Source organism: Pelobates fuscus, chromosome 4, assembly GCF_036172605.1.
Source record: "Pelobates fuscus isolate aPelFus1 chromosome 4, aPelFus1.pri, whole genome shotgun sequence".
NCBI classification, from domain to species: domain Eukaryota; kingdom Metazoa; phylum Chordata; class Amphibia; order Anura; family Pelobatidae; genus Pelobates; species Pelobates fuscus.
The window spans coordinates 336,426,097-336,498,185 of NC_086320.1; the positions used below are offsets into that span (position 1 = coordinate 336,426,097).

Sequence of the window (72,089 nt, forward strand, 5' to 3'; positions counted from 1 at the left end):
TCGAACAAACGAACACTGATTCTCAGTGTTAGTTTGTTCGTCTGATTTTTTCTATTCATTCATTCGTCTGTCTGATGAATGAATGAATAGATGAAATTCCCGTTCGCATGTCCAGGTGTTTCACTGGGCATGTGCGGGAATCTCACAGTCTGTCTAGTGTGGGTAGATGACGTGTCCCACAGGGACTTCACCTACCCACACAAAGATGGCGGCGCCCTGAATAAAGATCGGGGCAGAAGATACAGATTTAAAAATAGGTAATGTGGGGGGCTTAGGGGCATTTGGGGGTGACTAGGGGGTCAATTGGATGTAGTGGAGGCGGGAGGGGGGTTAAAAAAAAACGGGATTCGGCATGACAGTGCCGCTTTAAAGCAACGCCGAAGCAGGGATTATTAAATCACTCAATTTCAAAAGATTTACTAATTTAGTAAGTAAAACAACTAGGGGCTATTCTGTCTACCATCAAAAGAAAGAAAGATCCATCCCTTGTGATAGATTGGAATATTTTAAATTCAAGGCAGACAAAGAAAATACTTGAGAACTTGCTACCCATGGCGGTCCCACAATATGTTCTAATGTACAATACAGCCTCATCTGGCCTCAGGCATGGAATTATCTAAAGGTACAAATACAATCTATGAATGTTTGCATGTGGAAGTTAACATTACAGAATATTCATGTTGTTTTAAAGGGCATGCTTAAAGGAAAACTTGGGGAACCATAACAACTTCATTAAAATAAAACGTATGGTGCCAGGAGGTCCCTACCTTTTTTATGAATGGGGAGCTACTAATTGGCTAGAGCAGTCAGCTGACACTCTAAGTCATGCCCCTGCCAGGCTGCACTCTGCGTTTCCGAAAAGTGAATCGCAGAAGTCAATTACAGCTGGGGGAATTAGAGATCAGGTTCTGAAAGCAATCTTTTGAGAATGGTTTAACACCAAAAGGTAAGAATGTGCCCTGGGACCTCCTGGCACAACACAACCACCACCAAAACCACAGTAGGGAGGGCGGGTGAGACTTCCTAATCCTTAAACTCCTTCTTTCAAATTGGTAAGAACCCTCCCATCTAAACCCCTTTTTATTTGTTCCTCATTTTCAACATTGTATCAACATAAAGCCCATCCCTTATAATGGATATCAGTCAAGCAGTCCCCTTCCTTGCTAGTCCAGGGGAATCCTTCCTTTCCTCTATATCCTATGTACGCTGTTTAAGGGATTATGGTGCATGGAATACCCCTCTAACTTGAAGGGTTACTCCAGCCACCATGGTCACTTAGTGAAGTGGTCATGATGGTAAGAATTATTATGTGCAGAATTTCAACCAGAAATATTTGTCTGGCAACAGACATTGCAGGTTTCTCCCTAGAATACCCTCCTTCCACCCCCACAACCTTCATCCCACCCCTGGCTCAGCGCACATGCATGCACTCTGAGCAAGGAGACCAGAACAATCAAATTATTTTCTATGAGAAATATTTGATTGGACCACAGAGAGAGAGGCTGTGACATCAGACGTGGCACGGAATCCGGCGAGGGGAGATTCGCTCAGCGCTGGATTCCAGGTAAGTGTATACTTTAAGAATGTTTAAGGGGGAGAACCTAATAACTAATGTCCAATAGAGCATTCTGTATTTAAAGAAAAAATAATTTATAACGTATCGCTTTCTTTAAACAATCATAATTGCTAAAGTGTGAATTGTCAGAAATTCTAATTTGAATATCAAATTGTAACCCAAAATAGCTGAATTGGAAAATGTGAGCTATGTTCAAAAATTAATTTTAAAATTTACTTTGAATTCCTGACAATCCACATTTTAGTGAATAAGCCCACCAAAGAGAGGCCGGAATGTTTCTATGCATGACTAACATACGGAAAAGAAAAAAAATAATATCTGTGCTTAAATTGTGAACCCAAGTTTAAAGAAAAGTTTCCTATGGGAAATGTACATGGGCGACAAAGTTAAATTTTATTTCAGATGACTGATGATAGTAAAATAAATAATGCAAAACAAACGATATATGACCATTCTTTTAACATGCAAGTTAATTAAAAATTAAAAGCAGACACACTTGGATTGACACACTGCTAATGTGTGACATATTTGCTCTTTTTTGGGTGACGTGTTTTTTTCAGATTACTTAGAAATATCACCTATAAAACAATAATTGTACCCAGTACGCAGCTTAAGTACCATAAAAACACAAAGGTCTTTCTGTGCTTACTGCAATCACTTATCAACAGCCTGTAACATTTAAAATGACTTGTGGCAAAGTTAGCTGTTTCCATGGTACAAATTGCCACCATCAGCGAATGATAATTAATGGCTGCTGTAACTTTTAACAACCCCTATAGAGATTAACAGGAGATGAGAAATGCTGAGGCACTGGCGTACATTCCGCGGTCGCAGGGGTCGCAGCTGCGACCGGGCCCGGCCCACTAGGGGGCCTGGCCGCCATGCGACCAGGTATGTACACCAGTTTGCCAGCCTCTTCTCCTGGGGGGACCTGGAGCTGGCCACCACAGGGCCCCCCGAGGCTGGCAGTGGTTGTCTGTTTGCGGGCGAACGGGCGGGCATGCGAGGGAGCATTCTCTCCTGAGCTCTCTCTGCCCAGCTCCCTCGTGCGCACCGCAGTGATTCCGGCTCCGGTATCAGTAAGCGGTGCGCGAGGGAGCTGAACAGGAGGTTCAGTGCTCCCTCGCCGCCGGGCAGCCCCACTGGACCCCAGGGAATCCCCTCAGCACTCCCAAAAGGTAGGGAGGCTGGGGGATTAAATTTAAAAAAAATATATGAGTGTGTGTGTGTTAATTTTTGTGTGTGTCTGTTGTCTGTTATGAGTGTGTTAGTTGTGTGTTTGTGTGTGTGTCAGTTATTGAGTGTCAGTGAGTGTGTTAGTTTTGTATTAGTTTGTGTCTGTTATTGAGTGTGTGTCTGCTAGCGAGGGTCAGTGTGTGTGTTAGTGTGTGTGTCAGTGAGTATGTTACTGTGTGTGTGTTACTGAGCGTGTTAGTTTGTGTGTGTCTGTTAGTGTGTGTCTGTTGCTGAGTCTGTTTGGTGTCTGTTAGTGAGTGTGTGTTTGTCAATGAGAGTGTATGTTTTGTAAGTGAGTGTGTGTGTATGTCTGTCTGTCAGTGAGTGTGTATGTATATCTGTCACTGAGTGTGTGTCTGTTAGCTAGTGTGTATGCGTCTGTTCGTGAGAGTGTGTGTGTGGTTAAAACCCCTTCAGCACTTACCTTTCTCCAGCGCCGGGCTCTCTTGGCGCTGGGGGAATTCTCCACCCCGATCAGATGTCTTTCTTTCTTTAAAAAAAAACACCTTTTTTGGCTCAACCCCAAAAAATTTCAAATTAAAATCTCTTAAACTAAAACAGAAAACCCCAGATCACACTATAAATAGAGGGGGGGTGAAACACAATGCAATAAAAATAATCCATGAAATTGTTATAGTGCCCAGAGTATTCTTTTAATTTTGGAAATTTACACATTTGTATTTTATTTATTCATTAATCTTTTGCAGAAATATTGTTTTTTAAATAATGAGGATAATATATTTGAAATCATACACCTATCTTGCAATATTTACTGATGTTCCAAAAGATATGCAGTGGAACCTCAGAACTCGAACTTAATCCGTTCCAGAAGGCTGTTCAAGTTCCGATGTGTTCGGGAACCAAATCAACCTTTCCCATACGAATTAATGGAAATATGATTAATCTGTTCCAGACATATCATGTACCAGATGTGATCATGTACATGTACATCCGGTACATCCAATCCTTCCTGAGTACTGTATCGCCAAGAAAAAAAATCTGCCAGCCACCTGAAATCCTAATGTGGAACAGCAGTGTCCCAAAAGATTGCTCAACGGGCACTCACCTCCGTCATGACCCCCAAGTTGCTGCCACTCATGTAGACAGGACTTGTCCAGTCATATTTTCTAGCTGTCAAAGGCTGACCTGGCAGATAGCTCCCCTGCACTTACACAGAGTCCACTGCAGAGAACGACCGCCACAGCCAGGGCTCTGCCCATCGAAGTCGAAACCCGACACAAGCAGCTCACCCACCGTATCCATCAACCTCATCAGAATACAGCCTGACTACTGATGCTCACGTAGAATCATCAGGTGTCACTGCTTAAGATTATCATAGAGGTGAATGCCACGTGATGTGTTCGGGTACCGAGGATCGTTCGCATACCGAGACATTTAGAACGCAAAATTTTAGTTCGAATTCCGAATTGTTCGTGAACGGGAACGTTCGAGCTCCAAGGTTCCACTGTATAGGAGAAATTCTACACTGATTGCAAAATGTGTCAAATACTGTAGTGTTTGATATTTATGTGGGATCTGCTAGTATTTTTGAGAATGTAGCTTTTTGTAAAATGCCATTGGAATGTGAAGAGTATGTCAGTATATAAGTATTTACATTACTTTATGTCTGACTCAACATAAGTGGCTTCCAACCCGGTCATCAATAAATGTCCAGGTCTTGTCGGTATCCCCACAGGAATAGAACTGGGGAATGTCTAATATCGTCAACAGTTCGTGTACCTTGAGAACTAGGTTGTGAACCACTGCTCTAGATGATAAATCACTATAATGTCAGGAACACCATGGATCTAAATAGAGGTTTAGTCCACTGATCTCCCACCCCTGGTTAAAAAAGTTATTTAATCCCCTTTTTCCAGCGCCGCACAGGTCCGGTTGCAGCTGGCCATGCCCACGCTCCACTCCCTTGGCTGAGATCATCAAACTTGATAATCTCCGCCAACCCAGTGCTTTCCCATAGGAAAGCAATGGGAGGCTATAGTGTATGTGCAGCAAAACGCCACTCTGCACCAATCAGCATCTCCTCATAGAGACGCATTGACTCAATGCATCTCAATGGTGTAAGTTCAGTGCCTCCATGCAGAACATAGAGAAGCTAAATGTGTAGCACTGACCCAGGAAGCACCTCTAGTAGCTGTCTGAGTGTTGGCCACCAGGGGTGCAACTAGGCAGCGATGTTAACACTGCTTTTTTTTCTGAAAAGGCAGTGTTCACATTAAAAAGTCTGCAGGGACATACTATAGACACCAGAACAACTACAATAAATAGTCGTTGTTCTGGTGACTACAGTGCCCCTTTAAGACTCACTAACTCACAATGCGTGTGTTATATATAGTTACCTTCAACTAACAACACATGATGTGATTAGGTTAACCCCATGTGTAAACTAGAAACTCAAAAAATGGAATAGTCAGTACTTATTAAACATTTCAGGTGAAAGACGTCAGGTTTTGTTAGTGTACTAAAACATGTTACAATTAGTGTCAGATATTTATTTTACTGTTTTATGACATGTTTGACAACCTTAAGCCCAGGCTGTACATTAAACTAAAGGAAATTCAGACTGACTAGATGACAAATAATAATGTAGTGTACAGTTTGCCATAACACGACATGTTCAGCATTATCTTGAAAATGATGCATACAAACCTCTAGACAAAGTTAAAAAAGGATAAATCTTTACACAAAAATATATTTAAAAAAAGAAAAGAAAAAACGTGAATAAATGTGTTGCAGGAATTTTATCATTGTTAATCAAGGATGAAACCAGAAGGAACTACAATGCGTAATTGATAGCTTTCCATTTTTTGGCACATAAATGCAGCATACTACAGAACATCAATTTATATGTGTTGTCAATTAGCATTAAAAATTACATTCTTGATTTCATATTTTTGGACAAACTTTTAAAATAATTTATCTACAAATATTCCTAGACTTTCATGGTGACTTCTGTAAAAGAATAATTTGAAACGTTTTCAAAAAGCTTATTGAAAAATTGAGGCTTATGTAAGTAATATTTGGCAATCCAAACTAGGTATGAACAGTATAAATTCTTCTAAATAAAAAATGTAAAGGTTACACACAGATTATTATACAATTATTCGGACTGAAACCCAAGGAGACATAATGTGTTTACTGAACAGTGATTGTAGGTGCCCTTAAATTGCTTAAAGCCGAAACTTTTTCTACCCCACACAAAGGGTTCTCGCCTACTAGGAACATAAAATGATCCCAACATAAGTCCAAAAGCAAAAGACCCCTCGGTTACCAACAATTTCCAGGCTGCTCTCGGGACTCTGGCAGCCTCCCAATTTGTCGCCTCAATTATCCCATGAGGGCACGCGGAAGAGCATGCAGATGCCACATCGGATGTGTCACTCTCCAGTTTAGATGATACATCCATATGGGATTTGTATCCCTATAAAGGCACACCCCTAACTCACTGAGCTTGCTCACATTATTTGGAAGCAGACTCTATTAAGTAGACTCTTTCAAGTAGGAGTTAACCCCTTAACGACGAGTGACGGACAAGGTCCGTCACTCAGGGGAATGCGTTAATGACGAGTGACGGACCTCGTCCGTCACCCGTTAAAATTAACCCCAGATCGCCGCAATCGCGGCGATCGTGGGGTTAATGGTGCTCCGGTCTGCCTCTGCATTAGAGGCAGACCGGGAGCATCGGATCGGGCTGTCAGAGTACATGTGCCCGCTCTGACAGCATGTCTGAGCGGGCACATGTGCTCTCTATACTCACCTCCGCCTCCCTGCACTTCCTGGTTCTGTGTGAAGTGCAGGGGGACGGATCTTCAGTGATCCTGCCCCCTGGTGTTAAAAAAATAAAGTAAAATTAAAATCCCACCCCCCTTTACCCCCCCTTTACCCATTTTAATAAAAAATTAACCCCTTCCCTGCCAATTGATCACTGACTACAGTGATCAATTGGCAGGGATTACATTTTACTAAGATCTGATTTTTTTTTTAACCCCTGAGGGTTAATTCTTTTTTTTTTTTAACCCTCGGGGGTTCAATTTATTTTATTAATTAATTTAAATATTTTAAAATTATAAATTTAGCTAGCTGGGGAGGGTGGAAGTTAGTGGGGAATTGGGGGATTTAGTATTACGCTAACTAGGGGTTAACGTTAAAAAAAGTTTAAAAATAAGCTTTAAAAAGTTAAAAAATTAAGTTAAAAAAAAGTTTTAATAACATTTAAGTAAAAAATTTAAAAAAATAAACCCTTTACCCAGTCCAAATAAAAATTAACCCCTTCCCTGCCAGTCGATCACTGCCTACAGTGATCAAAATACAGATCACAGTATTATACTGTTCTAATTTTTTTTTTTAACCCCTGACGATTAACTTTTATTTATTTTTTAACCCTCAGGGGTTAAATGTATTTAATTAACTAATTTAAATATTGTATAATTAAATATTTTGCTAGCTGGGGTGGGTGGGAGTTATGGGAAAATGGGGAATTTACTGTTAGTGCTGCTTACTGCTAGTTAGGGGTTAACGTAAAAAAAAAAGCTTAGAAAAATGTTAAATCTGTAAAAAAAAGTTTTACGAAAGTTTAGGAAACTTTAAAAAAATGAATAATCAAAACAAAAGTTTAAAAAATAGTTTTAAAAAGTAAAAAAAGGTTTAAAAAGTAAAAAAAGACATTTAATAACGCTCATTACCACTACACCTGGTACAAGCTAGCGGAAAAATGATCCCACGCTAAGGTTCAAAATATGCCTTTTGAAATACCCTGGGATGTCTTCTTTAAGAAATGGTATGGCTTTATGGGGTATTTGGTTTATATAGCCTGGTAAAATACTCTAAAATGGGACATGGGCACAGCGTAAAAATTCAAAATTTGAAAAAAAATGGAATGGCTGTGTCCCAAATGTGCCCCTCCGATGTCCACATATACCTGGCAAAGGTACATACGGGGGTATTTTTGTACTCAGCAGACATAGCTGAGCAAAATATGAAGTATTATACAGTGGTAGTACACATAAGGTTTGCAAAATATACTGTGCAAACTCACTTTGTGTGCCAAAAAGGCAGAAAAAACGCTTATTACCACTACACCTGGTACAAGCTAGCGGAAAAATGATCCCACGCTAAGGTTCAAAATATGCCTTTTGAAATACCCTGTGATGTCTTCTTTAAGAAATGGTATGGCTTTATGGGGTATTTGGATTATATAGCCTGGTAAAATACTCTAAAATGGGACATGGGCACAGCGTAAAAATTCAAAATTTGAAAAAAAATGGAATGGCTGTGTCCCAAATGTGCCCCTCCGATGTCCACATATACCTGGCAAAGGTACATACGGGGGTATTTTTGTACTCAGCAGACATAGCTGAGCAAAATATGAAGTATTATACAGTGGTAGTACACATATGGTTTGCAAAATATACTGTGCAAACTCACTTTGTGTGTCAAAAAGGCAGAAAAAAACGCTTATAACCGCTACACCTTGTACACGCTAGCGGAAAAATGATCCCACGCTAAGGTTCAAAATATGCCTTTTGAAATACCCTGGGGTGTCTACTTTAAGAAATGGTAGGCCCTTGTGGGGTAGTTTGAATTTAAAACCTGCAAAGATGCTTGGAAATTGCACATAGGCCCGGCGTCAAAATTCAAAGTTCGGTCAAAACTGATATGGCTTGGTCTCCTATATGGCACTGTAGCTTCACAAAATAGTGCCATAGACATACAATGGGGGTGTCCTTTTACTCAGAAGACTTAGCTGAGCATAATTTGGGGGGTTTGAACTTAGTGGCACACATGAAATATACAAAATGCCCAGCAAAAATGCAATCCGTATGTAAAAAATGCACAAAATTATTTTTTACCACATACTTTGGCATGTAATGGTAAAAAATGGGGGCATGTTAAGGCACAATATGCACCTTATGAGATACCCTGGAGTGTCTTCTTTTACAAATGGTAGGCCTTTGTGGGGTGTTTTGAACAGTCAAACTGTTATAATACCCCAAATGGAAGCATAGGCTCATTAAATCCGTCTCTCAAAATTCTACTGTGAATACTGAAAAGGACAGGTCTCCTGTATGGCACTGTAGCTTCACGAAATAGTGCCATAGACATACAATGGGGGTGTCCTTTTAGTCGGAAGACTTAGCTGAGCATAATTTGGGGGGTTTGAACTTAGTGGCACACATGAAATATACAAAATGCCCAGCAAAAATGCAATCCGTATGTAAAATATGCACAAAATTATTTTTTACCACATACTTTGGCATGTAATGGTAAAAAAATGGGGGCATGTTAAGGCACAATATGCACCTTATGAGATACCCTGGAGTGTCTACTTTTACAAATGGTAGGCCTTTGTGGTTTTTTTTTGAACAGTCAAACTACTATAATACCCCAAATGGAAGCATAGGCTCATTAAATCCGTCTCTCAAAATTCTACTGTGAATACTGAAAATGACAGGTCTCCTATATGGCACTGTAGCTTCACAAAATAGGGCCAAAGACATACAATGGGGGTACCGTTGTACTCAGCAGAAGTAAATGAACACATAATAAAACTTTGTACAGGAATAGCACACACCAACTTTACAAAATACACATGAGAAGTTCTTTGTTATAAGTTTGTGTGCGAAAACCACCAAAAAACACAATTTTACTCCAATATTTAGCAGAGGTTGGCGGTAAAATGGCTACGTAGAAAGTGTCAAAACAACCTTAGGTAAATAGCCTGTGGTGTCTACTTTATATAAATATATACTTTTGTGTGGCAATTTTGTTTTCTTTTATGGCTATTAGGCTTACAAGACAAACATACCAAATTCTAAAATCGCTCCACATAAAAAGTTTATTTTACTCCTTGTGCTTTGTGACCTGTAACTACCAAAAAAAACTTAAAATCCCAGACACATTATATATTCTGTAATTCAGAACAACTAAATGAATTTATTTTTAATTACTTTCCTTAACCTGCACTAATTATGTACACATTATTATTGCAAAAACTGTAAAAAAACACACAAATTTTTTTTTTTTGCATATTTCTGTATTTTTTTTATAATAAATAAGCATTTATATATATATGTGTTACATCAAATTAAAGCCCTTTCTGTCCTTTAAAAAACGGTATATAATATGTGTCGGTGCAATAAATTAGTAAAATGCAAATTGCAGTTGAACGCAAATAGCAAAAAAATGCAAAAAATGCCGTTGTCATTAAAGCGGCACTGTCATGCCGAATCCCGTTTTTTTTTTAACCCCCCTCCCGCCTCCACTACATCCAATTGACCCCCTAGTCACCCCCAAATGCCCCTATGCCCCCCAGATTACCTATTTTTAAATCTGTATCTTCTGCCCCGATCTTTATTCAGGGCGCCGCCATCTTTGTGTGGGTAGGTGAAGTCCCTGTGGGACACGTCATCTACCCACACTAGACAGACTGTGAGATTCCCGCACATGCCCAGTGAAACACCTGGACATGCGAACGGGAATTTCATCTATTCATTCATTCATCAGACAGACGAATGAATGAATAGAAAAAATCAGACGAACAAACTAACACTGTGTATCAGTGTTCGTTTGTTCGATCAGTTTATTACAAGGAGGGAGCTACCGACGTGCAGCTCCCTCCTTGTAATATGTAAAGACAGAAGCGGTGGGGAGCTGTGCTCCCCACCACTTCATAAGCCCCCCAGGTCCCCTCCTCACTCTATGGGGGTCAATATGACCCCCATAATAGCACAAGGGAGATTAAAATCTCCCCAATGCCCCTACTCGCTATACCGCGAGTAGGGGCATGTCCACTAAACAGTGAGCAGCCTGTGGCTGCTCACTGTAAAAACATAAATGGTAATAAGGGGGGGGGACCTACTGTCCTCCCCCCTGGCCCCCACCCCTGCGCGGTGGGTGGGGGCACTAATAAAATAATAAGGGGGGGGACCTACTGTCCTCCCCCCCGGCCCCCACCCCTGCGCGGTGGGTGGGGGCCCTAATAAAACAATAAGGGGGGGGACCTACTGTCCTCCCCCCGGCCCCCACTCCTGCGCGGTGGGTGGGGGCCCTAATAAAACAATAAGGGGGGGGGACCTACTGTCCCCCCCCCGACCCCCACCCCTGCGCGGTGCGTGGGGGCCCTAATAAAATAATAAGGGGGGGGGACCTACTGTCCTCCCCCCCGGCCCCCACCCCTGCGCGGTGGGTGGGGGCCCTAATAAAATAATAAGGGGGGGACCTACTGTCCTCCCCCCTGGCCCCCACCCCTGCGCTGTGGGTGGGGGCCCTAATAAAATAATAGGGGGGGGACCTACTGTCCTCCCCCCTGGCCCCCACCCCTGCGCGGTGGGTGGGGGCCCTAGTAAAATAATAAGGGGGGGGACCTACTGTCCTCCCCCCCTGGCCCCCACCCCTGCGCTGTGGGTGGGGGCCCTAATAAAATAATAGGGGGGGGACCTACTGTCCTCCCCCCTGGCCCCCACCCCTGCGCGGTGGGTGGGGGCCCTAATAAAATAATAAGGGGGGGGACCTACTGTCCTCCCCCCCTGGCCCCCACCCCTGAGCGGTGGGTGGGGGCCCTAAATGAACCCCCCCCCCCATCAAGGTGACTAGGGGTCCCAAGCCCCTAGTCACCCCACCCCCCCACCCCAAAACATTCTAACCCCTACCTACCCCCCTCACCCTAAAAATAGTGAGGGGGGAATAAAATAACTAACCTGTAAAAAAAATAATTAAACTTACCATTTGACGTCTTCTTTTTTCTAAATTCTTCTTTCTTCAGCCCCCAAAAAGGCCAAATAAAAATCCATCATACCCGTCGCACTTTAAAAAAAAAAAAAAAAAAACCAGCGCAAAAAAAAAAATTAATCCATGTTCACCCATGGAGGGCACGCCGCGTACTGAGCTCCGCAGGGCGGGTCAAGGCTTATATAGCCTTGCCCCGCCCTGCAATTAGGCTTAGAACACACTGATTGGTTGGTTTAAGCCAATCAGAGTGCTCTGTGTCATTTTACAAGCGTGGGAAAATTCCAAAGAACTTTCCCACGCTTGTAAAATGACACAGAGCACTGTGATAGGATGGTTTTCAAGCCATCCAATCACAGTGCTCTGTGTAATTTTACAAGCTTGGGAAAGTTCTTTGGAATTTTCCCACGCTTGTAAAATGACACAGAGCACTGTGATTGGATGGCTTGAAATCCATCCAATCACAGTGATCTGTCATTTTACACAGCGTGGGAAAGTTCTTTAGAATTTTCCCACGCTGTGTAAAATGACACAGAGCACTCTGATTGGCTTAAACCAACCAATCAGTGTGTTCTAAGCCTAATTGCAGGGCGGGGCAAGGCTATATAAGCCTTGATCCGCCCTGCGGAGCTCAGTACGCGGCGTGCCCTCCATGGGTGAACATGGATTAATTTTTTTTGGCGCTCGGTTTTTTTTTGTTTTTTTTTTAAAGTGCGACGGGTATGATGGATTTTTATTTGGCTTTTTTGGGGGCTGAAGAAAGAAGAATTTAGAAAAAAGAAGACGTCAAATGGTAAGTTTAATTTTTTTTTTTTTACAGGTTAGTTATTTTATTCCCCCCTCACTATTTTTAGGGTGAGGGGGGTAGGTAGGGGATAGAATGTTTTGGGTGGGGGGGGTGACTAGGGGCTTGGGACCCCTAGTCACCTTGATGGGGGGGGTTCATTTAGGGCCCCCACCCACCGCTCAGGGGTGGGGGCCAGGGGGGGGAGGACAGTAGGTCCCCCCCCCTTATTATTTTATTAGGGCCCCCACCCACAGCGCAGGGGTGGGGGCCAGGGGGGGAGGACAGTAGGTCCCCCCCCCTTATTATTTTATTAGGGCCCCCACCCACCGCGCAGGGGTGGGGGCCAGGGGGGAGGACAGTAGGTCCCCCCCCCTATTATTTTATTAGGGCCCCCACCCACAGCGCAGGGGTGGGGGCCAGGGGGGGAGGACAGTAGGCCCCCCCCCCCTTATTATTTTATTAGGGCCCCCACCCACAGCGCAGGGGTGGGGGCCAGGGGGGGAGGACAGTAGGTCCCCCCCCTTATTATTTTATTAGGGCCCCCACCCACCGCGCAGGGGTGGGGGCCAGGGGGAGGACAGTAGGCCCCCCCCTATTATTTTATTAGGGCCCCCACCCACAGCGCAGGGGTGGGGGCCAGGGGGGGAGGACAGTAGGTCCCCCCCCCTTATTATTTTATTAGGGCCCCCACCCACCGCGCAGGGGTGGGTGCCAGGGGGGGAGGACAGTAGGTCCCCCCCCTTATTATTTCATTAGGGCCCCCACCCACCGCGCAGGGGTGGGGGCCAGGGGGGAGGACAGTAGGTCCCCCCCATCTTTAACCCCCGCGCAGGGGGGGGGGGGGGGGGTTATTAGGTGTTTTTTTGTTTTTTTTTTACAGTGAGCAGCCACAGGCTGCTCACTGCTTACTAGACATGCCCCTACTCGCGGTATAGCGAGTAGGGGCATATTATTTACTAATACTAAGTAATCTTTACTTAGTATTAGTACATTTGGCTTCAAGACCAATTCAGGTCTTTCAGCCTTTTAGTAGATAGCTCCCTGATACCGTGGGAATTAGGGAGTTATCTACTAAGCGGCTGCAAGATGCAGCCACAGCAATGAATAGGATCGGAGTTTCATTCATTAGAATGAAATTCCGATACGAACAAAGTACCGAATTGCATCCTAACACCAATGGAGAAACAGTGCTCATTCTGTTAGGATGCAATTCGGCAGTTTTGCCGGCGTTCTGTCTAAGTGACAGGACTTTCGGCAATACTGACAGGAAGCATTGTGGGAACAGGGAGGAAAGCTAGGGATCATGGGAAAATTGCTCTGACCAGCGGAAATGAAGCACACTTTGCTCCTCCGCTGGTCAGAGCTGGTCAAGCGGAGGAATCCTCCATAAGACAGAGTCCCTACTTTGTCTTATGATTTTAAAGAAAACTAAAGAAGAATGGAAGAAAAGAATAACAGATCCTGAGAGAGGGGGAGAAGAGGAAGAGATTGAGGAAAGGTAAGTTCGGCATGACAGTGCCGCTTTAAGTGAAAGACAAGCTTCTGAAGCTCTGTCCTTAAGGGGTTAAAAAACCAGGAGTTGCTTGGAGTGGTTTGTATACTGTGGAGAGTGGTTTGTATTTTATTTTTGTTTAATTGGTTCAGTCTGTAAAGTTTAAAAAAAAAAAAAAAGTTTTTTTTGTTTTTGTTTTTTTTTTCCTGGTGTTCTGGTTTTTCCCCCTCTTTTGTGCTGCTGCAGCTTGATTGATTGGGGGGAGTGTTTATTAATTGCACCTGTGTGGGATTTGTATCCCTATAAAGGCACACCCCTAACTCACTGAGCTTGCTCACATTATTTGGAAGCAGACTCTATCAAGTAGGAGTTAAAAAACCAGGAGTTGTAACTAACTAGGGGTTTAAACTATCAAGGTAATTTTTTTTTATTTATATATATATATATATATATATATATATATAGATTTTTTTTTTTACTTTTTTTTTTTTTTTTATCATCTGTATCTGGGGAAATGAGTGTTAGCAAGATTGTTAGTTTAACTCAATGCACATCTTGTTGCATGTATGGATGCCTGGATGTACCCGTCCATGGTCCATACCTCTGTGATGGTTGTGTGCGAGTGGCTTCTCTGGAAGCTCAGATTGGAGATCTTGAGAAGCAAATCGCAACTTTGAGGGAGATCGACAATCTTGAGAGGAGTCTGCTGCTGACTGAGCAGAGTTTAGTGGGGACTGGTAGTGGAGAGGGAGGAGATATGACAGATGGGGAACAGGCATGTAGCTGGGTGACAGTGGGGCGAGGAAGCAGGGGGGGAGGTTAGAGGAAAGGGCTAGCTAGTCCTGATTTGGTGCAACCTAGCAGATTTGCCCGTTTGAGGGAAGATGTTGGGAGCATCAGCTCAGGAGTAGCTGTATTAGAGGAAGCTGTTACTTCTAACAGCCGAGGTGACAGCCCCTCTAGTACGGGTGGGGATCAAAATGTAAGGAAGGCAAGACAGGTTGTGGTGGTAGGGGACTCTATCATTAGGAGAGCAGATAGGGCAATCTGCCACTCTGATCGGCTCAACCGGACAGCCCATCTCCCGGGTGCTCGGGTCCGGCATGTTGCTGACAGAGTGGATGGATTATTGGGAGGGGCTGGGGATGACCCAGCGGTCATGGTCCATATTGGTACCAATGACAAAGTAAGAGGAAGATGGAAGGTCCTAAAGAATGATTTCAGGGAATTAGGTAGCAAACTCAAGAAAAGGACCTCCAAGGTGGTATTCTCTGAGATATTACCTGTGCCACGTGCTACAGTGGAAAGGCAGCGGGAGATTAGAGAGGTTAATGCGTGGCTGAAGTCTTGGTGCAGGAAGGAGGGTTTTGGGTTTTTAGAGCACTGGGCCGACTTTGCGATTGGGTACAACCTATATAGTAGTGATGGATTGCACCTAAACGGAAGGGGGTCTGCAGTGCTGGGGGATAGGATGGCTAGAAGGTTGGAGGAGATTTTAAACTAGTAGTGGGGGGGAGGGTCATAGCAATCTACAAAATGGAGATAGGACAGAAAGGAGATGGGCTTTAGAACAGTATAAGGAGGGTGGAGACGGGGGGAGGGGCAAGCTCAGAACAGAGAAGCTATGTAATGTTGGTAATTCACAAAATAAACAAGAGACGCATGATATTAAATGTATGCTTACTAATGCAAGGAGCCTAAATAACAAAATGGGGGAACTAGAGGCATTAGCATACACTAAACAATATGATATAATAGGCATAACTGAAACATGGTGGGATGAGACACATGACTGGGCAGTTAACTTAAATGGGTACACATTATTTAGGAAGGATAGGAAAAACAAGAAGGGTGGTGGGGTATGTTTGTATGTCAACCATGATTTAAAGCCAAATCTTAAGCAAATTGAATGCGATGAGGAAAATGTGGAAGCTTTATGGGTAAATATCTGCTTGGGGGAAAAGAAGGGAAACCAACTATTGGTTGGGATATGTTATAAACCACCTAATGTTAATATTGACGAGGAACAACAGCTGTTTGAGCAAATTGAGAAAGCTGCAAATCTTGGTAACACTTTAATTATTGGAGATTTTAATTACCCAGACATAAATTGGGACATAGGGACTAGTAGCTCAGCAAAGGGAATTAGGTTTTTAAACTTGTTAAATGACAACTTCATGTCACAACTTGTACAAGCACCAACTAGAATGGACGCTTGTCTGGACCTGGTTTTAACAAACAACGTTGATCTTTTGACCAACATTCAAGTAGGTGAGCACTTGGGAAATAGTGATCACAATATAGTGTCCTTTGAAATAAACTCAAAAAAACAAAAGCACATGGGGTATACTAAAACATATAATTTTAAAAAGGCCAATTTCAATAAGATAAGGGAAGCTTTACAATATATTGACTGGCATAAACTCTTTAGTGAAAAGAACACTGAGGATAAATGGATCATCTTCCAACAAATATTAGAAAGGTACATTTCTCAGTATGTACCATTGGGAAATAAGTATAAAAGAAACAAATTAAAACCAATGTGGCTTAGTAGAGAAGTAAAACAAGAGATTAAAAATAAGAAAAGGGCATTTAAAGCATTTAAATCAGACAAATCAGATGCATCTTATAAAAGATATAAGAAAGCAAATAATGCGTGCAAAAAGGCAATTAAACTTGCTAAACTTCAAAATGAAAAAATGATAGCTAAAGAGAGCAAAACCAACCCCAAAGCATTTTTTAAGTACATAAATTCCAAAAAAAACGGAAAAATGAAAGTATAGGTACACTTAAAACTGAAACGGGGGTGTTAGTTAATGAAGACCAAGAAAAGGCAGGAATTCTAAATAACTATTTCTCCTCCGTATATATTAAAGAAGAACCCATGGCAATAGATGTGCAAATGATTGCTACTAAAAACTTGCAGAATAATTGTAATTGGTTAACTCAAGACAATGTGCTGCAGCAACTAAAGAAAGTTAATATAAACAAAGCTCCAGGGCCTGACGGTATCCATCCACGTGTACTTAAGGAACTAAGTGTAGAAATAAGTGAACCTCTGTTTTTAATCTTTCAAGATTCTTTTCTTTCAGGAAGTGTTCCGGAGGATTGGAGGAAGGCAGATGTGGTTCCTATATTCAAAAAGGGTTCAAAATCCTTGCCTGGAAATTATAGACCTGTGAGCTTAACTTCTGTGGCTGGTAAAATATTTGAAAGGTTATTAAGGGATAATATTCAAGAATTCCTTGAGAAGAATATGGTTATCAGCAAAAATCAGCACGGTTTTATGAAGCACAGGTCATGTCAAACTAACTTGATTGCGTTCTACGAAGAAGTAAGTAGAAGTATAGATCAGGGTGTTGCAGTGGATGTGATCTATTTGGATTTTGCCAAGGCATTTGATACAGTTCCACACAAAAGATTAGTGTTCAAACTCAAGGAAATCGGTCTCGATGAAAATGCTTGTTCTTGGGTAGAACATTGGCTTAAAAACAGAATACAAAGAGTTGTCGTTAATGGTAAATTTTCAAGCTGGACAGAGGTGGCAAGTGGTGTCCCTCAGGGGTCTGTTCTGGGACCCCTTCTATTTAAAATTTTTATAAATGATCTTGAAGACAGCATTGAAAGTCATGTTTCAGTGTTTGCAGATGACACAAAACTTTGTAAAATAATACAATGTGAGCAAGATATTACTTTGCTGCAGAAGGATTTAGATAGACTGGAGGACTGGGCACTCAAATGGCAGATGAAATTTAATGTTGAAAAATGCAAAGTTATGCACTTCGGCGTAAAGAATACACAAGCAACGTATACCCTTAATGGAAGCGAATTAGGGATAACAACACACGAAAAGGACTTGGGAATTGTTATAGACAACAAACTATGCAACAATGTGCAATGTCAATCAGCAGTGGCCAAGGCCAGTAAGGTATTGTCATGCATGAAAAAGGGCATTCATTCTCGGGACGAGAATATCATTTTACCTCTCTATAAATCACTGGTAAGACCACATATTGAATATGCTGTGCAATTTTGGGCACCTGTTCTAAAGAAGGATATCATGGCACTAGAAAAAGTGCAGAGGCGGGCTACAAAATTAATAAAAGGAATGGAACATATCAGCTATGAAAAAAGGTTAACAAATTTAAACCTATTTAGTTTAGAAAAACGTCGCCTGAGAGGGGATATGATAACATTATACAAATATATTCGGGGCCAATACAAACCATTGTGTGGAAATCTATTCACAAACCGGACTTTACATAGGACACGAGGCCATGCGTTTAGACTGGAAGAAAGAAGATTTCGTCTAAGGCAAAGGAAAGGTTTTTTTTACTGTAAGAACAATCAGGATGTGGAATTCTCTGCCTGAAGAAGTGGTTTTATCAGAGTCCATACAGATGTTCAAACAGCTACTAGATGCATACTTGCAAAGACAGAATATTCAAGGATATAATCTTTCAATGTAGGGTAATAACTGCTTGATTCAAGGATAAATCTGACTGCCATTCTGGGGTCAAGAAGGAATTTTTTGTCCTAGCTTGTTGCAAAATTGTGCTTCAAACTGGGGTTTTTTTTTTTTTTTTTCTTTTGGATCAACAGCAAAAAACAGGTGTGAGGAAGGCTGAACTTGATGGACGCAAGTCTCTTTTCAGCTATCTAACTATGTAATAATTTTACATCAGATGAGCATGGTTCGCTCTTACCTGGCTTGAGAGGTCGAGTGTAATGCTACAGAGGATAAAGTGGATAATCGCACTGAGAAGTTAGAGTCCAGAGTGCAGGCAGTGGTGACGGCCCATAACGAGACAATCGATCACACCAACAACATTAGCGCCAGATTGGAGGAAGGAGAAATGCTACTTGAAGACTTGGCAAACCGCTTAAGGAATAATTTCTGCATCTATGTGATGTAAGAAGATGCACAAGAGGTTAGGCCCCACTGTGTTAGACATATTCCAGCCAGTCATGTAGCATGGGCTGCCAGCGCCCGGGCCACGGCAAGGTTTTGTGCCCCCTAACCAGTGTACCATTAGCACTCCCCGAGTCCCTTAATTGTCACTTAGATAGTTTTGCTCCTCCTTCCTTATCTGACTTGTCTCCGTGAAAGTATAATGTATAAACTTAATCTGTCGGCGAATGCCTATAGGGAAAACGCCACAGGAAAGCCTATCGGACCTCCGGAAGATTTTGGATGAACACAGGGACACACATGGGTTGAACATGAGGCCCAGGAAACCATCCAGTTTATATCTAGGAATCACTATTCCCAGGGGATTAATATCTGCAGAGGGACATAGGAAACTCTATTGTGCACGGGGACCAGTGGTGTTATATGGCCCGCTAGATGGCAGTCTACCATGTTTAGATGATGTTTGTTATACATATCACATGTTGAGCCAGAGCTCATATCTGATATTTCCCTGCCACAATGCAGGGTTATGTGCCATCTTAAAATTAGTCACCTGTGGAATGGCCATTGTCACCCCATGCCCTTTTTTGTAGACTGGATGGCTCAAAGCCCTCAACTGGCAATGTTTTGACCTCTGGGGTCTAGTCATGCCCGGTATCGCCTGGCGATTTGTGAGTCCAGGTTGCTGTTTTTGTTCGTTTTATTGGAATTTGCTTTCTTCTCACTCATGTTTTCTTTTACTTTCTTGATCTCCCACTGAGGAATTTAGGGTCTTGAAGGTTTGCGGTCGAGGTTCCCAAAATAGTAAACTCCCATGGTATTTATAGAGGATCTATCTTTCGCTATACTTGTAAACGTTTCCCATGACTATCAAAGTGGTTTACCTACATGTAAAGGGGCTGAATTCTCCCAAAAACAGTGATTACTGCTCAGAGAACTTAATAGAATGCGAGCAGACATCGCCTTTATTCAATAGACGCACTTACCAAGGGAGAGACCGATTCCACTTACAGATCATATCTATACGAGAGCGTACACATCCAGCTCCTTTGCAAGCACAGTCAGGTTGCAATTTTAATCCATAAAAGATGTATGTTTGAGGTGCTCCATATAACAAATGGCTCAGATGGATGGTTTATTCTTCTTATTGGGTGCATGGGGTCAAACTTACTGCACTTGTTAAACATCTAAGTCCCTACAATAGTAAACATGGCGTTTTAGGAGAAGAAAGGGGAGGTTTTTCCAATGGGGAAAGGGGGTAGGGGTTGTAATGCGACCCAGTGTCCAGCTGCTGACAGAAGTACTAAATTAGCAGTGCCTATATCCCAGGGTGTGGGGGTACAAGACAAAATACTTTGATGGTTCATAGATAAACAAAGGATGATTGGCGTGTGGAGGGCCTAAGCATAGGTTTCAGCAAATTTTTAGAGATTACATTGCTGTATTTTGAACGTGACATTTTCAAACTTAACTACTTTAAAAGGGTTTTAAATAGGTAAGTCATTTGGTTAGGGAGGCTTAGAGTTATAATTTATGAGGATTAGGGTTAGAGCATTGTTAGCCCTGACACTCCTGCTGTTGGTAATAAAGCTGACCACTTAAATCTCAAGTGACCCTCAAAAAAATAATCTTAACATCCATGCATGGCACACTAAAAGATGTGTTTAACCGCCTGAAGATTACACAAATCATGTAATGTGTTTAACCCCTTAAGGACCAAACTTCTGGAATAAAAGGGAATCATGACTTGTCACGTGTCCTTAAGGGGTTAAAACAGGTTACTTCTCGAGAGAGACTGGAACAATCTTTAAAAAATAAGAAAAATAATAATATGAATTTTGGAACCACAACCATACTTCCATCCTGCATCTCTATAAAAGAATCAGAAAAATTAGTATTTAAATTATATTCCGTCGGGAGGTTCTGCTTAAAAAATGAAAAAAATAAGTTACTATTAGGACTATTAGTGTTAATATAAAAATTACTCATTACGTGTTTCCCAAAAATAAGACTGGGTCTTGTATTAATTTTTGCTCAAAAATACTCACTATTTTCAGGGGATGTCTTTTATATATTACAGGTGGTCCTCACTTACCGACTGGGTTCTGAACTTATGACAATGTTGTAAAGCTAATTTGCTGGTAAGTAAGCATGTGCAAGAAGGTAGGTCTACGTTTTGGGGAATTCAGTTCACTAGCGCATGGAATTCCGCAAATCTATATTAGATGGAATCCTCGAACATATATTAGTTTACCAACGCGTAGCATCCTGCAAATCTATGTTTTGGAGAAACTTATCCGAACATAGATTAGTGAACTAGCGACGATCTCAACTAGGGCTTCTATTACGAGCATCCCCTGAAAATAAACTAGGGCTTATATTCAAGGAAAAATTGTAATAGTTTTTTTTTTTTTATTCAGATAGTAATTTAACACCAAGACACTAGCACTGGCTAAACAGGGTTGAAATGGGAAGAAAGGGAAAAGGAAATAACATTAGGAATGTGAAATAGGCACAGAGGAAACCGGAGAAGGTAGAAATGGGCTCAAAGAGAACTGAATGTGCACTTAGTACCTAAAGAACTGACCCAAAGTCCAGCAAGGGATCATGAAAGTTGCCCAGCAAGGGATGATGAAAGAACCCCAAGTGCAGCAAGGGATCATGAAAGTCGCACAAATATGGTTAGCAAGAAAAAAAAAAATCCAAACAAAAAAACCTTATAGCAAATTCTGTGTCTTTTTAAAGTGTTTCTCAAAGGCTTTGAAGAATATAAAAAATCATGATGTTTTTAAGGAAAGACCAATATACAACACAATGTTTTTATTAGGTTGTAAACATGTAGATGGAGGTTACCAAAATCTAAATTGCAGAGCAAGTTATCACTTCTGATCAAACTCTTCAACATCGAACTGAGGTTTAGGTTTAGTAGCTTCCTGCATAAGTTCCAGTAATTGTCCAATCTGCTCTTCACGAAAATAATGAAGTTTTTCTTCTGACAGCGCAGTTCCATATCTTTTCTTCCCACCTGCAGTTCCCCATTCTTCTTTGGCTTGTTTCAACAATACCGTAGCATAGGCCTGGGAAAAAAAAGGGAATTAAAAGCAATGAACAAATGCTGCATCCTGTAATTTCAATTATTATAATGCATGGGCAAGGAACCAAATAAATTGCGTGACAATTAATAACACTTAATGGATGTCATTGCTCATCTCGTGACAGTCTACATAGCTGGACTGAAGCAGAAAAAGTTGGAAAATTCTTGCTTTTATATTCCTGAGCAACTTTGACCAGCATCCTTCGTTAAAAAAGGGGATGACTGTTCTGATTGCATCTAAACAAAGAGACACTCCATGTATCAACACTTGTTTTACGCTCCTTCATAGATATACACTTAATGTGTACATTTTCCAAAATGATTTTAAAAATTTAAAAACAGAATCTTCTGCTGCAGGTTTTAATGTAAGTCCACTTCGTCAGTCACAAACTGCCTCCTCCCTTCTAAAAAAAAAGTTTTTGTTTTTTTTAAACCAGTAATTGTCAGGCTGTACAGAACGTCATAGTTTAAGCTGGTGTTTAGGTATTGGATATGCCCTTAAAACAAACAACCACAACACATCATCCCTTTAACCTGTAAATAATGCGTACACATGGGAGGTTGCACATATGGACTTTAGTGGGGCTGGAAAAGGACTTCAGTAGCATGGAGTGGGGAGAAGACTTGTGCGTGAACCATGGAGGTTATTTATGCTGGAGAGAATATATAGCAGTGAAGGAGGCAGGAGACTTTGAAGGAGCAAGGAGGGGACACAAATGGAAGAGTTAGGAAGGAAGGGGCTTTTGTGGAGCAGGGATGGTATGTAAGTAGAGCAGAAAGGAATTTAGGCACAGCAAGACTGTGTCGGAGCATTCTAACTTGCAGGGAACAGTGACTGTGGTATCACAGATTCAAGGCATGCATGAATGAACGAACAAACAAGTACAGCACTGACGTAATGATTCCTAGTGGAGCTATGTATTTCACAGTGTTTTAACCATCAATCAGTTCACCGAAAAAGAAACTGGATGGCCTTTATGCTGAAGTATCTGCAGGAGCTATGGATAAAAATTAAATATGAATATTATATTTCGTATTTTATTTTTTACATTTAAAAGAAAATGATATTCAAAATGTTTTACCCTCTACCATTGTAATGCATTAGGGCATTTACACTGTCCAAAAATAGGGGCTGTCCTAATTCAGACTGTTTCATTTTTATTGAAAGGAACAATCTAAGAATCGACATTCTGCCCCTTTGGTGAAGTAGTTTTGGTGCATAGAAACTGTCCCTGCAATCTGGCAATATAAGCACTGCCATTTCATAGGAATGGCAATGTTTACATTTGGCCATAAGTATGCATTTAGCACAAGACAGATCCAATAGATGTGCTTCCTCACTGAAGGAAGTTTTTAGTGAAGAAAGTGTTCAGAATTTATGGAAAGTCTTCATGTTCAGTGACACCACCACGCACAGCAAGATGGAGTCAATTGTTCCGAATGCTTCTCATAAAAAAAAAGTGCATAATTCAATGGTACTTTAAGAGGAGTAACCGACTGACTGAGCATGGTGATTACTCTGTGAGAAGCATTGTACTGTACCAGAAAGGAAACAAAAGATGATAGGAGCAGCTGCTGGAAAAACACTGCCCCAGCAATGGACTGACGGAATGTAAATATAGTTGTTTTTTTTCTATTTTAAAAAGTTGGGGGGGATACTCTAAAAGTTAAAGAAAACGCTAATCTTATAAAGAATATTTACTTTATTTTTATTCTAGTGTTCCTACATCATCGTAAACCAGGCTGTATCCGTACATCGAGAAAGGATGTAAATTAACCCCCCTGGTACACTCTGTGCAAGTGCCGTGAGGGCAGCTGAATACCCACATCCATTTTGAAGTAATGCCCAAGTGTGCATGCTCCCTTTCAGAATTTTGGAATTCGGATGCCCAGTAGCACATAGCTGTACCTGGAGCATATTTGGCCAATAATATTGAGCTGAACAAAGAGGTGCTGGAGATTTAAGAGCGTTTTACTTACAAGCATGGATCTCCACTTCCCTTAAAAAGCTTCACTAGTATTTACTGGATAGAGGCAGTTGCTCTTTAAAGTGGGAATTAACTCGAAGAAAATGTTGCTTGTTAAACCTCTTCGAAATAATCCAAGTCTCTACATGTTACAATAAACATCCCCATTATAGTATCCTTTGGGCATTAATACCTCCAAGCACATGATATACAAGAAGTGTGTTTGGTAAACTAAATGCAGTTTTTTTGATTGTGCCCATCTGTTCCAACCAGAGAGGTGTAGTCAAAAACTCATGCATATTTTATATACAACTGCTGTTTGCAGGATTTCTTCTAGACACTTATTCAAAAGAAACCGGCAGCAATGCGATTTTGCTTGCCAAACAGGCGCTCTTGCTACATAATATTTTTTTAATCAATTTTTTTTTTTTTTTTTTTTTTAAACTGGAACCTTCTTATACATAAAGACAAAGAATAAAAAGAGTAATTATAAATAATAAAACATTTAAAGGATTGCTATGGGCATAATTTCAGATATAAACACCAGTTTATATGCATTTCATACAATACAATTATTAAATAGGTGGTAACTTTTTTTTTTTTTTAACCTGGATATAAGAATTTTAATTATTGATAGTTTACCATAATTCCAAGATCTATGCAGCATTACTATGAACGGTAAGGGAGTATTAGAATTATCTTGCGCTCATCCCCCTATTTATGTCACAGGATCAATAAATTGACAGACATTTGGGAAATTGGCCAAAGTGCTCAAGGCAATGTTGCTCTCACCCCCAATAACATTCATCAAACCAAGAAAGATTCCCACGTGCTCACTGCACTGTTAGAATCTAACAAGCTTGAGTGTCTATCTCAGCGAAGATGGACAACATTTACTGTAGAATGGTCCTGCAACTAATACAAATTCTAAATATTTGACCAATTTGTTTTTTGGTTTTTTTTTTACAAATTATATGTTTTAATAAAGGTAAAGCTATCATTGGGAAACATTTAGAAATGATTGAATTTAACGGTTTCATATTAAACTGTATGAATTTCAAACCATTTAATAGAAAGCAATGTGTCTTACTCTTTAAAGTGTTAAAATTTGTGTTAATTTAGCGGCCTTCTTTATTTCAGGACAGCACAAGTGAATTTCACATTAAATATTCTGCATTTATCATATCATCCGTTTTTTATAAACGTCTCAATACCTTTAGGATTTCACATATTGACTACAATTTAACAAACATCATACATAAAAGGCTGATGTGTGTAACGGAGTCTATCTTTTTTCCATTTTCTCCCTAGCACTGACATTTACACAGCTGCAGACAAATGTACATCTCCTGTAGTTCAAACCCCTACTAGCCACAATCAGATACAAACTCCTAAGTGTTGTTAAAAGGGATGAGCAACAGAGTTGCAGACGTATAATCACCAGCACCAAACCATGGATTGCCAGTCAAAAGGAAGCATTATAAAGTCAGACAAAAGGCAGGGGCTGGAGGCAAATCTTGCTTTATGCAACTTTATGCAGCCACCTACTAGTATGAAGATAAATTATCGCTCCTGAACATCATTACAGCTTTTAAAATCAGCCTAAAGGGGAGATCATTGTTCTGCTGTTGTTTACAAGAAAAGAGAACTAAGTCACTGAAACAGGTGATGATTTTTGTATAATGTTTGTGAAAATGGACATAAAGAAAAAAATGATATAAACAAATCACTTAAGGCTTAAGGGCACTGTTTGTGGAAGCAATCAACTCTGCATGAAAGGGGCCCTCTAAGTAACATAAACATTACATGTTGCCAACAGACTGTGGGACGCAACCCACTAGATTGTTGTTAAACTGTTTAAGAGCAATTTATCAAAATCTGGAGACCGTCTCCTAGAGTTGCATTGATCAGGCAGTCGTTATACTACCTCATTATCAATGTCAATTTCATCCAACCTGGATGGAATTGATAGACTGAGAGTTTAGATTTATCATGCCCCCAGTGCTCTCACAAACCACTGATGATCAGATTGGAGAGAATATTGATAATGCAGAAGTGTAAATCATGCATTACCAGTCTGGAAGAAAAGAATTATGGCTTCTGAGTACAAGGGACAGCCAAGGTTTTGTCAAACCATGCCAAAAGGAGTGAGGAGGGGGGCGGACTATTAGAAATGTAACATAATTATTACACTGAACAGCAGCGGTTATGTTAGTGTAAAAACCAAAGAAGAAGAAAAAAAAAAAGTTACCTGCGCTCTCTCCTTAATCCCTATGTAACATTTAGTTACTCTAATGGCCATTGGAGGGAATGCCCGCCTGCCAACGTCAAGGCATACCACCCTAAGCGGGTCCTACACTGACCTTTCACCTTGCTTCCTTGAGCTTCTGGCAAAGATATATCAAATGAGACAGACAGGGGTATTCTTTAAATACACCCCTATATACTTCGTAACCCTTAATAGGGAACACATGGGATGGGCGGCAGCATTGTAACAAAGCTGTGTGATACAAAAAGTGAATACAAATATAAAAAGATAAGTCCTGCGCTCACTCCCATCACTCCTGGGCGGCAGCAACGACCACAGTACACATCAGCCCCAATATTATATATAAATATATATATATATATATATATATATATAGTTAGTGTGTTGCTACAAGTAAAGAACACTCCAAGCACTATAATCCGTACAGCGAGTTTATCAACAGTTTGACTTCTTACTTGGATTCTGTCAGGTGCCGCTGCCTGCCTCATCACTAATGGCGGACAGCCTTTAGTTCCTAAGCAGGAACTCCAAGCATGTCTCCTGCAGTATAGGGACAGCTAACCTTATTTACTCTCAAGTCTTGCCTGCATGGTTTTGGTGCTTGAACGGTTCCTTTAAATAAATATTTTTAACCCTGTAATGTAAAACATTGTCACGGTGTGAAAATTTTAATGTTTTCATTGTAGGGTTAAAAGACCTCTAGTTGCACTATTCCAGAGAGCCACTAGAGGCACTTCTGCTGCAATAACGGAGTCAGATTCAGTTATGCAATCAACTGCTTCTCAGAGAGCATTTAATTGGTACAGGGAGGCTTTTTGCCACACTACTCTTTCAATGCTTCCCCATGGTAGAAGCATTTTATTGGCTGAGATCAAGACTGATTATCTAGCTGAGGGGCAAGGCAGCTGCAGTGGTAGCAGCAGGCCACAGAATATTAAATTAAACCCACATGGGAGGGGCGGCAGCTATACAAGTTTGTATTACTAATGATATAGTGTTTCCTTTAAAATCTTCAGACACAGAGAGCAACCGTAGTGTGACAATAAACACTACCGCCTTACTAATAGGACCCAGCATCGCGGCCTTAAAAACCACCAACAACCAATAAAAAATAAAAAAATTCTAGCTTCTATTGACTTGCGGTTTTCTTTTATCTTTTCAGAGAGAAAATATGTCCAATAGACTGGGTCCGAGGATATGCTGCACAAGAGGGATGGAAAAGTAGCAGTTGTTTTTGTTTTGTTTTTTTTATGAACAATACAGAGTTACAAAGCAATACAAGCAGAACAAAAGAATCAAGACGAGTTGAGACGCAAAAAAAAATAAAAAATTGAAGCGTTTTATACTACATTATTGGAATGCAATATTTATACTACAATACTGGAATGCAATATTGCCTTCATTCAGAAATGGCAATCAAATTCATCCTTGGATCAACAAAGCTTTTCCCAAACTTCAGAAATAATAGAAAACTGTAACAAAAAAATAAATGGCATTCAGAATCAAAATAAAATGTGTGAAAATAGAATTAAAGTCAATCGCCTTTTTATGAGATGAAGGTCAAAATGTTGGAATACAAAGCACCCACTAATATATATTTGAGCCAGTTGAACTAGAGAGTTTGGATAATTCTGAAATATAGTACTAAGAAATCCATAAGATTGTTGATATTCATTATTACTTTCTTTAAGGATTTGAGGCAGGTTTACTGTTTTGTTTTTTTGTTGGTTTTTTTTTACGTTATGCATGTAACCACCAAGTCAGAACACATTTTTCAGCAAAATCCTCCTGGAAATATGATATGTTTGTAGAACTGAGATAAAGCTTCACAAGTCTTGTTTTGGTACCGTATTAAGATTTTGTATACATATGTTCTTTATGTGTTTTCATGAATGTTTTCAGAGTAGAGATCTAGGGCGCGTATTTATTGGAAATAACCTGCACTGAGAAATTGCTTATGCTATCTTCAATCATTATACAGCCTAAAACAGAAAAATGCAGTCAACTACTCCTAGGCTAACTTACCTATAATACTCTGGCTGGCAATTTTTTTTACGAATTTTAGTCCGACACCATCTGAAGATTACCCAAATAAAGCCTAACACAGTAATGAATACAGTAACATAAAAGGTATATACGATTAAAATTAATAAAATTGGACCATCTTAAAATAGCATTTTTTTTTTTTAGAAAAGAAAAGTTTGACTCTAATTTACGATAAACAGATACAAAGAAAAGCTATGATGTTCCTATTGGGTGCAATTTAGCCTTTTCTAAGAGAATGCGAAATGCTATTTAATCCAGACAGCTAATATCTATTTTTTTTTTAAAGAAACATCAATAAATTGAGGTAGTTCTGTATTATCTGGATGTTTCAATTAGTAAAGTGAATATGATAATAAGGTAAAGGTCAAACAAAATTGCAGCGGCAAACCAGGCCCATTAAGAAGGTGAAGGGAAAAACAGACAGGACGAAAATCAATACGGTGTTAAAAATGATCCTCCATACTGCAATTAAAGCAATTAGCTAGGAACACTATGATACTGGAATACTAAACAGTACAAATAAATCACTGCAAACTTTGAACTTAAAAAAACCCCAAATAATTCCTAAACCTGAACAAACTGACAATGAGCAGGCATTAAGTAAAATGAGAGGGATTTCTACAAGTAAATAATATTTTAATATAGTATTCCAGATATTATTCTCCCTCTCAGCAGACTTTGTGATCTATTGTCCAAGCTTTAAAAACCAAAAAGTTTTTTTAATGTTACATTGACACAATTCACACTGTGCATTTGGATTGTCCAGAGCATGCATTTTGGAAGTGGCATTTTGAAAGCGGACTATATAAAAATCGACTATAACACAGATAAAATACCATGGAACGTTCCCAATTTAACGCAATGTGCATTTCTGAATTATTTCCGATTGCCAGCTTGTCACACTTGTTACAAGCTCATTGCAAACACTGCTTTACATACAGTGCAAAATCAAACTATTTCTATTTTCTGTGGTAAGAGTCTCATACATTTTCCAACCACCGATTCTTGCCGCATTGATTAATCACTGCACATGCTGAGTGCATTGTTTAGTCTGTCTGTGCATGTTCGGTATGTTGGTCTTTCATGTTTAGTGCATTAGTTAGCAGGCGATGGAGGAATTATCAAATGTTAAGGGACAGCCACTAAATGAAAATTGATTTTATTCACAGATCAAGTGAGAAGTGACCAATTGAAAGAAAAAAAAATGAAGATATAAAAAAAAAAAAACACTATATAAATAGTATGTATATATTTTGCAGAGCACTGGCCGAGATTTGCATCCTTCTTAGTGTGTCTGAACTTTTGACTAATCAGTCTGTGAATGGCAATGGGTTTGTTAGTCTCCTGTTTCCTGGGATTGTGCATGTTTAGTGTGTTAGTTGTGCTATCCTGTACAGTCTACCTTCTTCTGGTTTTCAGGAAAGGAATCACACACGAGGAAAGAATGCAATACCCAGGTCCTAATAATTGACAGGCTAGCTTTGGCCTGGGCAAAGCTAGCACATGCCCTCAACTGCTGGGCCCATTACGCGTCTGAAAGAAACTTTATCAACAGCTCAAACACATTTCTTTATTGTCAGAACAGACTGCAATGGAAAGACAAAGAAGCTTATTACAAAATGAAATCTTCCATAATCTACATGCTCCTTATTGAAATGACACACAAGAGGCCATTTCAAAGCCGTGCACTTGTATTTAAATCATATTCCTCGTAATTTTGTTTTCCCACAGAGTCCACCATACAGAAAACATATTACAAAGATGATATTATTGCTGCATTTTTTATGTAAGAGCAAGAATATAAAAATGTTTTTTTTAAATGTGGATTTACATAGTTTCTGCTCTGAAGTATGATCATTTATAAACATCGTTCAGAGGCACACTAAATTAGAAACTGCGGAAAAATACCGTATATACTCGAGTATAAGTCGAGTTTTTCAGCACATTTTTTGTGCTGAAAAACCCCAACTCGACTTATACTCGAGTCAATGTCTGCATTATGGCAATTTACATTGCAATAATACAGACAATGGGGCTGTGGGGGCTGGCAGAGCGTTTAATTACCTCTCCTGCAGCTCCCTCCTCCTTCGCATTGGTCCGGTTAGCTCCCTCTGCAAGACCCAGTGTAAGTCTCGCGAGAGCCGCGGGGTCATAGCGCGGCTCTCGCGAGACTTACACTGTGAGCTGACAGGGGAGCTGACCGGACCGGCGCGGAGGAGGAGGGAGCCGACAGGAGCTGCAGGAGAGGTAAGCGCTCTCTGCCAGCCCCCCTCCTACACAGTGCACACCACTGGACCACCAGGGAGTGAGAGCTCCCCTCCCTGGCCAGCTAAAAAGCAGGGAGGGGAAACAAAAATAAAATAATAAAAAAATATAAATAATAAAATATTAATAATAATAAAATAAAAAAAAAATATTAATATAACCAAAAAAATAATATTAAAATTATAATAATTAAAAAATAATAATAATAATGCCCACCCCCACCAAGGCTCTGCATCACACTCTGCATCACACACACACTGCACTCATATACACACTGCACTCATACACACACACTGCAGACACACACACACACACACTGCATTCATACACACACTGCATTCATACACACACTGCATTCATACACACACACACACTGCATTCATTATATACACACACTGTAAATAAATATTCAATTAATATAATTTTTTTAGGATCTAATTTTATTTAGAAATTTACCAGTAGCTGCTGCATTTCCCACCCTAGTCTTATACTCGAGTCAAGTTTTCCCAGTTTTTTGGGGGTAAAATTAGGGGCCTCGGCTTATATTCGGGTCGGCTTATACTCGAGTATATACGGTAGATAAATTTCTTTGTATTCTACGAACGCAACAGGATAAAAAAAATACTATATAAGGCTTTACTATAGAGCAAATATGTGGGGCAAAGTGGTTATACATAGGGTTATCATAGCAAGCATGCTGTCAGGGACACATGATATGTGTCCCTAAAACATGCTGGATCCAGTAACTCTATTTATACAGTATTCTGAATGTGCAAAGTCACATTGCTCCCGAAATCTAATTAAACCACTTTATCATATCAGACAGACAACACAACTGTCTGGAAAAGAAATCAAATTAGCATGGATACAGAGGTAGATTACATGACCCTCCAATACTCTGACCCAAATGATATAGGTAAGTAATAACAAACAGGACAAATATATTGATATCTGCTAATGTAATATTGCCCAGATATGAAAAAAAACAAATTGGACCAAAGCAAATGACCCGTAAAATGGGTTTTAATAGATCTGGAATTCAAACAATACATTCTTATATACATTTACTGGACCTACCTCAACTTAATGTAGGGAGACGGTTTACTAAAGGATAAGAACAAGACAGGACATGATAATCAATTCTAATATACCCACCTGAATATAATCATTCATCCAATTCTTATTAACCCTTTAGTGACCAGACCATTTTTCAATTTTCTTACTGTTAAGGACCAGAGCTCTTTTTACATTTCTGCGGTGTTTATGTTTAGCTGTAATTTTCCTCTTACTCATTTACTGTACCCACATATTATATACCGTTTTTCTCGCCATTAAATGGTCTTCCTAAAGATACCATTATTTTCATCATATCATATAATTTAATATAATTTTTGTTTAAATATGACGAAAAAATGAAAGAAAAAAAAAAAAAACACTTTCGAACTTTGACCCCCAAAATCTGTTATGCATCTACAACCGCCAAAAAACACCCATGCTAAATAGTTTCTAAATTTTGTCCTAAATTTAGAAATACCCAATGTTAACATGTTCTTAGCTTTTTTTTGGAAAGTTATAGGGCTATAAATACAAGAAGCACTTTGCTATTTCCAAACCATTTTTTTTTCTTTTCCAAAATGAATGCAAGTTACATTGTAACACTGATATCTGTCAGGAATACCTGAATAACCCTTCACATGTATATATTTTTTTTTAAAAGAAGACAACCTAAGATATTAAACTTGTGGTATTTTGACTCTTTTCATGCAACCATTTTACCACCAATCTATGCCAAATTCAAAAAAATATATATAATTGGTGATTTTCTTGACACACATAGTAATTTAAGAATATATGTACAGAGAACTTTAAGGGTTACTGCCAAAGAACACCCCAATATGTGTTCGGCAACATCTCCTGAGTACAGTAATACCACTCATGTATAGGTGTGTCGGGTTCTCTGGGGGCTAAATGACCTTGTTTGGAGGGTGCGCATTCCAGTTTTCCAACTTGGAATTTTCACAGCTGGTCATCATGCACCCATTTCCTATTTGGGACATTTTTGAAGCCGGCCCATGTAATTTACCCCATCAAACCATATATTTTTGAAAAGTAGACAACCCAGGGTATTTAATATGGGATATGTCGAGGTTTTTAATACATAAGAAAAAAACTCCATGGAGAGACAAAATTACTATTAAACAATCACCACTAGCTAGGTGCAAACTATACAAGCACAATAATCACTATATGATACAGAATACACACTATAACACTCACTGATATTACGGTAAGTATAAATCTTTAATAAGTATGCAAATAACAAAATGAACAAAAACAAGGCAAATTGCAATCAAAATAATATATCCAAACCTTACAAGCCTTAAGGCAGAGACACAAGTCACCAACTACCCCAACGTTTCGGCACCAACTGGTTGCCCTTATCAAGGGTTCCGATCACCCGGAGTTCTCCGGCGGCTTGGCTGTGAAGGGGGGTATTGCGCGATGCCTCAACATCAAAGCATCGCTGCAATACCATTAGAGCTGCTGGAAGTGATCATGATTGCTTCCGACGCTCTAATTCCCCGCTGATGTATCGGGTACGTCCGCGGTACTTAAGGAACCATTTTTTGTCAGACGTACCCGATACGTCCTTGGTTGGGAAGGGGTTAAGGAACTCATGCAGTAATGAAGAGGTCTCTAGGTCCTGTATGTTTAACCGTTCAAAGCACCTTGAAGGGTTAAAACATGCCTCTAGTGCAGGGATAGGCAACCTTTTAGTAGTACTGTGCCAAACCAAAATCTTGAAGTCCCTTAGGGTGCTGGTCCTAATTTTTTAAAATTGAGGTTAGTATGTTGCCATATTCTGCTTGTGTTATTTATGGGTGTTGCAGTTGTTTGTAGCATTGTATTTGTGCGTATGTGGGCTGTTATATTGTATATGTTCACAAGTAGTTTGTGGTGTTGTTTAAGATACCTATGAATGTGGGCTGTGTATGAGGGCTACTTGTGGAATTGCATGTGAGAGGCTGCTTGCGAGGTTGTGGGCGTGGGTGTGGATTGTCAGTGGTTTTGTGTTATTTGTATGAGGGGAGGCTTCTTCTGCAGCTCTGCATGTATCTAGCAGTGTGTGTGGATTCCCTGGGGTCCAGTGGGAACTGGGCAGGTCAGGTACAGGTCAAAGGCAGTAGCTGTGATAGCTGCTGTGGACTGCTCTACTCCAGTGCGGATTCCCATTCACAAGTGCTGGGAGGAAGTGATCTGAGTGCTACAAAGCGTAAATTAAGGATTTTCCCTCACGATCTGCAATCACTGCTCGGTTTGCACTAGCAGATATCTGAAGTCCAACGGGGACTCCCAATACGCCAGATCCCGGTTGTCTCTGGCAGCCTTAAGTGCCATGCAAAGGTACCTCGAGTGCCATGCATGGCACATGTGCCATAGGTTGCTAACCCATGCTCTAGTGGCTGTCACACTGACAGCCACAAGAGCCACATCCATAGCTCTGACCTTGTGAAACTTGGTCATGTGATATTGCAGCTCAAGACACAATGGGTGGAAAATAGGGGCATTCAGAGGTTGATGACTGATGACTGTTGCATTGGAGGTTTGGGGCACCTTTATAGTCTGGATTTTACAAATGTTATGTAATTAATGAGTATCTAGTAATTAAAGCGCAAAATATCCAAAGTCATACTATTATATGTTTTAATTTACTTTTAACGTATCCCTACTTGAGTACTTAAAACTGTTTAAATTGGTAGAAATAGGGCAAAACAAGGTAAGGCAAGTAATGTTAGATAACAATTAGGAAAACTAAGTGGTAAATTTTTGCCTTCTTTTGGGGGTCCCTGTCTGGCTCTGAGGCTATGCTCCTCCTGGGTGAGATGCTTTCAAGTTTGGGGTTAAAAAAAAAAAACCATCACGAAGCAAGTTGTATCGACCGAAGTTGATTTAATAAGAAAAAAAAAAATGGAAAGTGAGATTTTATGAATATTGGACTTTGTCCTTGGAAAATTGCAGTCGTGTGAAGATACGGATAACCATGTAAGATATAAATAACTTGGTTTATTTTCTTAAATTAACCATGGACCATATAAAAAGGTTCTCTAAAAATGTTTAGTGTGACAGAACATCAAATCTGCCAGATCCGAATTTTTATATTTCTTGTCATAAAAGGAATTATAAGGAAATGACTTGCCAGAGGTTCAGTGCCTGCTTCCATTTCTAGTGAGCAATATAAGCCTTTGTACAGCCATGCCTAGAATTTATCGAAGTTGTGTCGTAGCCATGGAAGCAAAGGGCTATTAGCTCCCTTAAAAGAACGCACTGCCCAGCCAAAGCAGAGATTTCTTCATTTGATTAAGTGCTCCTCTGGACTGAGGATCATTTAAATTACAGTGATCAGGGACAGAATGCCGTGGCAGCTGATGGTTCTCCTTTAAAAGAAAACTATAAAATTAGGAATACAAATATGTATTCCTAACGCTATAATGTCCTTGTCCCTAGTTTTGTTGCCCCCCTCCGTTCAATGATTAAAGGCTTAAAATCCCTTTTTTTAAATTACCTCTTTTCAGTACCAAGGCTCTGTAGTCACTGGTCAGGTCTCTTCCTTCCATAACGCCACAGAGATGGTGGGACCTAACGCATGGTTAGTGCCACACGCTCCGATATACCTAAAATTTCTTGAAGGCCTCTTTTTTTTTTTTTCCCACCTGTTATTCTGATATAGTTGGAACTATTTTTGAGCTGTCTGAATAGGACATAAGCAATAGAAGCATTACCACAATATTAATGTTAATATCCTGTACTTTATATATTTCTAAGTGCTTCTCTATTGTGTACTTACATAGTAATCTAGGTTTTAAAAAGACTAAAGTCTATCACGTTCTACCTTGAAACCCATTTCTTCATGTTGTTGATCCAAACGATGGCAAAAATCCAAATTGTAGCCATTTCCAGTTATGCCACAAAAAGGGAGGGGGGGGGGGGCTTGAATAGTTCCTCATGTGCAAAAGAGCAATTGGTCATAAGTTGTAGCAGCAACACTATCCATACTCATAGCATAAAAAGGATGTCCCTCTCTTTGTTTAAGTATAAATATGGGCAGCCTAAATATTCCATTTATTGTAAAAAAAAAAAAAAAATGTAAAAATGTAAAAATTCTCTTGAAAGAATTAAAAAAAAAAATAGGTTTAGGCTTAGCCTGGAAAACTGGTTGCACGGGGGGCAAAATTTCTTGCAAACATTTTCCTCATTAATGCCCGGGCGGGGGGAAAAAAACTAGCAATTGTAAATAAATATTTCTCAAAAAAAAAAAGAGATGAGAAAATCAATAGACTGACAAAAATCATGGCTTTATAAAGATACAATATACAATAATACTGAATTGCTGGTTTTAGGCTTCACTGTGAAATAACATACTCTATGATTACAGATTATAGGATTTCCCAGTTATAGAGGAAAAATAAAGCAATGGTTCCTCTCATTCTTGTTTCAAAAAGATCAGAATACAATAAAAACTGTAGGAGATATCAACTGAAATTGGCTTGGGAAGAAGGTTAACATGCTTTAATCTATTTAAACCATGACAATTGTAATTTCTTTTCCCTGGGGTCTAATGTTTGTAATAGTCTCTCTTTTTCCCGTTTCTGGTCATATTGCATTATCCATCAAGGTCGACAGACATTAACACTTACTAACCTTACACACACGTGTCCAATCTAAAAAAAAATAAAAAGCTAAACATGTTAACATGGAGCAGTTTGATTGTATGCCGGGTCATAGTTGTTGTTTTTTTTTTTTTGTTTTTTTGCAACAACAGACCAAAGAATTCAGTTAAGTCTTGCGAGTAAAACCCATCTATAACCTGGAAGAGGAGACTGTTTCACACAAACAACAAAGTATGTTAAGCAGGTTTGTTTTTGTTTTTTTATTCTGTCTGTGGAGATGCATTACAATGCATTAAATGCATTTCATAGGAGAAGGGGGATGGCTTGTTAGTCCTTTTAGTTTGATGAATATATGAATGCCATTTACCTGGCAATGTCAATAAAACAGTACAAGGGGCAGCAAAATAGAATGTAATAGTCTTAAATTAGAGGGGCAAAGGTTTAAAAATAATATGAGGAAGTATTACTTACTTATAGGTTAGTGGATGCATGGAGTAGCCTTCCAGCTGATGTGGTCGAGGTTAACACAGTGATGGAGTTTAGGCATAATGTTATACTAGATGCACGATACGGCCTGCGACTAATAAAATGATTTAGAAAATTGGGCAGACTAGATGGGTCGAATGGTTCTCATCTGCCGTCACATTCTAAGTTTTATATGAAACAGAAACATAGAAGGTACACTCCAAGCACTATAACCACTACAGCCTGCTCCCACTCCTACACTTTAAGAAGGGTTTGACAATTTACTTGGTATCTGCAGAAAGTACTCAGCCACCTCCTCTGCAGCCAGGAACTACTGCAAGGAGCTTCCATTAACGCTGCACTGCACCGCTAGCTCATCACCTTAGTGCAGCTGTGCAATGTCAGGGAACGAGTGTAACTCTGATATCTGCCAGACTTAGTGCTGTGCAGGGGTTCCCGTCTGCAGAGGAGGTGGCAGCAGTGCCTGGGCGACGCTAGGTTAGGTTACACTGGGAGCGCACCAGGGCATAGCAGGCTGTAGTGACTATGGTGATTGGAGTGTTCAATTAAAGCAACACTATAACATTAGGAATACAAACATGTATCCCCAGCTCTCTAATGTTCTCTTACCTATTTAGATATACGGGCCATTCTAAATAAAATGGTGGATTTTACTTCGCTTATTTCACAACTGGTTTAATTTTTCACGGTGTTACAGATTTCAAAAATGACAGAAAGATGATCATTTAATGGATTTCATAACATACAGAAACTTAGCCATGACGCAAATTGCCGTTCGATACATTTAACACTGTCATGAATAAACTAAATATGGAAATGGAAACCTTTTTTTATCTTTATGTCAAATGCAGTATGATGTGTGGAAGAGTATCAGTTTGGACTACATCTTGTTCTGTCTGTTTCTAAGATAAAAAAAAAAACATGGCAGAAAAGGGGGTGGACTTTTACAACTTTTTGGGGGGGGTATTTTTGCATGTGAAATTTTAAAGTATGTGGATTATATAATAATAATAATTTCTAATAGTGCACACAATTCATTAAAGGTATTATTTTAGTGAGGAAAATCAATCCCACTATAACGGCATGCTCTCCTGATCTTAATTTTACACAGCATAAAAACAAAACACCAGTCCAAATCCCAGCAATGTCCTACTGCTGCCTCAGCTTATCATGGAGTTCATCATTTGAACTCCAGGTCTGGGAGCTCAATTAATGTTGCATCCAACTTGGGAGAACCAAATGTGCCGATGCCTCTAACTCTACAAAATCTATTCCGAAAGATAACCTGTTCAAATGTTCATGGTTTGTTAAGATATTTTGACGGAATAGGTTACATAAGATGAATGTTAATATCAGTACTGATATTTTCAAGCTTGTTTGCATTGTTTAGAGAACTTGAGGGATCCTGGGGTTTTGACCACGGCTCCTGGCTGATGGAAGTTTGGACCTATATATTGCCAGCCAACTTTGAAAAACTGCTGGAAATTTGTAGAATGTTACTAAACAAAATATATATTTACAGTTGCAAGAAAAAGTATGTGAGCCCTTTGGAATGATATGGATTTCTGCACAAATTGGTCATAAAATGTGATCTGATCATCATGTAAGTCACAACAATAGACAATCACAATCACAGTCTGCTTAAACTAATAACACACAAAGAATGAAATGTTGCCATGTTTTTATTGAACACACCATGTAAACATTCACAGTGCAGGTGGAAAAAGTATGTGGAAAGGGCTGTTCATCAGTCCACGGTAAGTTTAAGCAGTAGTAGTTTGTGATTGTCTATTGTTGTGACTTAGATGATGATCAGATCACATTTTATGACCAATTTGTGCAGAAATCCATATCATTCCAAAGGGTTCACATACTTTTTCTTGCATCTGTAATTCTGATAACTTCAGTTTGGAAAGAAATGAATGTAGTCTTAAGGTAAACCCATCCTGACCGATACATTGTACGTTGCAATACCTCCTTAAGCAAATTATTGATCATTTACTAAAAGTACAAATGATAAATGTCATTACTTAAGAAGATATTCGTCAAGTACAATGCCGCCATCATGCTGGGTTAGTAGGTATTACAGTAAGACTAGGGCCGGGGCATTAAAATCCTCTTTGCTGACCCTTTTTTGTTCATCCTTTATTTCCAATCAGTTTCTGTCTCTTAACCTCTCTCTGTCCTCTCTCTCTTCCTTCTTTCTCCATGACTCTTTTTACAAAGTCTTTACCATAAAAAGCTGCATGTGTCTCGGTTCTCCAACTTTCTGTCTATTTCTTTCTATCTGCCAGGCTCGCTTTATGCTCTGTAATTTGCAACATAAGGCCCATTTCCTGCAGTCTCTCCACCAGTCTGCTTGTTGTAGGCTTTGTGCATGGACTGCTTGTAGTGTTATAGAGAGACTGTGTGTGTTTCCAGTCTCCCGAAATGTCATTAGAAATGAAAGAAAGAAAAACATTGTAACAAAGACAAAGTTACTTTAGCCCCTTAAGGACACATGACATGTGTGACATGTCATGATTCCCTTTTATTCCAGAAGTTTGGTCCTTAAGGGGTTAAAGTCCTGTTTATTTACACAGGTCATAACAAAGCAAAGTGGAAATTGCTTCTCAGTCCAATGTATACCTATCGATTTGCTTTCTATAGGGTCATTGTGCCAAGTCGCATTGAACAACCAGTGGGAAATATTGACTTTTTATGCTCAAATACTTTTTTTCTCATGGGGCATTAGAAGCATTCATGTTGGTATATAATAGAACACCTATTATAAATTTTAATGAACAAGCGCCATCTCCTGGCAATAGCCCAGATAGCAAACAAAGAAAAAATTGGAACATAACCTCTGCAAAAGTAGAACCGATATTTCCTAGGGTTGCTTTTGAAATAAATTAAAGGAACACTATAGTCACCTAAATTACTTTAGCTAAATAAAGCAGTTTTAGTGTATAGATCATTCCCCTGCAATTTCACTGCTCAATTCACTGTCATTTAGGAGTTAAATCACTTTGTTTCTGTTTATGCAGCCTGATTGACAGAGCCTGCATACAAAAAAAAAAAAAAACTGGTTTCACTTTCAAACAGATGTAATTTACCTTAAATAATTGTATCTCAATCTCTAAATTGAACTTTAATCACATACAGGAGGCTATTGCAGGGTCTAGCAAGCTATTAACATAGCAGGGGATAAGAAAATCTTAATTAAACAGAACTTGCAATAAAGAAAGCCTAAATAGGGCTCTCTTTACAGGAAGTGTTTATGGAAGGCTGTGCAAGTCACATGCAGGGAGGTGTGACTAGGGTTCATAAACAAAGGGATTTAACTCCTAAATGGCAGAGGATTGAGCAGTGAGGCTGCAGAGGCATGTTCTATACACCAAAACTGCTTCATTAAGCTAAAGTTGTTCAGGTGACTATAGTGTCCCTTTAATAATGAACAGAATAGTAGCTGCAAAAATAAAAAAAAAAATGTGGCCAATATCTGTTGATCACGACAGAGTTTGGTTCTTTGAAACACATCATATTTGGCCGATTATGATCATTGATTGGATTTGTGGCCGTACTACTGAAGAACAAGCATTCTAATTAGCAGAAACTTCAATAGGTTGCACTAATGGCAGAAAAGCACCTCTTCATCTCCGTTCTCTGCAGTATGTTTGACATCCCATGTGATCAAGTGTTAATAATCGCACACTGTTCTGTCAAATTTAGATTCTCATAATCTTCTCAGATTGGTTTCCCATCTTCCAAAAAATTGAACTGAAGAAATAAATCTGACAGAGGGTTATAGAACTGAGCATTTTCTATTGTTGAACATGAGATCCCAGGATTGAAGAAGATAATTCAATTTTCAAGCAACCAGGTCTACTTTTCAGAAGTACCTAATCTTCTGGAATTTGTACAGTTTAATGATTTAGTTGATGGAAGGTATATTAACACAGTAGCCCCCTCACTCTTTGCCATTCTTATTAATAATGTATATATTTCAAGATCGCTTTATGTATTTCTCATCTGCATAGGAAGCACAGTATTCATCAAATAAGAAATTCTGACAGCAGGCTGCTTAAAATATGCATTGGAAAATCTTACAGCTATTGAGATGTGGAATCATATCTATTAGTTGTTTTGAATGAAATGTTTCAACAGTAATATATTAATATGAATGGCTTGAATGTACTGAAAAAAAGTTTGCTTTTTTTTTGTTTTTTAAAAGCTGTCTTTGCTGCAAATGCTCTTTTACTTAATGGAACATTCCATGCACCAGAACCACTACAGCTTGCTGTAGTGGTTATGGTGCCAGGAGTGCCCTGGGAATTCACACCACCAATAAGTAGTGAAACCATTTGACCTTTTACCTTGGGTCCACCAAAAGCTGCTCCATGCATCCACTACTATCTCTAATGAGAGAGGAAGCTCCTCAGCAGGAACTTTTATTAGCTCTCTGGAGAAAATCCCTGCAATGCAAGGGCTACCTTAAGGCTCAACCAGTGAGTTTAGCGTCCTACCAAGTCTTGTGGCCTAGTTGCCGGGGGAGGCAGCCGATCTCCTGCCCATGGTCGCATGGGCTCACAGTTATTTTATCACAGCTCCTTTCCCCCTCCTTTGAAACGGTTGGGGATATCCCAGTCCGCACTGAGGAAACTTGCCTCTCTGTAGTGGCGTATTTGACTCCTGCCGAATCTGGGACCACGCAGTAAATCCACAATGGCCACGGTTTAGAACTTCCAATTTGCCAAGAAAGAACACTGAGTCCAAATTCGAACAGCTGTGCCAGGAGTTCTGGCATCATATAAGCCCTATACCTCATGAATAAGCTCCAGCACACTGTGAAGATGCATCCATTGTGCCATCCACTCACTCGGAGGGTCTCTCGGATCTCAGAGTACCTGCGGGCATGCATTCCTGCCGTTTGGAACAAGAAGATCCCTGTACATAAGCCAATGGCCCCTACTTCAGCCCAGGATCGTGGCGGGTAGGAGACCAGTCAGAATGGACAGTATCCGACACACAGACAGACTCCCTATTTATTTCTTTATAAAATATTTTCAAGGAAGGATACGTTGAGATTTTTTCTCGTTTTCAAGTATGTCCTGGATCCACAAAACATTGCTTCGATACAATAGGGTACTATAAAATACAAAAACAATAATACACAATATATATATAAAATGTAACATAGAACAGGTAAGAAATACATAATAAACCATGACAGGTGCATTCTGTTTTGAGATATGTAGAGAGGGATTTTGGAGAAGATTTTTGGCTTGGGAAATATTTGAAAGTGTGCAGGAGGTCGTTCCATATTTGTGGTGTTCGACATGTGGCAATTTTCACCTAGCAATGCAGAGATCCAAGTTTTTATTAAGTTTACTGAATGTCTTTATACCCAGTGGTATTTCAGTTTATCTTGTTTTACCCTGAGTACTGCATGCGATTGCAAGACTTACTCTACATGTCTTTTCTTTCTTCTCTTGATTACTCAGTCATTGACCTGACGAGCATACAGACATGACAGAATAGACTGATGATACCTTGTTATATGTATTTAAAATCTTGCACAGTTTTCTTGTTCTTTTCATGTTTACTATTATATAAAAAGTACAGTAGGCGCAACATTTTATGAAACACCTTTAATGTTTATCTCCTTATACACTCGTCTACACAATACTTGTATTCACAATATGCATTGAAAAATAAAAAATGTAAAAGAGAAAACCGTGCAGAGATTAAAAGCAGGAGTGAACTTTGAAAGCCATAGTATTTTGTATACACCAGCTGTACTTATACCAGCTGACAATTGGCATCCACTTTGGAAATAAGTCTGTGACTCCCTCCATTCAGGATGTTGCCATTCTGTAAATTAACCATTATAACAATTTAGTTGGACGTGGGTTCAAACATGCTGTCGGTTAAAGTGTTACCTCAAGCACCATGACCACTTCTGTGTTTTGCAGTAGTCATTCGTGCGTCGAGTCAGCACATACAGAGATTAACCACCTCTGCTGTCAAAAGTGTAAATCCACCTTGGTCAGCTTTATAGGGGGGGGGGGGGGGTCATCAGCCAGGCCAGAACTGGAGTTACAGACTGGCTAGTGTCAATTTTGTGCAACTTTTATTGCACAGAATGACAGTTCTTGGCTAAAAGTGGTCAGGTGACGCACTCAGCCAATGAATGTTGACCACCAGGGCTTATTACACAGCGCTGCAGAAGTTGGTAGCACATCAATGGAACACCAGGCAACCCAACTGTTTTTACAACGTAACCAGGCTAGGGTACTCCTTGCATTATAACCACTACAACAGGCTATTGTGGTAATGAGTAACCCTTAAACATAGTGGCTTTTTTTTCCACAACAGTTGGTTCATTCATCAAATTCAGTGATATAACAGAAAGCAGAGAGAAGAGTACTGGAGCAGCATTTGAGGAAGATCAAAACTCAAAATATATAGGCAAATAAATAATTAATCTTAATTCATTGTATTGCTTGCTCTCTTTTATAACTTCTGCACTTTAACAAAACTGCAGTTGAAAACTGCATCCCATATGACCCTTTCTTTTAGTGGCTTACAACTCTGTAATAGTCTGCAGTACAGCGTAAAGGAGAAGATTTAGGCATACTGCTCTCCTCCACCTATAACTTTCAATAGATACCTACAATTACCTTTCTCTCTTTCTCCAGTGATGTTCACTCTATTTGCTGCTCCATCGCCATTATGTAGTGGTCACCTATCACCCTCTGGGATCAATCTTGCTATTTCTGATCCAATTCCTGGCTTAGGTTCCTTACGTTTTCTACTATGACATTTTAGATTTGTTATTATCACGATTTAAAGAAAGGTTACCTACCCATCATGAGACTGTTTCCTTCACAGTCCTCCACGAGTAACATATTGGTACAATTGCGGTCTCCTCATCCTGTACTAAAATAACATTTCTCCAATTACAAAAAAAAAAATAAAAATATCCCAACCCCACTTGTCAATCAACTGACAAAAGAGAAGTAGGAGAACCCGCTTACAGGTGGCTCTCTTGCATGTCCCTTAATGTAATTAACCATGGGGAAGAGTTTCCAAAAAGGTCAAATGGTGTAGGAAGGGGGAGGGGTAAGCAAATTCCTATTCTGTGCCTTCGAGAGCACCTATGCTAAATACCTCTCTCCCCTGTTCTTACTATATTTAATGGCCTTATAAATATAACTCTAAATAAGGTTGAAAAAGAAAAGTAAAATAGTGATATAAACCAACCAAAAATAAATAGTAAAATTGGTAAAATGAAAAACTTACAGAGCCAGATATGAATACTTCTAAAGTAAGTTAACATCTGATTGAAAAAACAGCAAAACCAGCACCATTCCCTTCTCGCAGTCTCTCCACCTCCCTCCTTTACATCTGTTATTTTTTTTGTTTTTGTTTTTTAAATCCTCCCTCTCTGCCTTACCACTCCCCGCCCCCTCCCATGACCGGCACACACTTGCTCTGAGCCAGTGAAATTGTCCAATTACAGCTCTCCAATGGATCGGGCTGGAGCTGCTGTGACACGGGATGGAAGAGAGAGAGACTTGGATTACAGGAAAGCAAACAAAACAAAAAACTAGAGAGGCTAGCTAGATATACCCAACGGGGCAATATGGGGGGGGGGGGGGGAGGAAACGCATTAGTTACAAGGATTGGAGCAATCCTTTAAGAAGCAGGTCTGGTTGAACAACTCAATGCTTCCTTCTGGACTGGGACAGAACAATTGCAGTGGTCTGCAACCAGATATGTAGATCTACCCACTGGCTTGTGCAGCTTCTGGGGGTCACAGCAGAGCCACCCCGATAACCATATCGCTGGCTCTGCTGTCTGAGACCCCAAAGAGGACAAATTGCAAACAAATTTAGTTTGCCTATAATGAATTTCCTTTGCAATATCAAAATTTGTGTATACATGGTTCTGGGGTATGGGTGCATTTTGGAATTGTATCTACACGAGTTCCTTCTGAAAGGGTTAAGTATATTATTTAAGTTGAATACACAAATTAATGCATTAATGAAGTCCTGCACACTGTAGGACTTCACTTTAAACAATAATTCAAACAACAGTTATTGGCACAGTTGTTTAACACATGGTCTTTAGCACCACCTTGTGGATAAAAAAAAAAGAAAATAATTACAGTTCACAGTGATTATCATACTTCTTATTACAAGTGAGTTTTGAAGCACCACTGATGAATATACTCTCTTTGCCAACTCTTTCTCATCAATTAAAAATTGCGTTTGATGCACAAAACATGCATAAGATTTTGGAAAGGATGTTTCTTTTTTTGCGTGTATTTTTCTCTTTGACTAATCTGTATAGCTGCACCTAATTCTGCGAGCTGATAATTCTTATACTTCTAACCACCCATTCCCTCTCCTCTCCATTTTCCTTTTGGTTGTGATCAGAGTGATTCACTAAACTGAGGATTTTAGCAAATTAAATCTGAATGACAAAACGGAGCCTTAAAGGGATTCTCTAGTGCCAAGAAAACAAACCCGTTTTCCTGGAAATAGAAAATCCTGCCCCCCCTCCCTCCCGCCCCCCAACCCACGTCCCTCGGCAATGGGTCAGGCTCCGCTCACGGTCCTCCCCCGCCGACGTCCACCGGCGGGGGAGACCTAATGATTTCCTACGGGGATTCCGACTATGCTGGAGGTCCTCATGCATAGCGTGAGGACGTCCAGCGTCGTTTAGACGACCAAAAGTCGTCTAAGAAGCCGGAAGTCCCTCTAGTGGCTGTCTGGTAGACAGCCACTAGAGGAGGACTTAACCCTGCAAGGAAATTATTGCAGTTTATAAAAACTACAATAAATTACACTTGCAGGGTTAAGGGTGATGGGAGTTGGCACCCAGACCACTTCAATGAGCTGAAGTGGTCTGGGTGCCTACAGTGTCCCTTTAAAAAGCAGATTAAAACAAATTCCTCCACTCAACTGATAGTCAAAGCTTTACTATTTTAGGCTCTGTTTTGCCATTCAAATTCAATTCCATGAAAGCTAGAGTTTGGTAAACAACCATGTCTATAATTTACAGTGATAGCTAATTTTAGCATGGTGCTCTGTCTAGCCTATGATATTGACTTGATGGAGCAAGTTAATACAGAGATGTGTATTTCTATGGCATGTTCTTTGTTCTTAATTTAAAAAAAAAAATTCTATACAGATTTCAGAAACTCATATATTGTATGGTGTATAAATTATGTCCAAGATATGTATAATCCAATGCCAAGTTTGATGTTCTACTATATATCCATTTGAAGAAAGAAAACAAAACAAAAAAACTATTCTACAATACATCATCATAATGCGTTCACTACATGCAATGTAAAAAAATGTAAAAAAAAAAACACTACAGAAGTTTTGGGGATCCACTGGCTGGCTGAGGGTCTCCGCGACATTCGTAGCCTTCAATTTTAAAGCTCTTCAGCAAGCGGATGGTGGAGGAGGAGCAGAGCAGTACAGTGCTGGAGAGGAGACTTTTCGGTTAAACAGATTGTGAATGACTTGTATAGTACCACAGCAACATTAATAGGGAACATAGATACAGGCTCGCTTATCAGTTTGTATAAGGTATAGAGACTGAGGTGGAGAGTAAAGGCCTAGGAAAGATACCAGGACGGGTAAAGAGCATAAACTGAAAGGCATAGGTGCTCAAAAAACTGTAAAATTAAACTAAATTAACTGAAATTAAGTAAAGGCTAGACATGTGGAATTACACCCTTGGGTGAGATTAGTCCTTGGAGCAGTCCATGCATCTCATCCCACGCCAGCTCTAAAGACATATTGTATGGGCCCAGGGTAAGACAGGCCAGCCACTACAGATGTGTCAGGAGAGTCGATGTTGCCCCAACTCCTTTCCCGAGGGAGCACGGAGGAGAGGGTAAGTTAGGTACCTGGTCAGTTCAGCTGTGGATAACGATATTTATTCTAAAGGTGGATGCGACTTCTCCACATGGCAGTCAGGCTCCGCCCCGTAAATGCGTTAAAATTTCTCTTATAGAAATTTTAGGATTTGCTAAAGAAGGGTGAAAGCATTACTCAAGCAATATAAAAAGCAAAACTGATGAGGAAAAATTTGTTTTACCCTATTGCGTTTAAAGTGTCCCTTTAAAGAAATTGTCACTAATGTCTTTCATATTTTACAAAGACCCCTTTTGTGTGCTTTGGTCCAAGGGAAAAAGTGCAGGAATATATACCTTTTTGAAGTCCTCTCTCATGGGCACCTATATCTTTCAGTTGGTTTTCCACCAGGATCCCTATGGAAGATCCAATGAGACCATAGGGTAGGATCCTCCATAGGACTGCTCGATGTTCTCTACAGGGTTACTAGTGCAATAAGAAGCCTTTTTCCACAGCCATTGCTAGCAATGGTTACTGGGAATTGATAGAAACTGACAAATTTACTGTAACGGATCACCTGGCCCCCCCCCGACTGGGCACCTCCACCAACAGATGCTTCCTAGCTGACCCTGAGGACCATAAGCACCGCACCGAACACCACAAGCACCGCAGATTTCACAACCGCCGTAGCTTAACTGGAATCTCGCCGTCTTCCTTCAACCCTGGACCAACCTTTGACATCCAGGACCATGTGGGAAAGACCTCACCTACTCCAGAGAGCGTAGCAGGAACAGCTCTTAGAAGAGCTAGTGATTAGAACCCAGGGGAGTATACAGAGTATAGCAATCCCCAGTGTGATTATAGCAGTTGAGGGTCAAACTGGAACTCAAGGTTTAACGGGGCACACTGGCCTTTTATACAAGTTTCCCAACAAGGTTGATGCCCAGGTGGACCTGGTTGGGCACCGGATACAAAACATGTAAGCCAATAAAAACAGTGTAACAATGAACGACACTCCCACATACATTACACAATTCCTCCCCTCTCCCTGTGATACAATTAAAGTAATTAATACAATAACCTAATTATCCCCAGACAGAAAAACCACACATTCATACAAAGTCTAGAAAAAAAAAACATAACATATAAATGTCATATCCCCTGATCTGGGTGAACAACATATCTAACAATCACCCAGATCTGAGCATGGGTTCAGGAAATTCCTGGAAGTCTCTTTCGACCGACCGACCGCACGCACGCACGCACATATGATTTCATGCCCAAAACAGTTCCAGAGAATTAGGCTGTGTGGCCGGTCTATTTCTAATGATAGAAGTTCACTTTGAATAATCGAATGGGACCGTTCGTGCACAAAGTCAGTATTGAAATGCCGTTCGAATTGTCGAAGTTCCTGAGAAGGCAACTTTTCAGCTGTGTTCGTGCCGTCGCGTGTCCGATTTGAGTTCCATGAACCTGACGACAAAATACTGCTGAACCCGTTCGACTAAAAAATGGCCGCCGCCACGTGTTCGAATGTCGACCACTTCAACACTTCGGCTGTTTTCGAAGTACAACTTCAAAAGTGTAAATCTGTTCCAATCGAAGTAAAAGAGGCAGAAACAGTGCCTTAGAACCAAATGAGTCACAGGGGCCATAATCACAAGGTAAAAGGCTGGCCATTAGTCTTCTCCAAAAACCAGTAGCGAAGTTGCTTTCGTCACATTTACCTTTATGGAATACTCCAAAGTGACAGAGGGGCTTTACTTTACTACCCCAGATGTTCAGATATCCATTTCTAAATCACAAATCTAGCAAAGGGTCTAGTATGTATATTTCGCAATGCAGGTATCTTAAAACCAAGTATTTAATATTTTTATTTGGTGACATACAGCATATTTTCTATTACAAAAGACGAGTAGGCTTGCATAAACTGGGTAGCAAGACCTGAAACTATATAGAATTTTGAGCACTGTAATCTAGATCATATAAACAGCAGATTTGATAATTCTTAAAAAAAACTCCAGGCACACCTACCTCCCACTCTTTCATAAACAGCTGGGCTTCTTGAGGAGAAATGGTTTTGTGTCGTCTAAACTCATCTTTTACGTACTGGTCTCCCAGGGCTTTTAGGTGCAGGGGCAATGTCCGGTGAAGAAGCAGGATTTTCTTATATAGGGCTCTCACCTGATACAAATGAGTGGTGACCCCAGACATTTCACTCCCCCAGCTGCCAAAACAAACATTAGAAAATGTTGTGAACACAACAATGATACATATAATAATAATCGGGGTGGCTAAACTGATGCATAGGTTGTCAGAAGAGTTTAAGCTTATGTGAGTATGGTCTGACACACCTTATCTTACTATAGTTTTAAACAATGTTCAGTTATCAAATATTTATCTATTTTATTTACTCATTGGGATACAAGGGTATCCTTCATTATTCTGACTTCTACTTGCCAGGCCTTGACCAATATTATTGCGATAAATGGAACCTTACTGGAATGGAAGGCCTTTGGGTGCAGTTGGAATTGTAGAGGTTCTTGGGCAGTATACAATGGGCCACCGTTGTGTATGTATTAGTTATATGCAAATCTCTACTTCTGGTCAGTCCTAAGACATAAATAATTATCTTCCCCTTAAGAGCAATGTCAAAAATATTTGTTTTACAGTTTAACAAGAAAACACCTGTATGAACAAGATACATGAGTTAGCATTGAAGTGACAAACCAAGGGAACATTTTACAAAATAACAGATCAGGCAACAACCACTCTAGAGTGTTTTGACTGCATTGCAGACACTCCATAGAGAGAATGCACTGGTGGATCTCAGCTCCTCTGAGTATAGAATATGTGATGTGTATTCGCTGTGCAATATGGCAATATTCCAACTAGGTGTCCGAGGATTGCCAATCCATAAGATACACAATGCAAGTGGCGATTAGCTTACTAGGTAATGATGCTCTCCTCACAGCCATGTTTGAAACAATACTGCCATTTGTGTGGTCTTCCAAATATTTGCCAAGAACCTTCAAGATACCATGTCCACTTGCATGGTGCAGCACAGGAAAAAGGAGAAAGAGTGATATGCTTACCGTGTTTTTTTATCCCTGCACTTTTATCTTTGGCACGTCTTGGCAGATGAACCACAAGAAACAGCAGCACTGGTGAACCGAATAAATGCATAACAGGAGCCTACAGACAATCCCAGGAGACCACAGGACCTCCATATGCGGCTCGGACTGGCCATTGGGCAAATGCATGTTGGACCAAGATGGGCAACCAGGGAACTCAAAGACCAAACAATCTCTCCAGCAGGGCCAATGCATTGTCAACACTCAGTGAGCTTGACCCAAACAAGGAAGTTAGTCAGTTCATGGACTGGTGGGAAGATCGGAGATCTCCCTCATGGCCCATTACACAGACATGCAGAGGGGTGCACTGAGCAGCTAATCTCAATTCCAGCTAAGGGTTAAGTCCTATATTCTCACAAGCTCCAGTCACTCTGAACGTTACCACCGGTTACCATGACAATGCTCTACGTAACGAGTAGAGCTCTTCAAAAGCTACACACAACTACATACCATATACATGAACATAGATACATGCATATGTACACTACAGCTCATAGATGCACACACCCTCTAGACACACAAACATGGACACCATAGCCAGGGGTGTAAATAGGAATCACAGGGCCCGGTGCAAGAATCACAAAAGGGCTCCCTATACGCTCTCACTGAAACACATACACTGACATACACTCACTAACACAAACACAGCTCAACCAACACGTGTTTTCAGGGACAGAAATGAAAAGACATACTGACATATATACACTGACAGACACACATTGACAGAAACACACACTCATTGTCTTGACAACACTGATAGACACACACTCACTGATTTGACACACACTGACACACACACACATACATACTGACAGGCAGACACACACACACACACGCTCTGAATTGAAACAGACACGCTCACTGTGAGATGGATGTCCTGCCACTAGCCCCTACCAAGCCCCTACCAAGTCTGAACAAAATCTATTTTGAACCTCCTAAATAGATGGTCACGCTTCACAGCTGATATTTGATTAATAGTTAAAAGCAAGTACTTCAAGTTAATTCTCTCAATACTAATGAGAGTTTGATCAACTCACCTACCTACACATCCTAAACCTATACAGGGACTTGGGGAATCCAGTGTAATGCTTTTCAATTGCCTGTGTTTACACACAAGAATTACAGTCACCAGACCTAAGAATGCCTGTACCCTGCCCCTCCACTCACCAAACCACAGAGATTAGAATAAATCCTAGCTCTCCCTATGTAATGGAAAAGCACTGAATGCCACTAAACAAGGTGGCCAAAGCTTAGACCCACAAGCTTCGACATCCTTCATGTTGGCATCAGAAAGTTGCAGCTCTGCAATAGTTGGGGAGGAGGGGGGACCACGCTGTGGCCACCCTGTCCAAAAGTTGCCTCCTGTTGTGGCATGTCAAAGAACTCACTGACACTGATTCCACAGTTTAGTGAATTTTGTTGCCGAAGAGAGGGTTCTACGTTCTGAATTAAACTAACCCTCCTAATCATGGTTATAAAAATCAACAGTATAAAACTGGATAAGCTAACCATAGTATGAAAAAAGTTAATATGGATTGCAATATCAGAAGATGCATTAGCAGGGGTCCAGGGCAGTCAGGCCGCATGGCGTGACAGGCCAGGTCGCAGCAGTGACTCCTGCAACTGCCGTAGTTCCACCATGGACCACAGCCCCTGCACACACGCGCTACAGCCCCTAGATCCAGCTGCACGCACACAACAGCCCCAATACACACACACACACACTACACCATCTAGAAACACTACACCCCATACACAAAGACACACATGCTTTCTCCCTCTCACACTCTCCTACCCCTAGACAGACACGCACACACAATCTACAGAGCCTAGCGACACATAGTACAGTACACACTCCTTTACACACACTACCACAAACAGTCACATCTACACACATGCAATCCCACACTCAGCCTCCAACAACATACAGCGCCACAGACAGCCTCCCCATGCACAACACCATTAACTTGATATGTCCCACTTTTGTCCTCTGAGTTCCCTCTTATAAGGACACCAGAGACAAGTCATCAGCAAAAGCAGAACTGTCCCATATAAGAAAAACACAAAACACTGTGCCAGAGCGGGGCTCTGAGCATGACATGCCCAAGAGGGACAGCAAACTAACAGGCTCACTTTGAGGTGACATTGATGACATGACATGAGACCTCTCTGTACCCACACACTACTTAATAGACTGCTCTGCCTTAAAATGCCAGAGCTGAATTATATTCCGAGTCCAGCCCGGCTCTTATACTTTCTCTCGAATGGGCTATTTTTCGCCATTTGCATCCAATATGCATCTTTTAAGAAGATGTATTTTACATTAGCCATCTCGAGTGATGACAGATGGAAAATAGAAAGAGGCGGCAAGCACAACAAACTAATTTAGGTGTGCCAAGAAGACAAAATAAAGCATGACAAAATTGGACATTTTTTTTCCGCATTATTTTTTTCACTGATTCAAGGCTTGAGTTATCCGCTATTAAATAAGGCCCCTGCTATAAAATGCCAGGCTGTCTCAGCCTAGATTTACATTTCAAATAAATGCAAATCTGAGAACAAGATTCATGACGGATAGCAAACTTTTACTCAATGTTTGCAATCTGTCATTACTCCAAGGTGACGCTGCCTCTTATTAAATTAAATTCTAAAGCGCATTCATAGACCGTGTACTAAATAACGTAAATATGTACAAAATATCTGCAACAGATTCCTAATCTTTGGATTATACATTGCCACATTCTGTTTAGGGCATTTAACAGGAAATATAGTAGAGTAAAAACAAATAGAAACACAAAAACAACAACAACAACAACAATAAAAATACATTTTAAAATATTAAGGGGGGAAAAAAAACACTATTAGTGGTTATATGAGATTAATTTGATGTGAAACCCAATTAAGCTGTAAACAATGTCCTGACTGTGACATGCTCAGGAAAATGACACTGCACTGTCAAAATACTAAATGTAACTAATTGCTAAAACATTAATGTCACCAATACAAGATAATATTTACATAAAACACATAAAGTACAAGTATATAACACATGTTTGGGTGTTTATATGTAAGAGCATAATCTGACACGTTCTTCTTTTATAATCATTCTGTCACCTACCAAAAAAAATCCGAATCGCTGTTATCACAATTTGTCCTTCACGGTGCTCCGTAGAGGCAGGAAGTTTAGGCCACGTGACGTCTGGCATGCCGATAATAGGAACCTGAGGGGAATCCATCTTTCTTCAGGGCACACGCACACGCACACGCAATCCTGTGTAAGCGGCTTAGGAGCTCAACAGCGACGTCTATTTGATATAACATACATTACTTATCTCCACCAAAATGGCTTCTCGCGTAGCTCTATTAGTAGTGTTTAGAACTCTTGGAATGTTAACACTTCTTCCTGTCTGTAGGAGGCGCTGTGGTTATTTAGAATGTGAAAAGCAATTGAAGTCTGTGTGTTGGACTTATATATGATTTCTCACACTGCCTTACATTTCTACTACAGTGTCCTTGTTGACTCATTTATTTGGCTCCTGTGCCCCAGGTCCTAAAATCCTGACATTGGTTTGTTCTGCCCCACCTGTATAACAGACATGCAGGGTTATTTACTAAGGTGAAAATTCTAAATGAATTTTAAATTCAAGATTAAATTAGCTGAACTGGAAGCATGGTTAACCCCTTAAGGACTGAGCCAAATGTACACGTTGTGAACAGAACAAAAACGTAAACAAAACCTGACATTTGCGCTATATGTCTGTCCAACCGTAATTCACCTCTTTCATATTAAATGCACCCCCCTTATTATATATCATTTTATTCAGGGGAAACAGGGCTTTCATTTAATATCAAATATTTAGCTATGAAACATAATTTAATATGAAAAAAATTGGGAGAAAATAAGAAATGTTGTTATTCTTTTAGTTCTACATGACATTTTAACTGTCAATGTCATAATACTGTTTGCTTTTACTGCAATAAAATACACATATTTGTATTCAGCAAAGTCTAACGTGTAAAACAGTACCCCCTATGTACAGGTTTTATGGTGTTTTGGGAAGTTACACGGTCAAATATAGCACATTACATTTGAAATTGAAATTTGACAGATTGGTTACGTTGCCTTTGGGACTGTATAGTAGCCCAGGAATAAAATTTACACCCATAATGGCATACCATTTGCAATAATAGACAACCCAAGGTATTGCAAATGGGGTATGTCCAGTCTTTTTTAGTAGCCATTTGGTCACAAACACTGGCCAAAGTTAGCGGTAGTATTTGTTTGTGTGTGAAAAATGCAAAAAACGCCAATATTCGCCCTATGGTAGCCCAAGAATGAAAATTACCCCTATGATGGCATACCATTTGCAATAGTAGACAACCCAAGGTATTGCAAATGGGGTATGTCCAGTCTTTTTTAGTAGCCACTTAGTCACAAACACTGGCCAAAATTGGCGGTTTTTGCATTTTTCACACACAAACAAATACTACCGCTAACTTTGGCCAGTGTTTGTGACTAAGTGGCTACTAAAAAAGACTGGACATACCCCGTTTGCAATACCTTGGGTTGTCTACTATTGCAAATGGTATGCCATCATAGGGGTAATTTTCATTCTTGGGCTACCATAGAGTCTCAAAGGCAACGTAACCAATCTTGCGAATTTTAATGTGAAAAAAATGAAACACAAGCCTTATATTTGACGCTGTAACTTTTGAAAACACCATAAAACCTGTACATGAGGGGTACTGTTGTACTCGGGAGACTTCGCTGAACACAAATATTTGTGTTTCAAAACAGTAAAAAGTATCGCAGCAATAATATCGTCCGTGTAAGTGCTGTTTGTGCGTGAAAAATGCAAAAAACGTCACATTTACTGGCGATATCATCGTTGTAATACATTTTACTGTTTTGAAACACTAATATTTGGTTTAAATATAGTGCTAGTAAATTAAATTCCCTATACTTTCGGCATGGGTTGTCAGGCAGGTCCCGCTAATTGTAATTAATTAAGATACCTAATTATGTAAAAAATTACATAAATATATGTGTAGAATTAATATATGTATATATATGTATATATATATATATATATATAATTTTGTTAAAATATTTTTATTTATATATAGGTATATATATAGTGATATATACGTATATATTTATGTATATAGATATATATTATTTCGTTCTACGTGTATTTTGATATAAATATATATATTAATATTACAATACAGTTAGATGAAATAACACACATCTATATATTTTTTAATTATTTATTTGTAATTATTTTTTTAATTTTATTTTTTTACGTATTTACATTTTTTTATATTATATATAAATATATATAACAATAATTATCAATCTACGTGTAATTTGATATTAATATATATATATATATAATTATATATATATATTAATAGTAAAATACACCTAGACGGTGTATGTGTGTGTATATGTATATGTCAGACCTTCCGGCATCCGTACTCCGGGGACTTCCGGGTAGACGGAGCGCGGCCACTCCCCCTCCTCTGACGCGGTCACTCCCAGGATACAAAGGGAGACCGCGGCAACACCTCAGTGCTGGATCAATTTGAAAGCCTCCCGCGAAAACTTCAAAGCTAAGTGTATCTGTGTTTACCTCTACTGTGTATCGGACCCGGACTGTTTATCGTTTACCTGCCTTCTCCTCTCCTCGACCACGGACTTGCCTTTGGATACTCTTTTGTCTGCAGCAACCTTACTCCTCTCTGAGAAACATCTCTCATCAAACCGGATTACCACCCCTACAAAGCTAAGTAGAACTCATCTGCCTAAACAGGAGTATTGTTATCCTGCATCTCTGCTTACCTTCTTTTGCTTCACCCTAACTAATTGTTCTGCTGCCATTTAACAATTCTACATTGGAATATCATCTCTGTTCAGACTAATAATTGCCTCACCCTAAATCTTCTCTGCAAATCCTGCTGCTGCTTAATTTTCTGACAAGGAATTAAAGAGACAGCTCAACTTGAATTTTACTTTATTTCAATTATAACAATTTAATAAACAATTTCAGTTATCTACAGTTGTGATCCATATTGTCAATAAGTGACCATTACAGATTGATCCAGCCCTCTTAATGGATCCAGTAGATCTCACTTCTGAAATCACAAGATTGAACCAAAGAGTGGATACGCTTACTCAAGGCATGCAAGACCTACAGGTCACCAATGAACGAATCCTTACTTATGTAAGGGACTTACAAACACACACTCCTCATACCGTTACACACTCGGCTAGTGATCCTGCTGTTTCCAACCCCGAAAAGTTTTCTGGAGACAGGTCCCAATACCGAGAATTTATCAATTCTTGCAAATTGTTGATTGCCTTGAAACCTAGATCATATCCCACCGAAAGATCTAAGGTTTGTTCTGTTATTTCATTTTTAAGAGGCGAACCCATGGCCTGGGCTCATTCCTTCCTGGAGAATGATGACCCCATATTGGATTCCCTGGATGAATTCTTCGAAGCCATGTCTCTCCTTTACGAGGACCCTAATAAACAAGCAACTGCAGACTTAACCATTAGAACACTGCAGCAAAGAAACAGGCCTGTCGAAGATTATATTGCTGAATTCAAACGATGGGCACCAGAAACTCAGTGGAATGACATAACACTACGTAACCAGTTCCGTATTGGGTTATCTGAAGCTGTCAAGGATGAGCTCTCCAGGACAGAACTACCTACTACACTGAATACTCTTATCCAATTGTCAATCAGCATTGACAGACGACTTAGGGAAAGAAAAGCTGAGAAGTCACTCACTAGCTCCCTATGGAAAAAACCCTTCACTTCTTCACGAGCACCAGAGAAACCTGTAACTCCCACAGAACCTATGGAAATAGGGGTTTTGAGAAGTCCTCTTACTCCAGAAGAGAGAACCAGAAGAAGACAAATGAACCTCTGCATGTACTGTGCTTCACAAGAACATGTGGTCCCAGAATGTCCTCTATTGAAACGTCCTAGAGGCGGTAAGCATGGTTCTACTACGAATGTAATGAGTGTACTTCCTCCTAAAACTACCTCTCATCTCTCCTCTGTTTCTCTCATATTACAGTGGGACAAGGAAAGGATTACCACTGATGCCATTATCGATTCCGGTGCTAATGGGGTTTTCCTGGACTCATCCTTTGTTACAAAAAATAAAATTCCTTGTGTTCAAAAACGTAATTCCGTCTCTGTCAGAGTTATTGATGGCTCCTTAATATCCTCGGGGCCCATTCGTTCTGAAACTATCCCTTTAAGAACTACTACTAATCATATCCATTCTGAATTTCTTGTTTTTGATGTTATAAATTCTCCTCTTTATCCAATTATATTAGGAATCGACTGGTTGCGGACTCACAACCCATATATTACATGGGCTCCTTTCTCTCTCACCTTTAACTCTGCATATTGTAAGGGAACATGTCTACAACACATCCCCATTCTACAAGTTACTGAAGAAACCCCCATACCTTCCATCTATTCTGAGTTCGCCGATGTATTCAGTAAAAAGGAAGCGGAGACACTTCCTCCTCATCGACCTTATGATTGTCCGATTGACCTTGTTCCTGGTGCTCCTATCCCTTTTGGACACATTTACCCTCTCTCTGAATCAGAGTTAAAAACCCTCAAAGAATACCTGGATGAGAACCTCCGTAAAGGGTTCATTAGACCTTCCTGTTCACCAGCCGCTTCCAGCATGTTTTTCGTAAGGAACAAGGATCAGACTATACGCCCAATCATCGACTACAGGTCATTAAATAAAATAACTATCAAGAATCGTTACCCTCTTCCCCTGATCAATGAGTTGATCGAAAGATTAAGAACAGCTACCATCTACACTAAACTTGACCTTCGTGGGGCATATAACCTTGTTAGAATCAAGGCCAATGATGAATGGAAAACGGCGTTCAGGACCCGATATGGCCTTTACGAATATCTTGTCATGCCCTTCGGGCTCTGTAACGCCCCTGCAACCTTTCAGCATTTCATAAACGATATCTTCAGAGATCTCCTAGATGTTTGTGTCATCATCTACTTAGATGATATTCTCATCTACTCCAACAACCTTGAGGAACACAGAAAACATGTGAGATGGGTATTATCCAGATTAAGAACACACAAATTATATGCAAAACCAGAAAAATGTATTTTTGAAGTCAATGAAATCACTTTTTTGGGATACGTTATCTCCCCTCATTCCATAAGTATGGATACCTCAAAAATAGATTGTATTGTCAATTGGTCTACTCCTGCTAATATTAAGGACTTACAAAGTTTTTTGGGATTTGCCAACTTCTACAGGAAGTTCATTAAAAATTACTCCAATGTAGCTCATCCGCTTAACCTGCTCAATAGCAGTAAACGTTCCTTTGCTTGGAACGAAGAGGCTCAAGCAGCCTTTGATGAATTAAAACGGAGATTTACAAGTGCTCCCATTCTCCAACTCCCTAATCCTGATTTTCTCTACGTCATGGAAACAGATGCTTCTGACGCAGCTATCGGGGCTGTCCTTTCTCAGCAACGATCGCCTCAAGATTCTCTCCATCCAGTGGCTTTTTTCTCACGATCTATGTCTCCTGCTGAACGAAATTATCCTATAGGAGAAAAAGAATTGTTAAGTATTAAAGCAGCATTCGAAAACTGGCGACACATACTTGAAGACTCACGCACTCCTGTAATTGTTTACACTGACCACAGGAACCTTGAATATCTTCATTCGAACAAAACTCTCTCTGCCAGACAAGTAAGATGGAATCTTTTCTTTGCCCGATTCAATTTTCAAATTATTTACAGACCTGGATCCAGAAACAAAAAAGCAGATGCTCTGTCCAGAATTCAACAAGATCTTCCTGTGACTGGAACTCCCCCACCTAAAATCATAGGTATCATTTCGTCATTAATAGATGATATTAAACATCTTAAAGAAGAAGATCTTGAGCTTCCCAAACAAAAGAAACTATCAAAAAAGGACGGTCTCTACTACTTCAAAAACAGGTTATACATTCCTCCCTTGTTTAGGAATAAAATTCTCACCTTAATACATGATTCCCCTCTGGCTGGTCATCCTGGTACAAGGAAAACACTGGAGCTGTCTAAAAGATATTACTGGTGGCCTCGCCAGGACAGAACCATAGAATCTTATGTCAAAACCTGTCCAACCTGTCTGAGATCAAAATCTGACCATCATCCACCATTCGGTCAACTATTAAGCCTACCGATCCCAGAAAGACCTTGGCAGTCCATTTCAATGGATTTCTTGGTGGAACTCCCTCCTTCGCAACATCATAACACCATTCTAGTAGTGGTAGACCGTTTCACCAAAATGTCTCATTTTATTCCTTTAAGGAAATTACCCTCTTCATCTGATCTTGCAAAAATATTCATCGACAACATAGTGAAACTCCATGGACTTCCTGAGGAAATCATTTCAGACAGGGGAACACAGTTCACCTCCAAGTTCTGGAATGAGATGTGTTCCTCTCTCAGTATTCAACGTAAATTGTCTTCAGCCTATCATCCCCAAACCAACGGACAAACAGAGAGAGTTAACCAGTGTGTTGAACAATACTTGAGGTGTTATTGCTCTCACTTACAAGATGATTGGATCACATGGTTACCAATGGCAGAATTCTCATATAACAACTCTGTACACGCTAGCAGTAAAATGACTCCATTCTTTTCAAATTACGGATTCCATCCCTCTTCGATTCCTGATCAGGGACTCCCTTCTTCTAATCCATACGTCTCCAACCACAACGCTTTCATGTCTGCCCTCTTCCTCAAGTTGCGTGATAACCTAAAAATTGCATCATCTGCTCAGAAAAAGTTTTTCGATACTGGCAGACGACCTTCCCCTGCTTACAACGTTGGTGATCTCGTATGGCTCTCTTCAAAGAACATTGTCACAAACCGTCCCTCAAAGAAACTGAGTTCTCTCTTCCTTGGCCCTTTTCGTATATTGTCTCTTATCAACGAAAACGTGGTCAGATTGAAACTTCCACCTACCATGAAACTTCATCCTGTCTTCCATGTGTCTCTGCTTAAACCACACCGCTCCGACCCTTTTCTAAGGGATGCTCTTACCACTCCTGATCCCCTTCTGGTACAAGGTGAGGAAGAATACGAGGTCCAGAGGATCCTGGATTCGCGAATCCATCGTGGTTCCTTACAGTATCTTATCCGGTGGAAAGGCTACGGAGTTGACGAGGATTCCTGGGTGTCGTCCTCCGCGGTGCATGCTCGTCGACTCGTCAACGCGTTCCATGCTCGCTACCCTTCCAGACCTCGTTGACAGCATCCGGTGGCTGCTTCTTATGGGGGGGGTTCTGTCAGACCTTCCGGCATCCGTACTCCGGGGACTTCCGGGTAGACGGAGCGCGGCCACTCCCCCTCCTCTGACGCGGTCACTCCCAGGATACAAAGGGAGACCGCGGCAACACCTCAGTGCTGGATCAATTTGAAAGCCTCCCGCGAAAACTTCAAAGCTAAGTGTATCTGTGTTTACCTCTACTGTGTATCGGACCCGGACTGTTTATCGTTTACCTGCCTTCTCCTCTCCTCGACCACGGACTTGCCTTTGGATACTCTTTTGTCTGCAGCAACCTTACTCCTCTCTGAGAAACATCTCTCATCAAACCGGATTACCACCCCTACAAAGCTAAGTAGAACTCATCTGCCTAAACAGGAGTATTGTTATCCTGCATCTCTGCTTACCTTCTTTTGCTTCACCCTAACTAATTGTTCTGCTGCCATTTAACAATTCTACATTGGAATATCATCTCTGTTCAGACTAATAATTGCCTCACCCTAAATCTTCTCTGCAAATCCTGCTGCTGCTTAATTTTCTGACAAGGAATTAAAGAGACAGCTCAACTTGAATTTTACTTTATTTCAATTATAACAATTTAATAAACAATTTCAGTTATCTACAGTTGTGATCCATATTGTCAATAAGTGACCATTACAGTATAATATATATACATGATCTAAGTATATTACTTTTTTTACACTTATTAACTTTTAATTTAATTTATTTCCAGCCAGCAGGGGGACTACCTGTCATTACAGGCAGTCCCCCTGCTGTCAATGCAGCAGGCAGCTAACCCAGCCATGTGATTGTGAGGTCCTCGCAAGGACCTCACTCTCATATGGCCGGGGGGGCTGCTGGAGGACGGGCGTGCCGCGGGGGGCTCCCTGGGAGTCCCCCCAACCACGATCGCCGGCATTGGATAGCCGACGACCGGGTAAGTAAAAAAAAAAACGGAGGGCGTACTATTACGCCCGGCGGCATTTAGAGACGCTTAAAATAGGGCGTAATAGTATGCCCTCCGGTCTTAAAGGGTTAATTTAGAGATTATTTTGAACTATTTTGACCTTTATTTAAAATTCACTTAGAATTTTCATTTTGGTGAATAACCCTGTTGGACTGTCTGTTCCGTGCTTGTCTTGCAACAATCCTAGGTTGATTTTGTACATCACTCTGAAATTGGAATGGAATTGGAATTATTTATAGATAATAATATTGCCTTGATCGACTACACCTTTAATTAAAGTGCTTTGATATATATAGTCATAATGCATAAAATATATCTCCTATATCAAATAAAAAGTGACATTGCTATGCAAAACCTAAAATGTATAGTTTCCTGCAGTCACCTCTAGAGGAGCATCTTAAGCTGGGGGGTAGGGTGCCAAACCCCAAAGGAATCTGGTCTGACCTCCAAAGATAGAAAAAAAAAAGGGGGAATTGGGGGTACACCTGGAACATGCATTTCTCTACAGTAATGCTGCTGTAGAGACACATTTTTAATTGTTTTGTTTTGACGCTGTATTTATTTATTTTTAGTGTGTTTTTGATCACATTCATTTTGCATTGTTTATTCACAATGCTCTTACAGCAGAATTATCTAAATACCCTTTAGTTCATTTAGCAATAGCACTATTTCATTTGTCTCCCACGTTAAAATTAGTGTAGGACCCAGTTTCTGTCCGTTCTCAGAATACTCTTGCGACCGTTTTTTTTTGCTCTCTCATTAGTTTAAAGGGTAATCCAGACGTGGATCCCTTTGTCACGGTGCCTAGAGAGATATCAGCTATGCCTCACTGATGATGCCTAACAAGGCTGAAACGATCGTCTGGGGTTGCTGTGTCTCTCATGCAGAGGGAACTTGCTGGCTTTTCGAATCTGGACTGCCCGTATGGGTGGGACTAGTCTGATATGTTTCAGAGATGTTCTCTCTGTAATGGCACAAGATGAGCTAAAACCATCTTGAGTTGTAAGCGGAGACCCACCGAAGGGCAGGCTATTTCAGTTGCTGTCCGTTCTCAGAATACTCTTGCGACCCGGTTTTTTTCTCTCCATTAGTTTAAAGGGTAATCCAGACGTGGACCCCTTGCTCACGGTGCCTAGAGAGATATCAGCTATGCCTAACTGATGATGCCTAACAAGGCTGAAATGATCGTCTGGGGTTGCTGTGTCACTCGTGCAGAGGGAACTTGCTGGCATTTGGGATCTGGACTGCCCGTATGGGTGGGACCAGTCTGATATATTTCAGAGATGTTCTCTCTGTAATGGCACAATATGAGCTAAAACCAGCTGGAGTTGTGAGCGGGGACCCACCAAAGGGCAGGCTATTTCATTTGCTGTCTGTTCTCAGAATACTCTTGTGACCCGTTTTTTGCTCTCCATTAGTTTAAAGGGTAATCCAGACCTGGACCCCTTTGTCACGGTGCCTAGAGAGATATCAGCTATGCCTCACTGATGATGCCTAACATGGCTGAAATGATCGTCTGGGGTTGCTGTGTCTCTCGTGCAGAGGGAACTTGCTGGCATTTCGCATCTGGACTGCCCGTATGTGCGGGACCAGTCTGATATATTTCAGAGATGTTCTCTCTGTAATGGCACAAGATGAGCTAAAACCAGCTGGAGTTCTGAGCGGGGACCCACCGAAGGGCAGGCTATTTCAGTTGCTGTCCGTTCTCAGAATACTCTTGCGACACGTTTTTTTTCTCTCTATTAGTTTAAAGGGTAATCCAGACCTGGACCCCTTGCTCACGGTGCCTAGAGAGATATCAGCTGTTCCTTAATCTGTATTTTGTATAAACTGCTGAGAAATGCATGCCCCCAATTGCCTTTTTTTTCTGAAGATACACACAAACATACAGATATACATTGACCAGCCACAACATTAAAACCACTGACAGGTGAATCGAATACCATTAATTATATCATTATAATGGCATCTGTCAATGAGTAGGATATATTAGGCAGCAAGTGAACAGTCAGTTTTTGAATTTCATGTGTTTAAAGCAGGAAAAATAGGCAATCGAAAAGATCTGAGTAACTTTGACAAGGGCCAAATAGTGATGGATAGACATGATTTTTTAGATCAGGTGCATGGCTGGGTGAGTATGCGTCGTTTACCAGGGAAAGAGATGGCAGCAGGATGCACTGATATCCAGGGTTCAGGTGACCTGTGTTCGGGTGACCTAGAGGAGAGCGCTCAGTGCTCTACCGCCTGCCAGTCACTTCATGTAGCGCGCCCAAGTGGACAGCTCCACGATAGAGGATAAGTATATCTTGATGAGAGCACCAAACAACAGAAGCTCCTCTAGCGCGGTCTGCACGGCACAGAACATGAAGTGTGCACACAAAAGGGTCTGGGTAAGGGGACAATACCACACAGATTGGTTGGGGAAGGAAACAATGACACACACTGATGGACTGGAGAAGGAGACAATTACACCAGGAGGGGCTTTGGAAGGGTACAATGACACACAGAGGGGCTTTGGAAGAGGACAATGATACAAACAGAGGAATTGGGGAAGGGAACAATGGCACACACAGAGGTCTGTGGAAGGGGACAATAACAAACAGAAGTGCTTGGCAAGGGGACAATTACACACAGAAGGGCTTGGTAAAGGGACAATGACACACACAGAGCAACTTGGAAAGGGAACAATGACACAGAGAGGGGCTGGGGAAGGGCACAGTGACACACAGAGTGTCAGCAGAAGGGAACAATGACCCACAGAGGGGCTGGGGAAGGGGACAATGACACACACTGAAGGGCAGGAGAAAGGGATAATGACACACGCAGATGCTGGAGGCGGAGAAAATGACACACACTGAGGGACTGGCTGGAGAAGGGGACAAAGACACACAGAGAGGGGCTAGATAAGGGGACAACAACACACACAGATGGGCTGGAGAAGGAGACAATGACACACACAGAGGGGCTGGAGAAGGGGACAATGACACACACATAGGAGCTGGGGAAGGGGATAATGACACAGAGGAGTTGGGGTTATGTAAGACACACATAAGGGTTTGTAGTAAAGTAAGATACACACACAAAGGGGCTGAGGGAAAGTTAGACACACAAAGGGGAAAAATTAGGGATAAGATACACTAACGGTGCATATAGGACACAAAAGAGGGTTAAGATGGAGAGCCAGACGCATCTTGCAGCAGCTCCGCATGAATAACTCGCTAGCTGATGATTTCTAGCAAAAACGGCACACTTACCAAGCCTCAAATAGCTCCCAGAGTGCACTGCGCGATGGAGAGGAAAGTCTCCATGCTCACCAGCGAGGTGGTGACGGTGTGGCTTAAACGGCCACAGATGCTACCCTTGGTTCGCTACAGAAGCAATGCAGTTCCTGACGGCACAATCGGCTAACATGGAGGATAGGGCCAAGGCATGAAAATGAGGATTCGAGGGGTGCCTGAATAAGTTACCAGTGCTGAATTGCCCCACTATTGCTCTATTCTCATTGCCACTATATTACTGCAAAGACAAGTGAAGCAGCTGGGAGTCAATTTCTGTTTTTGCCTTTCCAGGGCTACCAAAGCACCCAAGGATGCTCCTTGTCAGGGCCGGACTCGGGATACAAAACAGCCCTGGAAAAAAATCTATGCCAACCGCAAAAGTCATTGCGCCATATATTGTCACATGTAATATGTACGACTATGCGTTGCCACTCCAGATAATTGAGTAATATATAAACACACATATATATATATATATATATATATATATATATGTCTGAAACCAGGGGGCTGCACATACCTGTACATGCATAAATGGGGTGCTGCTGGGTTGCCAATTTATATAATACACAAGATCCAGCGCACTCACCTATCCACTAAACAGCAACTTCAATGTTAACAGATTTTATTCATTTTTTTTTATTTTTTAAACACCTAATCTAGGCAAAAATAATGGGGGTTTAGTTACATTATATAATCATACATTGCATAAGCCTGCCACAACGTCAATGTACCCCATCTTTGGCAGGTCCTACTCTAGCAGCCTAATGTCTGCTCTTATGAGATTAACCCACTTATTTTGGGGGAAAAATCCATCTGGGACTCTCTGCAGTACAAAGCTAAATAGGGCCCCGGGATGAGGCACTTGTGACAGGGAGGGGTACAAAACCAAGGAGTTGACTAGACTCCCAAATATAAATATATAAATATATATATATGAAACCAGGGGGCTGCACTCACCTGAACATGCATAAATGGGGTGCTGGTGAGTGGATCGGTGAGTGCGCTGGATCTCGTGTATTGTACAAATTATAAATTTTTTTATATGATAATTGCATAATGGGGTTTTAAAGGGAAAGCCAAGAAAATACACACAAAAATAAAGACAAAGAAAATAGAGAGAAATTAAAGAGAAATGCGATAAGAAATTAGTAAAGTGGAAAATTTAGTAAGAAAAGTTAGGCACAAATGAAAGAAAATTACCCACATAGAAACTCACTTTAATTAAAAGGTAATAAGATTATGCACAATGTAATTTTAATACTAAAATGAAATGAAGTAGTAAACACATTGAAAAAGTACACTCACACACAGAGAGGAAAGGAAAGAAAAGGTTAGGATAAGAGGGTTAGGATTAAGACTAACAAGTTTTTTAGCCCAAAGAAGAAAAATAACAAAAGTGAGTTAGTACACATACACAATGACAGACTTAACAAAACGTTGAAATGGTGGGAGTTTTTTTAGACTATAGGGCTGGGCTTCCTCTGCCCCTACCATTCTCACTATAGTTAGGATGTGGTTCTTTTTTTTTCTTTTCGCTCTGATGACCTAAAGTAGGCTTGCCCCGGATCAAGCACCCTCAGCAGGCTTATCCCACATGACACGTGGGACCCATATCTCAGTAATGTTTGAATTTCCTGACAAAAAATCAAGCACAAATTTGTGCCCTACAAGATACTGTCAGGATCGGGACAGGGATCCAACACGCAGAGTACAAACAGTAGCCAGATACGTATACCGGACCTTAGAATGGCCGGACTAACGTAAGTAGTACAGTATAGAATGGTCAAAGACAAGCCGAGGTCGAGGGTAACAGAAGACAGGTAAGCGAGAGACAAGCCGAATCAAGGGTAACAGAGATAAGCAGAGTAAGGTAAACAAGCCGGGTCAAAACCAAAAGGGATAATAGAATACACAAGCACTGAGTGACTAGAACAAGCTAGAACCACGACAGGGCAATGAGCTAATGAAAGAAGCTCTGTTAAATACCCTGTTCAGAGCAGTAACCACGCCTCCGAGGCGTCCTGATTGGTCCTGCAGCAATTGAGTGACAGGTTGTTCCGGAGGAGTGTCCTGATGACAACTTCCTGCCTAGATGCTGTAAAAGGCAGTCACTCCCTCGCGGCCGGCCTTGCATGACCGGATAGACCGTGGGAAAGGGAGCCATCAGGCCGTCTGGATGGAGGAACAGCTAAGTCTCTACCTCTTTCGGAGGTAGAGACCGCAGGTACCCTGACAGTACCCCCCCTCTCAGATACGCCCACCGGGCGGAATACACCAGGGCGAGAAGGGAATCGAGAGTGAAACGCCCTGCGGAGACGGGGAGCATGCACCTCCTCCTGAGGTACCCAACTTCTCTCCTCAGGACCATAACCCTTCCAATCGACCAGATATTGCAGTTTCCCCCGGGAGATTCGAGAATCAACGATGGAATTGACCTCATACTCCTCCTGACCCTCCACCTGAACTGAGCGGGGAGGGGCGATCGTGGAGGAGAACCTGTTACTTATTAATGGTTTTAGCAAGGAAACATGAAATGAATTAGGAATGCGTAAGGCTTTAGGCAACGCTAAACGATACGCAACTGGGTTAATTTGAGACAGTACCCTGTAAGGTCCAATATATCGAGGAGCAAACTTCATGGACGGCACTTTTAACCGAATGTTTCTAGTACTTAACCATACTCTATCGCCTGGAACAAACACCGGTGCTGCCCTTCTACGTTTGTCAGCGTGTTTTTTAACCAGCGTAGAATTGTGCAAAAGAATTTGTCGAGTTTGATCCCACAACTCTCTTAAATTGGCAACATGAACATCCACCGACGGTATCCCTTGAGAAGAAGACTCCGAAGGAAGGATGGAAGGATGAAAGCCATAATTCAAGAAAAAAGGGCTAGAATGCGTAGAATCACAAATGAGATTGTTATGTGCAAACTCCGCCCAAGGAATCAAACTGACCCAATCGTCCTGGTGTTCTGAAACGAAACAACGTAAATATTGTTCAACTTTTTGGTTAGTGCGTTCAGCAGCTCCATTGGACTGAGGATGATAGGCAGAGGAGAAATTCAATTTGATGCCTAGTTGGGAGCAGAATGATCTCCAAAAACGGGAAACAAATTGGGAGCCTCTGTCAGAGACAATTTGGGAAGGTATCCCATGCAAACGGAAAATCTCCCTGGCGAATATCTCCGCTAATTCGGGCGAAGATGGGAGTTTAGGTAAGGGAATGAAGTGAGCCATTTTAGTAAATCTGTCTACCACAGTGAGGATGACAGTCTGCTTTTTAGAGATAGGCAAATCAACAATGAAGTCCATTGCCAGGCAGGACCAAGGCTTTTCAGGAACCTCTAAAGGGTGCAGAAATCCGCATGGAAGCGAATGGGGTAGCTTGGTCTTGGTACAAACTTCACATGCCCCGATGAATTCTTTAATATCCTTGCGTAAGTCAGGCCACCAAAAATCTTTAGAGACCAGCGCATAAGTCTTGCGGATGCCAGGATGCCCAGCCACCTTGCTGTTATGGAGACAGCGTAGCACCTCCAGTTGGAGAGCGGCAGGAACGAAGTGTCGATCCCCAGGAGTCTGTTTGGGTGCCAAATGCTGAAACTTCATGATCTCAGAAAGCAATGGAGAGTGAATCCTGAGATTCGTGTTCGCGATGATATTCCCCTTAGGAACTATGGAGGACAGAAGTGGTTCAGTTATAGTGGATGGTTCATATTGACGAGACAAAGCATCGGCTTTAGAGTTCTTAGAACCAGGTCTATACGTAAGTACATAATTAAAGTGAGTGAGGAACAAAGCCCAGCGAGCCTGCCTGGCGGACAAGCGCTTAGCCTCCCCAATATAAGACAAGTTCTTATGATCCGTTAGGATAGTAACAGGGTGTAGTGTCCCTTCCAGTAAATGTCTCCACTCCTTTAAAGCCTTAATGACCGCTAACAGTTCCCTCTCCCCGATGTCATATCTGCTCTCAGGCCCAGAACATTTTTTAGAGAAGAAACCACAAGGGTGTAACGGTTTATCCACCCCTAACCTTTGAGACAGAACAGCCCCAACTCCTGTCTCAGAAGCATCGACCTCGAGCAAGAAAGGCAGAGTCGTATCAGGATGAACTAGAATGGGAGCTGAGGCAAAAAGTTCCTTGAGAGTCTTAAAAGCACCAAGAGCTTCCTCAGACCAGAACTTAGTATCAGCCCCTTGTTTGGTCATATTGGTAATAGGCGCAATGATAGAGGAGTAACCCTTAATGAAGCGCCTATAGTAGTTGGAAAAACCAATAAACCTTTGGATAGCCTTGAGTCCTTTGGGCAAAGGCCAGTCTAAAATAGATTGGAGTTTACCAGGATCCATTTTAAAACCTTCCCCAGAAATCACGTACCCAAGAAAGTCTACCTGAGACTGATCAAAACTGCACTTTTCCAATTTGCAGTATAGACCATGTTGCAGAAGTTTGTGTAACACCTTTCTGACCTGTCTATGGTGAGTCTCAATCTCCTTAGAGTGTATTAGTATGTCGTCCAGGTAAACAATAACACAATCAAGCTGAAACTCCCTAAGTACCTCATTAATCAACTCTTGAAATACTGCAGGAGCATTGCATAGTCCAAATGGCATAACAGTGTAGTCGTAATGGCCATACCGAGTATTGAATGCCGTCATCCACTCGTGACCTTGCTGGATTCTCACCAAATTGTAAGCCCCTCTGAGATCTAACTTGGTGAAGATTTTGGAGCCCTTAAGACGATCAAATAACTCGGTAATCAGTGGGATAGGATAGGCATTTCTGACAGTTATTTTATTCAAGCCTCGGTAATCGATACAAGGTCTCAGCGTGCCATCCTTCTTCTTAATGAAAAAGAACCCCGCCCCGGCCGGAGAAGAAGACCTCCTGATGAATCCCTTTTCTAAATTCTCCTGAATATACTCCTCTAGAACCGAGTTTTCCTGAACAGACAAAGGATATACATGGCCCCTCGGAGGCATAGTCCCGGGTAGAAGCTTAATTTTACAGTCAAATGACCTGTGTGGCGGCAAAGAATCGGCATTCTTCTTGTCAAACACTGCCCTTAAGTCTAGGTAAAGGTCTGGTATTTGTCTTTCTGTGGACTGAGTAGGATTCTCCTGTATGTTAATATTAGCTAATGGAGAAACCTTGCACAAACACCGATCCTGGCAGCCCTGGCCCCACGAGAGTATCTCCCCTAACTCCCAATCAATAATAGGGTTATGTTCTTTCAACCATGGGTACCCCAGAACTATGGGAACGGAAGGAGACGAAATGAGCAGAAGAGATAAATTCTCCACGTGTAGGATACCAACATTTAACTCAATGGGTATGGTCTCACGAAAGATAACAGGGTCTAGTAGTGGTCTACCATCTATGGCCTCAACGGCCAAGGGTGTCTCCCTTAGCTGGGATGGGAAATAGTTTTTACTAGCAAAGGCTTGGTCGATAAAATTCTCAGCAGCACCGGAATCTATCAAAGCCATAGCCCTTACTACTTCCCTCCCGCAAGTTAAGGAAACTGGTAGCAGAAGCCTGTGATCTTTATAATTAGGAGTAGAGGACAAAATAGAAACACCCAAGGCCTGTCCTCTAGAGAGACTTAGGTGCAAGCGTTTCCCGGGCGGTTAGAACAGTTCGAGAGTAAATGACCCTTAGCTCCACAATACATACACAAACCCTCTCTTCTCCTGTACTGTCTTTCCTCCTCAGAGAGGCGGGTATACCCTATCTGCATAGGTTTAGGAAGCAAAGATACCGTGGAGTCAGGACTTGGAAAAGCGGGGGTTAACCTAAAAGAAGGTCTCCGGTTCCTCTCTCGAGTGTTCTGTCTCTCTCTTAAACGTTCATCTATACGAGAGATGAACGAAATTAAATCCTCTAAATTCTCAGGGAGTTCTCTGGTAGCAACCTCATCAAGGATTACTTCAGATAAGCCATTCAAAAATACATCCATATACGCCTGCTCATTCCACTTGACCTCTGACGCCAGAGACCTGAACTCTAGTGCATAATTCACCAGTGTTCGGTTCTCCTGTCTCAGACGCAACAGTAATCTGGCCGCATTAACCTTTCTACCTGGAGGGTCAAATGTTCTCCTAAAAGCAGCTACAAAGGCGTTATAGTTATAAACTAATGGGTTATCGTTCTCCCATAATGGGTTGGCCCATCTCAGAGCTTTCTCAATAAGTAGGGTGATAATAAATCCTACCTTTGCCCTATCTGTAGGATAAGAGCGAGGTTGCAATTCAAAATGGATACTAATTTGGTTTAAGAAACCACGACACTTCTCAGGAGCCCCACCATAGCGTACTGGGGGGGTAATGCGAGAAGAAGCACCCACTGTGGCTACCTCTAGACCTGAACCGACAGGAGAAACAGGGGTATTACGTATCTCCTCTGGTGGGTTATTGGCACGAGATAATAGAGCCTGTAGCGCAAGCGCCATCTGATCCATTCTGTGATCCATGGCTTCAAACCTAGGATCAGGAGAGGCAAGCTGACTGTTTGTACTCGCAGGATCCATTGGCCCTGTCGTAATGTCAGGATCGGGACAGGGATCCAACATGCAGAGTACAAACAGTAGCCAGATACGTATACCGGACCTTAGAATGGCCGGACTAACGTAAGTAGTACAGTATAGAATGGTCAAAGACAAGCCGAGGTCGAGGGTAACAGAAGACAGGTAAGCGAGAGACAAGCCGAATCAAGGGTAACAGAGATAAGCAGAGTAAGGTAAACAAGCCGGGTCAAAACCAAAAGGGATAATAGAATACACAAGCACTGAGTGACTAGAACAAGCTAGAACCACGACAGGGCAATGAGCTAATGAAAGAAGCTCTGTTAAATACCCTGTTCAGAGCAGTAACCACGCCTCCGAGGCGTCCTGATTGGTCCTGCAGCAATTGAGTGACAGGTCGTTCCGGAGGAGTGTCCTGATGACAACTTCCTGCCTAGATGCTGTAAAAGGCAGTCACTCCCTCGCGGCCGGCCTTGCATGACCGGATAGACCGTGGGAAAGGGAGCCATCAGGCCGTCTGGATGGAGGAACAGCTAAGTCTCTACCTCTTTCGGAGGTAGAGACCGCAGGTACCCTGACAGATACCCACTGGACAAGATCCAATAAAAATACAATTAATTCATCAAGATATCCCACTATTATAAGCGTGGCTCTCGAAAAAAAAAAATAAGAGGCCTAGTATTCATGTTTGCAAAAAATGTCTCCCTAATTATTAAACATCAGGAATTAGATCCAGAAGGGCGTTATATCATTTTTATCTGCAAAATAGATAATAAACTATTCACATTAGCTAACGTTTATGCACCAAACAAATCTACAATAAAATTTATCATAAAAGTTTTCAAACGCATAGAGCAGATTAAACAAGGGTTGGTATTAGTTATGGGGGATTTTAATTGCGTAGTTGACCCTCTGAAAGACAGAAAGAGCCGGAATAACAGGAATAGCAAGAAAAAACTGAAAACAGATTGCAAAATCTACTAAACAACCATAATTTAAGATATATATGGAGAACATTTCACCCTTCCGACTTGGACTATTCATGCTATTCCAGAACAATTTAATTCTTATTCCAGAATCGACCTTATTCTGAGTAATGGGACCATGCTATATCTTGTCAAAAGAATAGAGATACAGGATATAGTATGGTCAGATCATAGTCCCATCATGTTAGAATACAAACATAACTTCAACGTATTACGGAAAGAGTGGTGTTTAAAAGATTTCATATTACATTAAAAAAATATTGTGGAAGAAATAAAGAAACTAACTAATCTCTTTTTTTCAGAAAATAAAAATAAAGATGCATCAGATATCACGGTCTGATGTGCTTATAAAAGCGTAGCCAGAGGCCACCTGATAAAAATGGCGGCCACGGCAAATAAGAAAGGATTACCGCCTCTCCATGATCTGTACATAACACTAAGCGAATATAAGAGACAGAATAAAAGTAGC

The 72,089-nt window shown here is 40.7% G+C and overlaps 1 protein-coding gene across 2 annotated transcripts; it reads right to left on the reverse strand.

Moving 5' to 3' along the window:
* Nucleotides 1-21,550: 21,550 nt before the first annotated feature.
* Nucleotides 21,551-52,739, reverse strand: SDHAF3 (succinate dehydrogenase complex assembly factor 3). 2 transcript variants are annotated; one of them, XM_063450752.1, is made up of 3 exons: nt 52,647-52,739; nt 48,433-48,625; nt 21,551-21,822 (listed from the first exon to the last, which is right to left on the reverse strand). In XM_063450752.1, the coding sequence occupies exons 1-3, from the start codon at nt 52,736-52,738 to the stop codon at nt 21,625-21,627; spliced, it is 483 nt and encodes a 160-aa protein (XP_063306822.1). In that variant the 5' UTR covers nt 52,739; the 3' UTR covers nt 21,551-21,624. The 2 variants fall into 2 exon arrangements, with proteins under 2 accessions (XP_063306822.1, XP_063306823.1); XM_063450753.1 differs by having other exon boundaries at nt 52,651-52,720.
* Nucleotides 52,740-72,089: the final 19,350 nt, after the last annotated feature.

Excerpts from the sequence above, each read along its gene's own strand:
- SDHAF3 (XM_063450752.1), bottom strand. The coding sequence starts at position 52,738 with ATGCCAGACGTCACGTGGCCTAAACTTCCTGCCTCTACGGAGCACCGT. Across the intron at positions 48,626-52,646 it reads ATTCGGATTTTTTTTGGTAG|CTGGGGGAGTGAAATGTCTG; the intron begins GTGACAGAATGA and ends TTGTTTTGGCAG. Across the intron at positions 21,823-48,432 it reads TGTTTATGAAAGAGTGGGAG|GCCTATGCTACGGTATTGTT; the intron begins GTAGGTGTGCCT and ends TTTTTTTCCCAG.